Genomic DNA, 72,089 nt, shown 5'->3' with positions numbered 1-72,089 from the left:
AAATGGATCATTGAAGAACAAGGTTGCTCGTAAGGTTTTGTCGGGCAAAGTTTGACAAAGCCAAGAAGACTGAAGTCTACCCGGTGAGTATTTTACTTGGTAAAATACTCTTCAAGTAAAGTCTACCCGGAAACTGATTCCAAGTACACTTCTATGATTACCAAGTCTAAAGGATGGCAGAGTACGCAGCGTACTAGGAGAATGGAGACTTTTATAAAGCTTACCCGGAAGATTTGTTTTACACTTAGTTTATTTTGAATATGTAATTTGGATATGTACGTTGTATTTAGTGTTTCTAGAAGGAATGACAGTTGTCCTAGGTTGGCAGGCCTATAAATAGAATGTTTAGGGCACGCCGCCTAAGACACACGAAAACGGATTTGAGCCTTTACACTTTTCGGACAAGAAAGAATATTTCTTGAAAGTGACGGCTGTCCTAGGATTCCCAAAACCCTAAATCGATTATCCACTTTGTATGATGAAAATTATATAGATGGAAATCTTTTGAGTGAATCCTGTGTGTGCTTTCTACCTTTGATTACTCATTGCAAACGTATGTTTGTTATTGATTCCGCCTTTAACAAACAAATATCTTTCTAAATATAGCAACCCGTCATTAACTCTCTTGTCGGCACATTAATCTGTGTGAGTTATGACATGATTAAGTAAGATCCAGCTGAAATCGAGGGACCTGACACATCCTAGCATGCGATTGACCAAGACACATGAACAAGGCTGAGCCTACCGACACATCCCAAGTTAAAACCCTAACCTTACAGCTATTGGAATTTAGTAGTACATTTAAAACCCTAACCAACTATCAACTAGATTCTATGATCTAATATGCCTATTCAACCATAGTAATCAAAACACAAAGTAATGATTAAACATAAACCCTAAATCTAAAGAACACAATCAAAATATAAAAGATCTATGTGAAGCATTAGTTAACAATCAATCAAGATAATAAATATTCATATGCATCATGAAAGCAAAATCAAGTCTTTTACTATTAAAATAACGAAACCATAATCAAATCAGTTGTCCAACGCAAGAATCAAATCAACACATGTTCATCAAACCTAGGTAGACATGAAGTCTAGCCTAGAATCATTATTGAAAACAATCCTAAACAAGTATTAAAAACAAAGAGGAAAGACATGACAAATAATGAACAAGGAATGAAAGTTAGAGCGATAAAACCCTTAGCAATTGATCCTTGAACACCCGTATGAAAGAACTCTAGATCCTCCTTGGTTCCTAGCTTCAAAATACCTTCAAAACCTTTATTCTATCTCCAAAATCGGCTACTATATGTTGTTTTTTTGTTTAGGTTTATAACCCTCTTTATATATAAATGAGTCGGGCCTTAAATTGCAAAATATGGCTGATCAAGATGCCTAGGCGCCCCGCGACCGGCCTAGCCTTCCCCGTTGCGCGGCACGGCGCCATCCAGGAGGAGATTTTTCTTTTTTTTATTTTATTAAATATCTTGTAAAATCTTGATAAATCTTCTTCCTTGAACTCCAAGTAACGATTAGAACCTTCTAGACCTTCTTTTCCTTGACTTTCAAACCACCATCTACATGCAAACAAATCAAAATACTAAGTGAAATAATCATGTAATCATTAACGAGCAAAAAAAACTTAAACTTCTTATGAGATGATAGAAAGAATTAGATTTAACGTTCAAGACACAAACGATATAAAACATGATAACTATAAATAACTTGAATCAAAACCTTTACAAGGGATTCGAGATGTATAAATAGACGTATATCAAGGGATTCGAGATGTATGAATAGACGTATATCAAATATCCCCACACTTACTCTTTTTTCGTCCCTGAAAAAGTCTGTTGCAGTTGGATCAGAATCGGAAAATTATAGTCTAACAAACATATATGTTAATTTTTAAAGCTTAGAAAACGCAAAAACCGCAATCACCGATATTGTTGTCCACTTAAACCCATGCCTTAATCTTTACCGGGACAAATAAGATTCGACAATTATATTACTCAGTGGTTTACACAATTAAGACCCGCTTATTTTCAGCTTTTACCAGACCAGACCCCCCCTACTTGACTTAAACCTCAAAATTAGCAGATTTAAAACTTTTGTTGCTCTATTTTTTCATGAATAGTTAAGACGATCAAGGGTATTGTTTATCCACCTAAGCTTAAGCATCAAAGTCTACCAAGCAACCATTAGATACGATTAAGGTTCAATTAATTAATAGCTAGTGCTACCCACAACATGACATACCCCTGTTATCAAGCAATACCCCGAGACCCATCACCATAGGTGAGCATGCAAAATTTCATCTGTAGGGCTTACATGTAGCGTGTCCCTTGTGGTCCGTTTCTAAATGGTAATGAGACGCGAGCAAGGGGACCCCACATGGCTAACAGCGTGGATGATCAAGTCTGTAGTGAATTTGTACTTTTGTACTCTTGTGATAATGTTTATAGACTTATAAGGTTTTCTCTTTTTGGCTTTATTTTAAATATCCACAACCCCACTTAGGAATTATGAATACCCAGATGAATAAATTGCATACAGACCCATGGTCTCCAGACCCGAGGCATCTCATCAATACAAGATTTAAGGTTATAAAACCAAACGCCAATGAGGTGTAAAACACTAAACTAGCAGTTTAAGATTTATATCACAGGCTACACGACATACTCTAACGTTAAACCTACCCAAGCATCATATGATAACGTATTCAGATTTTTAAACTTAATAATATTTCCACTTTTTCACACCAAAATTTGAGGCTTGAGTATGGCCCGACCTTTCATTGCTTATCTTCCACGGACAAAACGCTTTACCCACAAAATATTTCCGTTTAAACCATTTTATCAAATTGCTCTTTCTCTCAAGGCTGAGTCTACTGACACATCCCAAGTTAAGTGCATTTTCTATTATTTATCTCAAATTATTAGTAGTTTGAAAAACCAATTTCCCGATAAATATCATCATCTCCTACTTTAATGCAAAAACTAAATTCAAGGGACATTTTTAAAACATTTTTCAGTTTTTTTATTATTTTTTTTATTTTTTAAATTTAAACTATGACTCAAATATCCTATCCCCACACTTAAATTTTGCATTGTCCTCAATGCAAGGATAAGGACGACTTAAAATAAAAAATAAAGTCGGACTACAAAAAAAAACTAAAAATCAAAGCAAAATAAAAGTTAAGAAGCTAGATAATAGAAAAGACTTAGCTGGTAATTTGCGCATGAAATATGATGCTAAAGTCTTCTTTCCATGAATGCCCTCCAACTACGAACGTGCTCAGCAAATAGTAAATCCTTCTCTCACACACGAACGTAAGCAGCCAAACAAAACAAACATATCTAAAAATGTATCTTATCAAAGTTATAGATATTAAGCAATTAAAGTATTTTACCAACCAACAAATAAATCATGAATAATTAGAAGCAAATAAATAAATAAAAAGTATACGGTTCCACTGCTACTCCATCCCCACACATGTATTTTTCAATAAATTTTCCTTGGGGATCGTCTCTCTAGCTCATACAATCTCTCTTTTACCTAGCAAACACTTAAAACACAAAACAAAGTCGAACTACAAAAAACTACGTTAGTGACTCAAGGAAAAAGAAAATAGAAATAAAAATAAAATATACAAACTCTACACTTGAGTTTTCACTCAATAACCCGTGTTATGCGAATCACGTGGCAGAACGAGTGAAGCTTCCTCCACCTCGGTAGAACTCCAATGCCCTTAAAGATATTGAATCACGATCCGACCATTCATCAATCTTGGTCTTCTTCTTTCTAACACCATCAACCTTTTCAATCTTACGCTTTCCACCACCTCTTTCTCCAACACACTTCACCACTACCCGAGAGCTCGAAACCGCTCGCTCCTTCCCCACACTTAAACTTACAAAATGGGAACAATCAGGACTAGGATCCATGCCCAAGATAAATGATTCTATCGAGTAAACTGGATGACATGGATCAATGAGACCGTATTGACCACTCGGATGTCTCATGGACTTAGCCAAATAGGTGGCACTATCATCACCGGCTCTAAGAGTGATCTTACCTTCAAACACGTCAATGACCGCCCAAGCAGTACGTAAGAATGGACGACCTAAAATAATAGGAACTCTCTCGTCGGCCTCCATATCTAAAACAACGAAATCTGCGGGAAAACCAAATTATCTACCTTAACGAGCAAATTCTCTACGACACCCCTCGGATACTTAACCAAACGATCGGCTAAAGACAACATCATACGAGTGGGGGTGAGATCTCCTATGTCTAGCTTTTCATACAAAGAATATGGCATGAGGTTTATGCTAGCTCCTAAATCGGCCAATGCTTGACACGTCGTATCACTTCCGAAAAGGCATGGAATGGTAAAAACACCGGGGTCGGGTAATTTCTCCGGAACTTTATTGAGAACTACTGCAAAACACTCTCCATTTAAGGGTACAGTCGAAAGCTCATCTAACTTATCCTTTCTTTTAAGAAGGTCTTTCAAATTTTGGCGTATTTAGACATATGCTAAAGGACTTCTACGAACGGAAGGTTGACACTAAATTGGCTAAATATATTAAGAAAATGGCCGCAATCTTTCGTATACTTTTGATTCTTTATACGAGCGGGATACGGGACATAGGCTAGGTCAATGGTGTGTGGTGGTGGCCAGACTCCAACCGGCTTCTTCTTAGTATTTTTCTTCACTTGCGGCTCTATGATTGGTGTTGTATTTTGTAACTTACCTGGAGCCTCTACCTCTATCTCCTCATCTATCAACTCATCGTCCCTATCTTTCCTAATTTCTCTATTAACTACCTCCGGACCAAAAACCCTACCACTACGAGTGGAGATGGCTTTCAATTGAGCAGCCGGATTAGTTTGACGGATACCCGAATACTGACCTGGGGGCCTTTCTTCTAAACGACGAGCAATATCACCAACAGTCCTTTGAATATCGAGAATATAAGATTGTGATTCTTGAAGAGCAAATCGTGTTCGGCAAACTTTTTCTGTGTAACTTGATCTCTCTCCAAGATTTGCTTCATCATCTCTTCCAAACGCCAAATTCCACCGTTTGAATCCTGCACATTATTTTGAACATTAGTACCTCGGTGTTATTATTATTGAAATACTGACCTTGTCATTGATTATAAGAATTTTGAAATCCGGGTGGTGCACCCGACGGACGCCAGTTAGAATTATTCTGATTCGGGTTCTTGTTAGTGTTCCAACTCTGATTGTTGTTATTATAGGTATTGGGAAACCTAGTCTGACCAGCAACGAAATTGACCTGTTGATTCATCACCAGGCACTCCAACGTATCATGTCCACCTCTACAAAACTCACATCTGTCCACCTTAGCCTTCAGCTCCTTAACCTCTCTAGTTAGTGATTCCAAAGCAGCAGCCACACTAGTATCCAGATTAACCTGGTGTATACCTCGAGCGGATGAGGATGTACTGCTGACGGGAGTGGAAGTCCCGCGATGTGGCTCTTTGGCAAGGTCCGATTGAGCGAAGCTCTCAAACATCTCGTTACACTCGGTGACATTTTTCCTCGCCAGTAAACATCCTCCCGCGGCCGTGTCGAACCGAACTTGGGTTTCGTAGTTCAACCCATTGTAAAATTTCTCCATAAGAGCCCATGGTGTGAGACCATTCTGTGAGCAACGGGCTAGCATGTTCTGAAAATGCTCCCAAGCATGACAATATTTCTCCCCCGGCTCCATGTGAAACGAGTGAATCTGATCGCGAAGAATAGCCACTATAGCCGGTGGGAAGTATCTCTTGATAAATGCAGAACGTAGTGCTTCCCAAGTGGCGAACGTGCCAGATGGCTGCGTATCAAGCCACGTAGCTGCTTTACCTGCAAGTGAAAACGGAAACAGATGTAAGAAAATAGCATCTTCGGTAGCACCTTGTAAATTGAAAGTTTTCAAAACGCGGTAAAGTCGGTTAATGTGAGCCGGTGCATCCTCGTCATCATGCCTTGTGAACTGATTAGTTTGAACAATATTGTTCATAACGTATGGCGGAATCTGCCATGAGTTGGGATTGTTGATTGCAGGAACAACGATGCATGACTGGTTTCCGGTTAATCCATCGAAGGCTTGAGCAGCAATTATTCTGTCGTCGGCCATTTGATCTTCTGGTTGACTTCTAGGACTTTCAGGTGGTGAACTGTGCGGAAATGAATTTTGTGACGAACTAGCCTCGGACTTCGATGGAGAAAATTCAAGATCAGCCAGTGGTGGTCCTTGCGAACGAAGATGTGGCATAAACCTGAAAAATGCAAAAAGACCAAGTGAGTAAACTCGAAAACGTAAAAATAAATAAAAATAAACTAACTTAAATTAGACTCCTACGACTCAAACAAAAATAAACATATAGCACGACTGTAGAAAATAAGCCCAATTAATAATAACGCAATTGCCAAGAGTCCCCGGCAACGGCGCCAAAAACTTGATGTGCTAGAAACAGTCAATTAGATATTAACTAAACTAAACAAGTAATAAAAACTAGACTTAAGACTCAACTACACAAAACTCCAGCAAGTGAACCGATCAATTGTACTAAAGCTAAGTAAGTCCGGAATATCGAAACCACAGGACTCTATAAATTACATTAATTAACTAATTAGACTCAACTTACGACACGGCTATTAATTATTAATGTTTTAAGGGGGGTTTTAAACTAATATTAAACTAAGAAAGTAAATAAACAAGTAAACTAGAAACAAGCAATTAAAAACAAGATCGAAACCAATCAGAGAAGGAATCTACCTAGGTAAGAATCCCATGTATCAACAATCATCAAGCAATGGACAAATAACATGATATGGAAACTGATTTCTAAACCTATTCATCTAACAAACCCTAAAGAACCCTTGATTGCATCAAGTAAAATCCTAAAGAATAGTTATTAGATTATTAAGCAATCAGTTATATTGATTTCCTTACAGTTATCAGTTAGGGTTAATTAATAGTATCTAAAGCAAGCAATCTTACGAAACACTAAACCCTAGATAACTTGATAAGCTTATCATGACATCATGAACAAGGATCAACACAATAAGCAAGAATATTGTCACTAATCTATCCTAGCATGCGATTGACCAAGACACATGAACAACTCCTCACCTTACAGCTATTGGAATTTAGCAGTACATTTAAAACCCTAACCAACTATCAACTAGCTTCTATGATCTAATAGGCCTATTCAACCATAATAATCAAAACACCAAGTAATGATTAAACATGAACCCTAAATCTAAAGAACACAATCAAAAGATAAAAGATCTATGTGAAGTATTAGTTAACAATCAATCAAGATAATAAATATTCATATGCATCATGAAAGCAAAATCAAGTCTTTTACTATTAAAATTACGAAACCATAATCAAATCAATTGTCCAACGCAAGAATCAAATCAACACATGTTCATCAAACCTAGGTAGACATGAAGTCTAGCCTAGAATCATTATTGAAAACAATCCTAAACAAGTCTTAAAAACAAAGAGGAAAGACATGACAAATAATGAAAAAGGAATGAAAGTTAGAGCGATAAAACCCTTAGCAATTGATCCTTGAACACCCGTATGAAAGAACTCTCAATCCTCCTTGGTTCCTAGCTTCAAAATACCATCAAAACCTTTGTTCTATCTCCAAAATCGGCTGCTATATGTTGTTTTTTCTTTTAGGTGTATAACACTCTTTATATGTAAACGAGTTGGGCCTTAAATTGCAAAATATGGCTGATCAGGATGCCTAGGCGCCTCGCGGCCGGCTTAGCCTTCCACGTCGCGCGGTGCGGCGCCCTCTAGGAGGAGATTTTTCTCTTTTTTTATTTTATTAAATATCTTGTAAAATCTTGATAAATCTTCTTCCTTGAACTCCAAGTAACGCTTAAAACCTTCTAGACATTCTTTTCGTTGACTTTCAAACCACCATCTACATGCAAACAAATCAAAACACTAAGTGGAATAATCATGTAATCATTAACTAGCAAAACGAACTTAAACTTCTTATGAGATGATAGAAAGAATTAGATTTGACGTTTAAGACACCAAACGATATAAAACATGATAACTATAAATAACTTGACTCAAAGCCTTAAATAATAAAAGACTAACAAAAACACGAACTAAACCAAACTCAAAACATTAAATAAACATAACTTTACAAGGGATTCGAGATGTATAAAAGACGTATATCAACTCCCAAATAGTTAATTTACCAAATGGTCTTCCATATTATTTTTCATAAAGCGCACATGTTTCTTCAACAACACGGGTTCGGTGTTCATTCAAACTTTAATGTTCTCCCTTCGCACCACGTGCTTCATATGACTCTTGAAACCGTTCATTCAAGAATTCTTGTAATACGATTCAACTTTGTCAGTATTTGATTCCTCGTTCATCTCCTCATCAAACTTATCCTTAATGTGGTCCCAAGACCCGGTTCTTGTGCTTGAACCCTTGAATTATCATTCATAACGTGTAGAAGACACTATGTCAAGAGATACTCCTCGTCGGTCCAGGTGATCATCTTACCAAGCAAGTAATTTTTTAGGGCGATAAAAAAATTGAATGGAACCGGTTCTATTTATAGTGTATATAACCGTTGGAACCGCTTCCAACCCTCCATAATTCAAATTTTAAACTATTAACCAATAGTTCTAGTCATACAAATAACCAACATTCCAGCTCGAACCAAATGTTTTAAGCTACAATCGGTTACGTTTAAATTGAGACACTTAAAGAAATAACATAATAAACAACCACTCTATTTCATTATCATAACGATGAACTTTTTATTACACATGACACATTATATTAAACATAAAACATAAAATAACAAACACCATTTGTTGTATTCATGACAATCTCTACGCCCATTAGGCTTGGTTTTGGCGAGTTGCGGAGCTGGATGATTCTCCCGCTTTCATGGCGTCTAAATGCTTATTTTTTCGGTCCATACTTATTGGTATGTTTTCTCAAAGAGGATTTCGACATTGCCTTCAGAACTTCCCACAGTATTTGCATCGATAAATATTCGATGCATTCGTCATAACACACAAGTCGTTGTGTGTCCAGACCTCCGGGTTTCTTGGGATTTTGATTATCATAACAACTTCATCATTGGACGTCATTGGATTGGTTGTCGGTTTGAGCGGGTTTCTGTTTTAAAGTGGTTTAATCAATCCTTGTCACACCCTAACCTACGGAAGCTAATGTCGGGGAGCACCATAATTTGTATTATAGCTCCAAAGACACTAAATGAGTTACATGTGTGAATATCTAAATTATTTGTTACATGAATCGATTAAGTACGCAAAAACATGAGATTGTTCTCAAAGGAAAAAATATTGCAAATAAATGTTCAAAACATAAATCAATATTTATACATGCAACCTAAGGTATATTCTAAAATTCATCACTTGCTTCATCCCAAATAGCTACATGCGTCATGCGTGAAAATATATAGTTTGTCAACATAAAGTTAAGCAAGTAATAACGATTTTCGTACATAATAATATTGAAAATCAAAATTCCTTGCGATAAACATGAATCACTACAACTAGCATAACAAAATAATACAAAGCCATTTCCCCCGTCCCAAACGGGTCGAGTTACTCCGATGGGGTATGATCATACTAATGAGGATGAGGATGAGATACCAACAACCATAACTCAAGAATAAACACATAGTCACCTTCGCACACATCAACTAATTGAGCAATTGCATATCTACTCAAATCGCGGAATCGTTGTAAATATTATATTCTATTTAACTTGCGAACACATACCGGCCCCAAAAATGTAAAACGGTAAAAGTAGGGGTTATGATTACTCACCTTCACGGGTGGAATAAGTGATGAGACGGTGATAAAAGCAGGCGAACTTCTCGGGATACGTTGACAAAAGTTCCTAGTTATTAACGGTAATATTAATTAATTATAAACGAAATAGTAACAAGACTTATGACGGACTTGGGATTGATCAGGTTTTAAGTAAAGTTGTAATTCTAGTATTATAAGTTTAACTAGCATTATTATTTATAATATAACAGTTTCATCTAACTTTGTGCATTGTGCGTTGTGTTCTATGCTTGAAGTGTTTGTACATTTCCGATGTTATCTTGGTTAGGTGGTTTATTGCCAGGTGTCCCTAACTGTTGCTACGTGTTCTCATATGCTATTTTGACAAGTATACTCTAACTTCTCTCTCTTCTACACTATTTCTTTTCTCTATCTTTGTTCTTTTTCTTCATGCCTTCACCAACTCTCTCTCTCTCTCTCTCTCTCTCATTTGTTTGAGAGTCGTAGACGGTCGTCTATGGTGGCGTCGAAGCTACAACGTGCTTCACCTTCTGAACATGATCCACATCATGCATAACTTCATGTACGTTAATTAACAATATAAAACAGATCGATTAAAGTATATTTTCTATACTAAATGATATCACGGAATTATATCATAAAGGAGTAACAACATAATCACTTATAAGCTCCAATATATTGATATAACAAAGTGAGTACAAACTGATCAGAACTACAGGTACTACTACAAAATGACATGAAAGCACCTATTTATACTAATACTATGCATCATATAAGTTGGTTGTAGCTTATAAGACTTATACGCTACATATAAGTCTTATACATTTGACCAAACTTATACACCACTTATCAAATTGATCTAGCAATATCAGCTCGTTTAAACCATACAAGACCTAGCATTAGACATAATGTTCTAACAGACCCCCCCCCCCCCCCCGGTGGATGATGCTTGGTCTTGGTATCTAAGCAGTAAATGTTTGTTCTTCAACAGACTCCCCCTCGGATATTGCTTAGACTAGGTTTTCCAAAAACTTCGATCTTTTAAGTCATCATCTTGAATAACTCTCACCCTCAAGTTAACAGTTTCTGAATCTTCAGACATATGAGTTAAATCGAAACCCATGCTATATCAACTTCCAGAATTGACATGTAAGACCGTTGAATTTTCTGAACTTTCGGATTTGATTGATATAAACTTGTTATCTGAACTTTCATAACATGACTCTTTTTCATCACAAACTTGATCGGATGAGTTTGTTTTCTTAACGATCCAATGATATAACTTTGATTTGGATCTTTTCACATAAAATTTCAACTTTTCAAACCTTTTTCTATCACAATCTTTCAAATCAACAATCTCAACTTTTGGTATCCTCAAAACATTCTGAATAGTATCGTCTTTTCTTCTGAAGGTTTGTTTCGAAGGATCCTTTGGAATACTTGATTTTACGTTTGAAGTATTTTTGGATTATTTAATTTTGAAATTTTTGTTTTTCTGTTTTCAGAACATCTTGGTTGCCTTTAGATGTAACAACGTATGATTATGGAATATAAGCAAACTTAGGATTTTCCTATAACAAGAAGGCTCCTTAGTTTGTTTACGTTTGTGTTTTTGAGCAAAGAAATCCTTATTGGATTGATTTCGATACCGGATTTCTTTCTTGCTCTCAGATGTCGTACCATGTATGAATTCAAACTTATTAACATGCTCACGTTTAACAGTTTGTAGTTCCTGTTCAAGTACAACATATTCGGCAATGCATCTGTTTATTATTTTCTCATTTTAATCAATCTTCTTCAAAAGTGTCTTTTCGCCTTTTTGAAGTTGATCATAAGCTTCCTTAACTCGTTCAAGCTCATTTAGTAACGAGTCGGTTTGAGATTTTAACATTTTGTATTCCACATATTTTTCTAAACATTCTTTAAAAAGTAACTCACATTTTTCACATGATTTTTCATAACCACACTTTTCCAAACTTTCACAAACATCAACTTTACTGTTCTTTTGTAAAGATAATCCACTATCCTTTATCTTCTCGATGAATTGAGAGAGATTGTATGTGTTAGAGTCTGATTGAATTGATATAACGAATGTACCCCAAACTTCAGGTGACATCTCAACAAAGTGTATCGGCTAACCTGTCAATGTAGTTTAACTCTCGTTTCTCAATCCTGACATGTTTTATTTCTTTCACAAGCTCGCAATATCTATTGATTAACGAGTCAAACGATTCTTCAGTCAATATATCAAAAGCATCGAATTCTTTCTTCAAAGCTTGCCTTTTGTTTCTTCTCAAAACCTCTTCATCATTAAATGAACTTAAAAATTCCATTTTCTTCAAAATTGCACGTAAATCAAGAGAATCAGCAAATCTAGCGTATATGTTTATAATGAGCGTGTAATTTTATCTACTTATCCGTTACAACTTGAACTTACACGGAGAACAATTTTCCAACGTATAACTATCTTATGAGAATAACAACTTATACGACAGCAACAACATATGGTGATGTCACTTATACGGGAAAACGAACTTATACTGAGAAATGCCCTTATACGTAGAACATCCTTATACTAATCAACATGCGGCAAATAGTAAACGTTCACCATTTGCATATCAATCAAAATGCGGCATCTAGCAAAAGTGAAAATAAATTTAATCAACCATTATTGTTGACCAATATATACGTACACATCAACTTATCCAGCCGCAATATCAAACAGCGTCTTTGCGGCAACTTGAAACAGCGTATAACACTAACTCGTAATAGTCAAATCCATCAGCCGTGATTTTTGACCAAACAATTATGTAGACATGTATATGCGGGAACCCGTGTATATAATCTTTAAAAGTCAATCAACCTTCATGTTAGACCAATACTTAAACACTTACACTCGACGACGAATTATAGTAATTTGTTCCAACCCAAGACATAAACAAAGACAAGGATAATAAGACTCGTTAAAGACCCAATATACAAATAAGAAGGGGGATCTTTTTTTACATGAAATGGATATATCCATATATCTCTGACTCAAATTTATGAGATGATAAAATATGGCAAAAGCTATACAGAAAAAGAGTTCACGTGGACGTACTAGTTCACGTAAGAGTATACGTAAAATACCAAAGGGGGTTATTCATATTCAAGCAAGTTTCAATAATACCATTGTGACTGTTACAGATGTACGAGGGCGAGTGGTTTCTTGGTCCTCTGCTGGTACTTGTGGCTTCAAAGGTACAAGAAGAGGGACGCCGTTTGCTGCTCAAACCGCAGCGGCAAATGCTATTCGTGCAGTAACACTTATACGGATGAATATTTGACAGCTTATACGGAACTCAAAACCTAGCTTACACGCTTCAACGGCAGTTCAAACTTCAAGAAATGATCTTTGATTATAAGCTTGAATTTTATGGAATTACGTGCAGAAATGATTAACATATATCAATGAACATATTCACCGAATCAATTTGAATTTGATCCATAAACGAAAGAATAATTGAAGACTTTGTGATCGGCTTTGACTTTGAATATAAAATCTTCAAATCATCAACAATTAACCAAGTGATGTGTTGAATTTAGTAGCAAATATAAGCCTAAAGCTCTGATACCACTTGAAAGAACATGATCCACATCATGCATAACTTCATGTACGTGAATTAACAATATGAAACGGATCGATTAAAGTATATTTGCTATACTAAATGATATCGTGGAATTATATCATAAAGGAATAACAACAAAATCACTTATAAGCTCCAATATATTGATATAACAAAGTGAGTAAAACTGATCAGAACTACAAGTACTACTACAAAATGACATGAAAGCAACTATTTATACTAATAATATGCATCGTATAAGTTGGTTGTGGTGTATAAGACTTATGCGCTATGTATAAGTCTTATACATTAGACCAAACTTATACGCCACTTATCACATAGATCTAACAATATCCGCTCATTTAAACCATACAAGACCTAGCATTAGACATAATGTTCAAACACTAAGGTGTAAAATGGATGGAGATGGAAGAGATTAGGGTTTAAGGGGTATTTATACTCCTTTATGCTCATGGACCTTAGGCACATCTTCCTTTTTAAGTCCATAATTATTTCCATCTAATTAGCCTACCATCCTTCTATCTTTTTTATTTTATTATTATTATTCTACTACTAACTCAAATTAATTCTTCCGGCGTAAATAATATATTAGTATTATTCATAGAAATTTCGGGATGTTACATTTGATGTGGCCTAATTATTGATTATTTGGGTTATTTTTGTTTGAACCCTAATCTCATCTTCAAATTGAAACTTTATAATGTGTTAGTTACTGATATCAAATTATTCTGGTGTAGTGTACTTATGTTGAGATTTTGTGTGTTTAAAGGGCTTGATGATCAGAGTCATATCGTGGATGGGCTATGTTGATCGGTCTAACAAAAGGAGTCGAGTCTTACCGTGGCGAGGCAAGATCAGGATGGCATGGTCATGGACTATGCAACCGTGATTATGCAGCCATTTCAATTCCTCAGTTACAGAACCGAGCCTCTACGATTGGCATTCGGTTATATCACCTGCATGTACATGTTTTAAAGATGCATTCGCTAAGTGTGCTTCCAGTTTAATGCTTTGTTAATTTAAAGTTTGTTGTTGGGATCAGATTTAGAACCGTTGGCGGCGGTGGAGATGGTGGCAGTTGTCTGTTGGGATGGGAAATTGTTATCGTTGCTTGGTTCAAATTGGTCCCTAGGTGGCAATGAAGTGGTGGTGGACGATTTTCAGTGCTCTATCTCAATGATCATGAAGGTATGGTTATCTGAGAGGTGTCCGGATATAGACTTGATGGTGTTTCTGTTACTAATGAATATTAACCCAATTCTTTTTTGGGTGTTCAAGGCTATGATGACAGGCCTAGGTTCATCTGAGCCGCGATTTCATTTTCTAGGCAATCACCATTTGGATATCTTTCTGGTGATAGCAAGGATTTCAGTTTTGATCCTACAGGTTCGATTTGTTGCTCGATTATTCAATTGATTAATATGTTTCTTGGTTTTGTGTATGTAACTATTACATGTATATGAAGATATTGAGATTGGGATATAAACTGTTGGCATACTTCATTAATTATGTTCTTTTAATCAAATACGAAATGAGACATAACATATGTATAATTTAAGTACATACAAGCAACTAACATTAGTTAGTTGAAATGAACTAACTCAAAGTCAGAGTCTAATTAACACACAATCAACTTATGTCACGTCAGACAACACTCTAATAGTTGTGAATGTTTATTTGGATTTTATATTAATGTTTATCATTTGGTGAATGCAGATTATGGACAGAAGCCTTATTCATCTACTTCATCTGAACCGTCTGAATACATTTATGAATCTTTGATGAGCATGGGGATTTTAGTGATACAAAGTGTTCTAATTTCATATGCTTGGAATAAGACACCGAAGATCATTAAATTAATGTGAGATTTTGTTTTGTAGTTTACTCAATTTTAGGTTTACATATTTTGTTCTAATTGACTCAGGTGGAAAAGGTCTTAATCTTTAAAAATTACATGTTCACTTATTCAAATAGCATCTTTACATTGATGATGATTTCTACTTTTGTTCTCCCTATTGAAGGATTGGGCCAACATATGTCTGTTTTGGAGTACCGGGCCATCCTAAAGTATCGGTTAATGATCCCTTTGTTTCCGGTAGATGAGCCGTGCCCGGTTTGCCCTAAGGTGTGTCTGGATTCTTTTGGTGAGCATGCGATTCACTGCAAAGAGATGCCTGGGTTTAAGTACAGGCATGATTTGGTGACGGATGTTCTATGCGATGTTCTTAAACGAGCCGAAATTTCGGCTAAAAAGGAAGCCCCTGTAAACTTTCTTACGGATTCTCAAGAAGGAAGATCTACATTACGACCGGCCGATATTCTTGTTTTTGGGTGGGTAGGGGGGAAAACACGCTTGTGTCGACCTCACAGGAGTGTCCCCTCTTGTTGGGATTAGGGACAATGGGTTTGTAGCAGGCCAGGCAGCATTGAAGGCGGCATCGAGCAAGGTTGCTAAACACGAGAGAGCTTGTTTAGAAAATCAACACGTGTTTATCCCCTTCGCCTTTGACACTTTTGGTTTCTTAGCTCCGGATGCCGTGGACCTTTTGAATAGGGTTCAGAAAGTTGTGCGTAGTAACGTATCGGCCCATAAGATTCGGAACTTTGTTTTTAGTAGGATTGAGTTTGCTATCCAAAAGAGGGTTGCGGTGCAGCTTGTTGCCCGCTTACCTGCCACTTCATTGTAAATCGTTTGGATGTTTCTATGATATTAAAAAGAGATATGATTTTTGTGTTTAAGGGGCATTGAACATGAAAATGGATGTCATGACTCAAGGAGACATGGGAAGTCTCTTGAGGCACTAATTGTATGGGCTTACAAGAGTTGTGATGTGGAAACGACCCATATGTTTTTCAAACCATTCATCGTACATGCAAGTAATTAACATAAAACGTTTGTACTAGTGTAAATTTTAACTCATTTGTATGAAAAAAATATACATTTGTGTTTTCTTTGCAGTTAAACACATAAAAGATAGCTACATTTAAACTATTTAAATGGGTCGAGCAAATATGAACTTGAGAGTCACATGTTAAACGATAACTGGCCATTAGCCATTGTTTTGAAAAGTGTTTTTCTTATGTTTGCAGTTTACGGTTTAACAAATATATAATTCATTTGCGATAGATATTGTGGTGAGACGATGGGAAAAAGAAAGATTAGCATTTTTTGGTTATGTTCATCTAAGTATGTTTGTTGGTTGATCAAGAGAAAGATCCCTATGTTAAATGCATTTATAAGTGAACAGATATTTTCTAATCACAATGAGTTCTTGAACTGCTGCACTCTAACACAAAGGATATATTAGCAAAATATAAAAAGGTTAAGAAAACTATTTGTAGGGGATCTTTCTTTTAATGAAATTAACATTTGAAACTATTTCTATTTCGAAGGAATCAGATATTTGCAGTTAAATAGATATTTGTTTGTGTGCATTGTTTTGAAATAAGTTTTTCAACCCTACCTCACAAGCATGTACACTTTCACTTGACAACCTAACGATGGCCAAAAAGGAAACTTCAGTAGATGTTGAAATGCATCTCTAATTCATAAAAACAGATATGGATGGCTAATATAACTTTGATGATGATACATGACAGATCCGGGAGCAAAGTAACAAAAAATGCAATGAACAGCATGGTTGCATAAGCTTTTTGGTAACAGCGCAAGCCAAGGAACCTATAATTTTGGCATGACTAACACGTATGGAAGACAAGAATCAGAATGTTTTGTAAAAGTTTATGCATATACTCTCTAAACACAAAAAGACCCTACTAGATGAAAAAGGGCCATTTGAGTATTAGCTAAAATGTTATTTGCAGCCTATATACGCATAACTAAAATATCTGTCAACATCATATATGTAACTGCGCATTGCACAAATGTTAATTATGAAGCAGATGTCACCATAACTAATATCTATGTAAGTACATCGGACACACACCCCGCCGCATCGTGGAGGGTGAATCAACTAGTTATTACTATTATCATTATGATTAATTTTCATTTATGTTTTGATTTTCAAATAAATAAGATAAATATTATATATATAATAAAATATATTAACGGGAAAGTTAAACGAAAATTTATTTTAAACGTCTAATATTGTTGGATTTGTTAAGTGAGTGGTAAAAACATTATTATCATATTGATTATACATATATATTTTATGGATTAATTAAGAAACAAAAGATTAAAACAGGAAAAACAATAAACTAGGGTACAGTTTATCACAATAATGCTTATCTAATGTACTAATATAAAATAATGATTAAAAAAGAAGTTAAAAAAAATAAAAACTCAAAAACCGGGTATGGGGGACTCAAACCCATGCCCCAAGCCAGTTCTCAGTTTTAACGTAACATGCACGGGCCATTAGGCCAATGTCTAGACTTGGTTAAGTGGTGAAAACATAAATTTATATCCAATTTTCATTCATGTTCTTCCCTAGTTCACAAACCCTAGAACTTAATCCCTTTAATTACTGGTTAATGATTGAAATTAGGTTAGGGTTTTGATTAATCAGTTACAAACGCACTCAAAGCACAAATCAGCTATGATTTGGAGGACAAATAGATAGAGAACGACGACTTAGGGCTTGCGGCTCTAACTTGAACTCAAAACTGATTTTGACGGCTTTGTTTAGAGAAATTAAGTTAGGGGTTTGAGTGACGTTGGTGTGGGGATAATGTAGTATCGTTTAATCGAATTGTAATTGTGTATTTATAGTATAATAGATAAAAGGCAGCCATGGTTTAAGCTTAATCAAATTAGCTGTCATAAAGTTATTGGTTTACAATTAGAGTGTTGGTGTGATACGATTTTGATTTACAAACGATTTCGTATGATTAATTACCTTGATTAAGTCGTGAATCAATGAACAAGAAATAGGGGGGTATAGAGCGTCGACGGTGACGGTGGGAAGGATAGGGAAAAGAAATTTGGTTAATATTTGCAGTTTAGTCCTTGGACTTTAGTTGTGGGGTGCAAAAGTGGGTAAAATTTAGTTAATGGGTATGTTATGCACATTTCTCATAGTTATTATCAATTAAGTTAAAAATAAATAAAATAAATATACTAAACAAATGCGGGATTTTATTGACGAATTAACCGAGTACAAACTAGGTTGGGTAAAGAGTACAAGTGCAAGAAAATGATAAATCGAAATGCTACAAACCTTAACCTAGCCTACCTATTTATAGTATGTGTGTGGTTATGATAGGATAAAAAAACCAGTTCCAAATGGTCTTATAACGGCTATATAGTCTTTGGATCAGCTATACAATCGTTGAAATCGGTTCCAACGTAACATTTGATTTTAAATGGGAAAAAACCGGTTATACCCAGTTTTCTTGGGTAGGAACCGTACCCGGTCCTACCCTACCTAGTTCCAGCAGGTTTCCACATTTGTTTGTCGGGTTGGGGTTTGGTTCTTACCTGGTTCTTAACAACCGGTCTAAAAATACCAGGTTTCGGGTACCAAACAAAACCCAAATCGTGCACCTCTAATCGAATTAATGAGCCACCGTTATCGCACAATTCTTTAAGAAAATGGGATTTTAACCGGTCTAAATATACCAGGTTCCGGGGTACCAAACAAAACCCGAATCGTGCATCTCTAATCGAATTGATGAGCCACCGTTATTGCACAATTCTTTATGAAAAATGTGATTTTTAGGACATGATTACAAAGATTGTCCTTTATCTTCGCACCAAATTTCAGTGCCTGTCCTTTATCTTTAAAATTGACATGATTTAACCTTTACGTTTCAAAATGCTACACCGTTTGTCCATTGACCCTAAATCAGTTATTTTTCTCGTTAAGTCAGTCATGTGACTTGCATATGAGGGCACATGGGTCTTTTTACCTATCTATTTAAAAACACTTTTAAACTTAAAACTAAAATAATATATTAAAAAACTTTTTTCTCCTCTCTCAAACATTCAGTCTCTCAGCACCACTACCACCAACCCACCACATCATGAAGTTCACCATCCCCAAAATAAAGCATGTGCATATTCTTTTATATTCAACTCAAATCACAAAACAAATCTGTACAACCATGTCATCGATGGTTAACCAAACCCTGTCGTCGCTGTTACCGAGGCGTAATCTATCGAAACCCTAGCATCACCGCCGTCACTTTTGAAACTATAGATCCGTAATCCGTCAAAGCCCTAGAGAATCTAGTTATCAAAAATTACCTCCGCCACAACCGCCTGCCAGCCTACCATGAAATTTCCTCCGGCTAAATCTGCTCTGCTTCGTTACACCCAAAATCGGGTTCGGGGCTAAAAACCCACTCCTCAGGTGGAGCGGTTATCCCTCAACTGTTCGTGATTTTTGGTTGTTAAGTTCGATTACACTGTCGCCGTTATCTATCTCTGGCCACCAGCATCCGTCTACATCAAAATCGGTGAACACAACACTTCCCTGTTGGTTGTGGTGGTCGGATTCAAGAGAGTAGTGGTGAATAAATACCTTCTCAGTTGGTTGTATTTGGTGTATTTGAACGGTACTGGTGGCGGGTGGTGACTGGTTAGGGTTTTGGGAAGATGGTGAAAGTAGGGGTGTGCGTGGTGCGGTTCGGTGCAGGTTTGATTAAAACCGAACCAAACACCAAACTTTCGGTTTTATGATTTTTTAAAACCGTTTGGTTTCGGTTTTAGGGTTTGGTTCGGTATTGGATGCTGTTTTTTCGGTTTTGCTAATTGTGCCAAAACATTTTGGGCAAAAAAAAAAAACTTGACCTAAGATATTGAAATTGGCATGATATTTTTTTCTTTAAACTAATGATTAATAGAATATTGAATATCTGAGCTTAAAATATTAAAAGCTAATAGAAGATACATTTAAAATCAAAACTAAAAGTACTAGTATTGTTAGTTATTAACCATATGTAGCAACCAAATATATTTGTTATTAACCATATGTTAAAACTAAACAAATGGTCATCGATAGAATTTGTTTTAATGGTTACGGATAGAATATTATGGTTATTTCAATTTTTTTTTTTGTTATTTCAGTTCGGTTTGGTTCGGTTTTTTTTGGTTCTTAACAAAATACAAAATCGAACCTAAACCAATATTTCAGTTTTTGCTAAAGTTCAAAACTGAACCATCGTTTCTAATTCGGTTTGGTTTTTTTGGTTCGGTTTTTTTGGCTTTATCGGTTTCGGTTCGGTTTATGTTCGGTTTTGTGCACACCCCCTAGGTGAAAGGGTGTAGCTTGTGAGGATGGTGAACTGTGGGAAGAGAGAGAGAGAGAGAGAGAGAGAGTTAATTTTCTCTCTCTCTCTCTCTCTCTCTCTCTCTCTCTCTCTCTCTCTCTCTCTCTCTATATATATATATATATATATATATATATATATATATATATATATATATATATATCAATCAATCATACCCAGTGGAATCCCATCAATAGCAAAGCTATAAATAGGGTCCGGGGAGGGTGGGATGTAGGCACACCGTACCTCTATCTAATTGGATAGAGAGGTTCCTTCCAGGGAGACCCTCAGCTCAAAGAAACATATGTATGAGAGAAATAAGAGGGCATGAATACATATATAGATAACAATATAGGGATATATGAAAAGAGAAAAACATAATGGTGTGTGACCAAAATAAGGTAAAGAAAAACCCCTAAGGTATTCATTTCTCTCTAAAAATCCTTAACCTTAATTCTAAGTCTCCAAGAATTCCTATCCTCAACCATGTCCTCGGAGAGGTTTAGGTCTAACAAATCATGTCTAATCCTCTCATCCCAAGTCAATTTCGGTCGGCTTCTACCCTTCCTCCCCTCTATAGTAATGTTTTCTATGAATGTAACAGGGTTCGTCGTCTGTCTTCTCTTCACATGTCCAAACCATCTCAATCTCCACTCTCTTATCTTGTCGGATATGTTAGCTACCCCTAATCTCTCCCGAAACACACTGTTTCTTATTCGGTCTAACCTTGATTCCCACACATCCATCGTAACATTCTCATCTCTGCTACCTCCATTCTCCGCTCTTGTGTCTTCTTGATGGCCCAAAAATCTGTTCCATATAACATTGCAGGTCTAACTGCGACCCTATAAAATTTCCCCTTTAGCTTAGTTGGGAATCTCTTGTTGCACAATATACCTGTGGCTGCTCTCCATCTACACCATCCTACATGAACTCGATGGGCCACATCGTTGTCTAATTCCCCATCGCTCTGAACGAATGATCCTAGATACTTGAACTTCGTTACCTGCGTAACCACTTGCCCTTCAATGGTGATCTGGACGTCCTCATTGTCATTTACCCCACTAAAATCACAATGTTGGTACTCCGTCTTAGATCGACTAATTCTTAAACCTTTGGTCTCTAAGGTTGTTCGCCACTCCTCTAGCCTCCCGTTTAGATCTTGTTTACTCTCAGCAACTAACACAATATCGTCTGCGAACATCATGCACAACGGGAGTGTCTCTTGAATAGACTTTGATAGCTCATCCAAGACTACTGCAAAAAGAAACGGACTCAATGCTGACCCCTGGTGAAGGCCTACCTCCACAGGGAAGAAGTCGGTATCCCCCACGGGCGCACGGTCACTTGTTGCACTCCTGGTATACATATCCATCATTATCTCTATATATTTCCTCGGGACCCCTCTACCCTGTAGGCACTTCCAAAGCACTTGGTGTGGCACACTGTCGTATGCCTTTTCTAGGTCAATGAACACCATATGAAGGTCGCGCTTCTTCTCCCTATACTTTTCCATCAATCTTCTTATAATGTGATTTGCCTCTGTGGTGGAACGCCCTGGAATGAATCCAAATTGGTTCAACGTAACCTGAGTTTCCCGTCTAAGTCTAGCCTCAATCATTCTTTCCCATAGCTTCATAGTATGGCTTAGTAGCTTGATTCCTCGGTAGTTACCACAACATTAGGCGTCTCCTTTGTTCTTATATATAGGGACTATGACACTGGTCCTCCACTGGTCTGGCATCTTTCCAGATTTGAGGATAATATTGAACAAAGTAGTTAACCACATGACTCCTTCTTCTCCCAGACACTTCCACACCTCGATGGGTATGTTTTCTGGGCCAACCGCCTTAGCCCTTCCCATCCTCCTAAGTGCAGTCTGCACCTCTTCTCGTGTGATCCGTGGGAAATAGCAGTTATTCGGTTGTTGTCGTTGGGAGGTTGTGTTGTCATATTCTTCTTGGTAGGCTCTCCCATTGTTTAAAAAGTTGTGGAAGTATGTTTTCCATCTTAGCTTGATGTCCTGCTCCTTAACAAGTACATGACCCTCTGTATCCTTTATAAACTTCACTGGCGCTAGATCTTACCTTCTACGCTCTTTGGCTTTGGCAATCTTAAACATAGCATGTTCCCCCCTCTTTTGTTTATAAACGTTCATACATTCGTTTATAGGCCTCGTTTTTAGCTTCCGACACCGCCTTCTTCGCCCCTCTCTTGGCTTTGGCAATCTTAAACATAGCATGTTCCCCCCTCTTTTGTTTATAAACGTTCATACATTCGTTTATAGGCCTCGTTTTTAGCTTCCGACACCGCCTTCTTCGCCCCTCTCTTGGCCGTTTTGTAAGTCTCTCTCAATTCCACTCGCTCCTCCTCATTTGTGCACCTCATAAGCTCCCTAAAGCTTATTTGTTTTTCCCTTATCTTGTGTTGTACGACCTTATTCCACCACCAAGACTCCTTATGCCCACATGTCTTTCCTGTTGTGACCCCGAGAGTCTCATTTGCTACTTGAATGATCTTTGTCGCCATAACTTCCCATATCTGAGTTGAGTCTTCATTTAGTCTAGCTAATGTCTGCAACATGAGTTTATCCTTAAATAGTGGAAGATTTTCGTCCTTCAAGTTTCCCCAACGAATTCTAGGTGTACTTTTCCTTTCTCGAAACGTCAACTTATTTCTGAAGCCTATATCTGCTACCAGCAGTCGATGTTGAGCCACAACCGTCTCCCCAGGTATGACTTTGCAGTCCTTCCACCAACTTCTGTCTCCTTGCCTCATCAAAAGGTAGTCAATTTGCGTGTTGCGTCCGCCACTGCTGAAAGTGATCAAATGTGGATCTATTTTCTTAAAATACGAATTTAAAATACCTAGGTCATGGGCCACCGCAAACTCTAGAAGCTCTGTGCCGGTCTCGTTCCTATCACCAAAACCGAAACCCCCATGTACGGCTTGAAAACCATCGTTAACCCTACCAATGTGTCCATTAAAATCACCTCCTATACAAATCCTCTCACCCCTAGGTATGCCCCCTACTACTGCGTCTAGGCAATCCCAAAATTCTCTCTTTTCCTGATCCCCTAAGCCTATATGAGGCGCGTAAGCGCAAACTACTGCTACTACTTCCTCTCCTAATACTAATCTCAGCACCATAATCCTGTCGTTATGTCTTATCACCTCCACCACACTAGTTTGTAGTTCCTTAGCCACTAGAAACCCCACTCCATTCCTAGCTCCATCAGACCCTGATACCACAACTTATATCCATTACCCTCGGCTCCTCTATGCCCTTTCCATTTAGTCTCCTGAAGGCATGCTATTTGAACCTTACGTCTTTTAAGTACATCTACCAATTCTAGCAACTTACTATTTAGTATTCTTACATTCCAAGAAGCCAAACGCAATATATGCGCTCTATCTTTACCCTTACCTACACCCCTCGTTTCAGGACATGGTCTCAAGTAATAGTCATGGTTCCTGCGCTCTATGATTGCAACTACTCACACAAATACAAGCAATAGAACACCCAATGTTAATATGTAAAACCACATGTTGCAAGTCAATGAACACCCTGTCCCACCCAAAACGAGCCACAACAATCAAAACAAATGCACGCACAAAAGTGTGTTATAAAATATTGTTTAGGACGGGTAAAGTTAAAATACAAAGGACAACAAAAATGAGAAGGGTGAAAATGAATCCAGTCCATTGATCTTAGATTTGAATGGTTGAGATTAATTTAATAAATAAAAATTGATGAAAAGGGCATTAAGGTGATAACTCACATTTGTTGACTTTCTCTCTCCACATGCAAGGCACATGTCAATTCCCCCATTATTTTAAAATGTCTATAACTTTTTCATACGACATTATTTTTTTTAAAAAAATTCACCATAATAATAAGCGTTTTTTTATCTTTAATATGAGTATCATATTGTTAATAAAAATAAAAAAATATTATTGTTCATTGTGTCATTGTGTAATTGTAACATCCCGAATTTTCCAAAATAATATTTTATATATTATTTAATTATAAAGGGAAAGTTTACTCGGGTTATCGGGAAATAATTAAATAGAGAAGGAGTTGGTATGGGTCGAACTAGTGTTGGGTAATGGATATGGGTTATGGACTTGGGCTATGAAGGAAAGAGGGAAGGACCATGGGCCTAAGCCCATAATCCATAATTATATAAACCTTAAATCACCAATTATCTTTCATTTATCATACTCCATACACCACCCAAAACACACACTTAGTTCTCTCTCATTCTACTCTTTCTCTCTCTATCCGAAACCAAGAAGAAGAAGAAGAAGGATCGATTTCCGACCTGAGGTAATGATAGTATGTTATTGTAGAGATACAAACCCGAGTTATAGTCGCGTAACGACGAGCCGACACCGTTAAATCGTTTAAATCACAAGATACGGGTGGAATCGGGTATAAACCGGACCTAAGATGAGTTTAGGGATCACCCTAGCTCAAATCTGGATCAAACGGGACGAAAAACGATGAAAACGGTGAAAGAACGAGTGAGATCTCGTTTTTTCGGCGAAAACGCGGTTTTCCGGCGATGACGGCGCCGGAAAAGATAAAGGTGTCAGGGAATGTTCCCTGACCTAACCCTAGTTCTCTAAGGAAACTTAGAGAACTAGAGAGTGATTCTTTAGCTAGTTCGCTAAGGAAACTTAGAGAACTAGAGGGTGATTCTTTAGCTAGTTCGTTATGGAAGCTTAGCGAATCAGAGGGTGATTCGTTAGCTAGTTCGTTATGGGAGCTTAGCGAATCAGAGGGTGATTCTTTAGCTAGTTCGTTATGGGAGCTTAGCGAATCAGAGGGTGATTCTGTACCCAATTCGTTAAGGGCAAAGTAACGAACTAGGAGTTTAATATAAAGACAGAATGGTCCCTGGACTTAGAAAAGAATTATATAATTACATAACAGCCCTTGGAGTTTGGCAATTTATGAAAGATACCTTTAAAGGTTAATGAGTAACGATTAACTAACCAAGTAATGATTTAATGAAGTAAAACAGCTTAGACGTGTAAGACTAATTAAGTAGCAATGAGATGACTAGAGCGGTACTTAATACTGTAATTATTAAACAGTTAGACGCGCACAGCTCGAGAAGGAGTAACCGTTAGCAGAAGAAGTAACCGAGTTCATGTGAGTTTCTAGCCCCATTCCTTGTTATGTTTTCGGGGCTGTGTGCATACTTGATGTGTTGTTAATACATTTATCCTAAGAGATAAGTGTATGCCATATGTGATATATGTGATAGATATGAATGATTGCTTGTCGGTACGCGAACAATCTTCGGATATTGCGCGTACTGTCAGGTTAAAAATAAAGGTACGAATATTATATATCGTAGATGTATGAACATTACAAATGAACACTTGTCGGGGCGTGAACGATCTTCGGATATTGCACGTATCGACAAGGGGTATGGTTGTTAAATGAATGATGTAAAGAACGCCTAGAGTGTTCTTATGCTATAATGTAATTATTGTATATGTGAAGTATGTGTATACAGGTACACTAATGGTATGTGAGTCCTACGTTCGACATAGTAAGTTAGGATGGCGAATCTCTCTAACTTCTGTTGGACATAGACTTGGCAGGTGATGGCGTAGTTAAGGACTGCGGGCCTTATACGTGATATAGATGATAGATGTAAACGTAGATAGGGACAGTGGGCCTTATACGTGTTATAGGTATAGACGTCAACGTAGATAAGGACTGCGGACCTTATGCGTACTGTAGATATGCGTCAGCACGGGAAAGGATGGTGGACCTTATACGTGCTATATTTGTGTTGTGGCAGCATAGGAAAGGACTGTGGACCTTACACGTGCTGTATTTGTGTTGTGGTAGCATAGGGGAGGACTGCGGACTTCGTACGTGCTATGGTTAGGTTGCAACATAGGGAAGGACTGAGGACCTTGTACGTGTTGTTAATATAGGATGGTATAGGGAAGGACTGCGGACCTTGCACGTACCATAATTGGTGAACATAGGTAAGGACTGCGGACCTTTTACATGTTCACGACCTTGAGTACAGGTATAGACGGCGGACTATGAACGTACTCTCGGTAGACTGGGGTTAGTGATTGTAGATATGTATGGTAGTAAGTATGTATGTAGAACAGAAGGGTAACTAGTTAAGTATGAGTATGTATCTTCGGATACGTAAGTATGTATGATATGTGTATGTAATGTATGATTACCTGATTAACTATAACTCACTCAGCGTAGCTGACTTTTAGTATGCACGCAGGTGATCAGACTGAAGAGTTAGCATGAGGATGGCACGTGGCATGGACTGAACGACTGGCATCTGAAGATGAAAGAAATGATGTTTTAAAAGTAATGTTTTAAGTTGGTTTTAAGGAAAAGATTAAATGTTTTGTAATAAACGGTTAAGTTTTATATTCCGCGAAAGTTTTAATTAACTCTGATTTGTAAGAACTGTGTTTATGAGTAAATCCGACGCTAAAGTAGGGCTACCAGGAACGGGGCCTTACAGTAATATTTTGTTTCCATTGTGTTTTACGTTTCAAGTCATTGTGTTATATATATTCACCATTGTGTCTTACGTTTTAGGTCATTGTGTTATACGTAGTCACCATTGTGTCTTACGTTTTAGGTCATTGTGTTATACGTGTTCACCATTGTGTCTTACGTTTTAGGTCATTGTGTTATACGTATTCACCATTGTGTTTTACGTTTCAAGTTATTGTGTATCATGTATTAATCATTGTGTTTTATGTATTAGATAATTTGTTGTTATTTTATCAATATTTTTACATATTATTATTGCACAACGGTGTTATTAGTATTTAAAAAAATATAATGACGAGTTGAAAGACACAATGACGAAAAAAGACACAATGATAAGCGAAAAAGACACAATGGTGTGCGAAAAGACACAATGACGAAAAAAGACACAATGATAAGCGAAAAGACACATGACGAAAAAAGACACAATGAAAAACGAAAAGACACAATGGTGTGCCAAAAGACACAATGACGTGATTTTTGTTTTAAATTTTATATAATAAAAATCATACTCATATTAAAAATAAAAAAACGCTTGTTATTATGATGAATTTTTTTTTTTAAAAAAATATCATACGAAAAAGTTATAAACGTTTTAAAATGTTGGGGGTATTAACATGTGTCTTGCATGTGGAGAGAGAAAATGTGTACAATTACCTATATACCCTTTTTCTTTTGGCCCCCACTTGACACATGTCAATTATTTATGGCTTCTCATCCTTCTCATTTTTGTTACCCTTTATAGAATAACTTGACCCGAAAGACTAGTATTGAATTTTAGTATAAACTTTTAGAATAAAAGATAATATTTTAATTTTAATGAGTGTGTGTTAAATAGATTGTATAGTACTTAATATTTAATCACTAGGGGTCTTTTAGTATAGTAGTGTTCATAGAAGTATTAAAAGTTAAAGGTGTCGGATTGAGTGCACCTGGGTGTTTGTTACACAAGCCGGAGGTCTGTGATACAAGCCTAGTGTTCGGAGATCTGTGATACAGGCCGAAGATCTGGTGTTGGGGGGAGGAACGGATCTGGTGGAAGGAGATCTACAGTGGCCGCCGGAGAGATAACGGCGGTGTTTCGGTGGTTATTTTATTAACACGGAGATTTATCCGCAATGAGTTGCGAGAAGCCCTGGGCGAGAAAGGAGGCGGAGTGAGTGACGAGAAGGGAGTTGTGATGTGAGGGTAAACAATGGTGCGGTGAAGTGAATTGATGGCGGCCAGTCGAGAAGTATTATCGTCGTCTATATGTTTGCAAACAATAAATATATATATATATATATATATATATATATATATATATATAATGTTATTTTAGTCTTAATATTTAAAAATGTGTTTTTAAATAGATAGGTAAAAAAGACCCATTTGCCCTCATGTGTAAGACACATGACTGACTTAACAAGAATAATTAACTGAGTTAAGGTCAAAAGACAAACGGTGTAGCATTTTAAAACGTAAAGAGTAAATCATGTCAACTTTAAAGATAAAACACTGAAATTTGATGAAAAACCAAAGAACCTTTATAATTCTGTATGATTTTTAATTAAATTATAGAGGAATGAGATGTAACAACCATATGATGCGACACAAATTTAGATAAATTATAGATGCGAGACACAAATTTAAACAAATTATAGATTTAGGGATGGGGATGAGACGTGAATGCTCAATTAATCACTAAACTAATAGAGTGAGATTTTTTTAATTAAATTGTTTTTTATGTTTTTTTTATATCAAGTAGTTTTCTTGGTTTTAATCATTAGAAAATTCAAAAATAATGCAAACTTTCCAGCTGGGTATTTTGAATATGAACAAAACACACTACATCACTAACGAATCATATACTTTTGGCTACTGATGGTGAAGGCCCAGAGAAATCCTGATATATCAATGGCTCCGTTGAATGAGAACGACGGACACATGAAGCTGCTGCCTGTTGTTTTTCCCGATATGTTGCCCAAGTCACCAGATATAACCCTGCTATGATCAACACTCCTCCTAGAACACTGTTCACAAAAGCAACTTAACTGTCAAATACTAAAGTGTCAATTTTGACCCATTTACTTATGGGTGGACCGGGTCGGGTCATCAAACGAACTGTCCGACATGGAAATCTAAACACGTTGAAAGTTGAACATAAAGTTAAAAATATTCCCGACTGTAACATTCTAATTTCATATTTTGATGTAATGAAAATTAATGTTGGAAAATAAGAATAATGTGTTAGTGTATAGTATACACTAATATAGTTCTCATTGTAAATCATGTGTTTTGTTTCCTATGCCTTCTCATTGAATGAGATCAGTTACGCCCTGTTCTTGAGTTTTTTTAAAGGAGTGAAAGGAAAGAAAAACTAAGGAGAGTTAAAAAACTCAAGAACAAGGCGTTAATGCAAAGGGTAAATTAGTAAAAGTCTTATTTCCTTATTTTCTCTTAGTGTCATTCAATCTCATGGGTTTATATGGTGTTAATTTTTGGCACCGCGTTAGAGAATTAAGATAAGTAGTATTCTTGACAAGAATATGGAAAACTGAGATCTGATGTTTAAGCCAAATAGCATGTTAGGATGCATAAATGACATTTTATGGACTAGGAGTAGAAGCAGAGAATGAAGAACATGCCTTCCTAAATATATTGGGCTTCCAAGGAAGATTCTTGACAAAAAAGCAGTGGCAGCAGGTTGAAGCGGATTGTAAAGAGCAACCAAAGCAGGTCCCAGGATCTTGTTGGACCATGTTACAAGTGCATAATTCAACGCCGAAGTGATAACCCCCTGAAACAAACCAAGGTCGTCATGTACTGTGTCTTATCTTCACACATGTCGAATCAGTTGAAAGTCAACCGATTGTAATTATGTTTTTGTGATCATAGTTAAGGAGTTCTATGTACAAACAGATGTATATATAAAGATTATGTTTGTAGATGAAACTCATGAGTCATGTCTCTAAAACATATTTCTCACAAGGATGTTATTATAAGATTACATTGGTTGGGGTATTGCATATTTATTCCTAATCTGCTATGTTAGCTGGTTTAAGAGGAAAGACATGTAAATTTCTAAAAAGTTTGGCAAAGGAGAAGAATCTTACCGCATAAACTACTGCCCAAATCTCAGACGATGTCAAAGTCCAGTTTGCTGACTCATTGCTCATGGCGATAGCTGTTACAACCATAAAAACAGTACCAAAAAAGTACGAATACGCTGTCACTGAAAGGTTTGCAGGATACTTGGCCAACAGTGGAGCCTGAATTAATTTCAATTAAAAGCTACTGCATAAGTATATAATTCAACATACAATAATATTCCCAAAAGAGGATAAACCTTCATCCTATCCCATCAATGTTCCTAAAACTTATTGTCTTCTAGGTCAGATTAGAGGCGCAGAATTGTCTGGTTGGGTGGGTTGGATAACTGGTCAAAACAGGAAGGTTGACAAAATTAAACAAAAAAATTTATTACTTTTATATTTATAAATAACGTGTGTGCAACATACACAATTCAAAATACACTTTGGGTGATTGTGATAATTTGACCCATTCAAGCTGTTCTTTATTTAATCCGTTAGACCCATCAAAGATGAAACAAACTAAAATGACTAGGATATAAGTACAAGGGTCAAAATAGCCATCCACAGATGTTGTCACATAACACATAGAGCTAACATTTGTCCTAGAATACTTTATGCAAATGCATCACTTTCTTATAAACATGGTAGCTGCAAAGAGGACATGTAGATTACTATACAAATAACATGAGCTTATGGATTGTCTCATCTTTACGTAACTACCAACTCATTTGTATGGATTAAAATGTATAATATATATCTAGTTGAAGAATCAAATGATAATAGCTGGTTAAACTGGTAAAAAGAAATTATAGGAATTAAAATATACGAATGGGTACCTGAATAGCTAAAAAGGCTGCCATACAAATACAGTTTCCTATTAAGCAAAGGACACCAAGGTGCCAATTGTCAATCCATCCAGGAAGTTGGGGTGCCACCAATTCTTGGTGATGTGCTTGTAAAAGGGGTGCATACCCCAGTAGAGCAGGTCCACGAAATAGAACCATTAAAACGGCACCAGAAACACAAACAAGGGTTCCTCCAACTTTGGCCTGACCTTCAATCTTCAGCAGATTTAATGTTTCTATACTGCATGTGCATCAAATAATGTGAACTTAAGATATCATTAATACATGTAGCGAGTATAAATCTGAAGAGTTGACATTAATTAATAAATAAAAAAAATCACCCCATGATTGCAGCGAGTATGAATGTAAAGACGGGAATTGAAGGTTGTAAGGCTGCAGCATATGTTGGATTTGTGTAGCCAAGACCAACAAGAAACAAAAGCTGGTTCCCAAAGATCCTAAAACAAAGAGAAATAAGAATGTAAACTTTGGAGATAACAGAGGATTAACCCAATAAGAATGTAACAGAGTTACCCAGTCAACCCAAGAAGAAAGAAATCTCTAGTCATAGCTGGTCTGATTCTCCTGCAAACAACACCAACTTTGTATTTAGTCATTACGAATGAATACTGTACTACTAAATAAATCAATTATTAGTAAGTAAAATACATACATACATACATACTTTTCACATAAATAGTAAGGGCAAGGATGTCACGGTAGACGCAGAAAACGATCTCGTTGACTCCGCCGTTGAGGGCAACCGTGGTGATGACGTGGTATCCGCCATTGAACAACTGGACCAACACCATTGCCGCGTGGGCCTTCCATGAGGACGACGACATCCTAGTAGTAGAGATCTAATCTAATCTAATCTAAAGAAGATAGATATTTTAATAATAGGCGATCGATCGTATGTGGGTAGACATATAAATTTTGGTGGCAAGTTGATCTCAATAATAAACAATTCATTCATTCGGTCGATTATGTGATGACATACATAGATTGAATAAAAGAATAATAATCAACTGTTGAATTTTGGAGTTTTCTGTCATAGTCATTGTAAGGGGGCGGCTGTTATCCACTATCTGTTTCAAGTTAATCTCACAAGAAAACACTACACAGTACAAATGTTATCCACAATCTCCACTATATCCGCTGCGAACAGGGACATACTAGTATTTCCGAAGTGTACAATTTCCGAGACACGTGGCCCGGGTACAAATGTTATCCACAATCTCCACTATAAATAGGATCCTCTATCAAATGGTAAAGTACTTCGACTCAACTCTTTCGACCATATACTGTTTAAGCTTTATACAATTTCTGCAGTGTGAAAACACATGTTCACCATGGTAAGAACTTATGTTTCTTTCTTTTTTTTTTTACAACCAACACCCCAAATGTTGTAAGGGGTGCTAGCAAAATTCGTCATTTCAGGACTTAAAGCCAGAACTCTTTATTCTAAGGGGTATACACCCATCAACACCATTTACATCATTTGTAACGTATACGCCACATCAGCTTCCCTCCCATCGTTCATAGTGGAGATTCTGGATACCATTTGTACTTCGACTCAACTCTTTCAGCCATATACTGTTTAAGCTTTACACAATTTTTGCAGTATGAAAACACCCGTTCACCCCGTAAAAACTTATGTTTCTTTTTTCTTTTTTTTGACTAACAACATTCCAAATGTTGTAAGGGGTACTAGCAAAATTCACCAGAACTCCTTATTCTAAGGGGTACCAATCAACACAATTTACATCATTCGCCATGTCTTCATCCTTAAATCATGGGTATACACCATTCTCGTCATTCTCTATTTTTGTTTTTCTTTTTTATTTAATATAATTTATAACTTTTATAAAATAAATTAAAACTTAAAACAATTTATAAAATAATAACTTTAAAAAAATCAATATCAAATAATGAAGGTTCATCTCCATTTACATCATTCGTCACGTCTACGCCACATCAGCCTCCCTCCCATCATTCATCTTCACCCTTAAACCATGGGTATACACCATTCTCGTCATTCTCCATTTTTGTTTTTCTTTTTTATTTAATATAATTGTGACAATCGTCAATTTCAGGTTAACTCCGTTAACTCAACTCCGTCAATTCAAACTTAAGATCACTAAATCTATAACGCGCACTTCATTACATTTAAACTAGGGTTTAAATGACGCTTAACACTTACTACATGCGTAGTCTTTCGGGATTTGCACCAAAACGCAAACGAGTTGACGCAAACGATTGATGAATAAACGAAAAACGTCAAAACAATAATTATGTGATAATTATGTGTTAACATATGTGTTACTTGATTATATTGTGTGTAATGTTAGACAAGAAATAAGAACTAAGTTAGTTAAGTTAGAAAAACAACACTTGAAAGTAGAGGGACTTGAGTGTAACTTGTATATCTATAAATATATCATTAACTTAACCCTAACTATTATTATTATTATAAACCCAACCCCGATCGGAACCCTCCCACCCCAAAACCTTGGCTGCCGTCCACTTTGCACACACATACATCAAGAAATCAAGCTTGTGATTGAAGAACTAGGTGCTAGGAAGGTATAATTGATCATCCTTTACATTCTTGTTGATTGATTTTGATGTTTAATGGGTTAATTGAAAACCCTAGATGAGCCGATTTCATGTATGTATGAAGTTAACATGATTGTTGTTGATTGATGATGATTTGATAACTAGATTGAATCTTGTTGCATGTAAATTATTGTGTCTTTGATTTGAGTTCAAACACAAACCCTAATCAAGTATGTAATATGTAATTGATGTGCATGGATGGTGTTTATGGAGTTTAGAGGGTCATATGAATGCATGATAGTTCATAGGTTGTTAATATATTGAGTTTGGATGCAAACAGTTTCTGGACAGAATGTGTACATGATGTTTAAGTGACTGTAACGAAGTGTAAACGTGAAAATTGGTTGAGATTATTGGTACTGCAGTAAACTAGGTTGAGTCTAGTTTCTATAAAGTATAAGTTTGTAATTTTTGGACAAGTAGAAGTTAACTTTTATGATTTTACAAAAACGTTGTGCAAAGCTGTGCTGTTAGACCTGCTGTTAGGTTATGTTGTAAATGTTATATCTCATGAACTACGAGACCAATTGGGTTGGTTCCACTTCTGGAAGTTGACTCATTGAGTTAGGAACCAAACCCAAGTGGTCTTGCATTTATTGGATTTTTCGTTTAACGGGAATTGCAAATAAAATTCTGTTGTGCATGAATCTGACTGTTATGAGTTTGCTGTAATGATTTGATGATTGTGAGAAAACTATGAGGAATAAAAATGTAATAAAATATGTTCTGGAAACCTAAGACATATGTGCTTCTGTGATGATTTTTGATAAATTAATTGAGATGCTATGATCGGTGAAGTAGTAAATCTTTCTAGTAGGATTTCTGTCTCGGTGAAACTAGCTGCTGAGTTTTGTGAAAATGCATGAAATATGATACTTGCTAATTTATTATCGTGTTTTGATCAAATTGCCCTTGAGGGGAATGATTGCAAGATAATTGTCATGTTTTGACTAAAATGCCCTTGCGGGGAATAACTGCTAATTGATTGTCATAATTTGACCAAAATGCCCTTATGGGGAATAATGGCTAGTTAATTGTTATTTGTTGACCAAAATGCCCTTACGGGGAAAAATTGCTAGTAATGTACGTTATAAATACATGACACGTATATGATTGCTTACACATGTGATGTGTCACAAAAACACTTGTTAAAGTCACACACGATTCACGAACGAAACACGAAACATGTTATGTGCATAGGTATTATGTGACGGGTCTAGAGACTCGATAATATTCCGACACTTAGAAAAATCTCTTTGTTGTTTTAGAACGTTAGAGAGAGTTTTTCGGTGACGCGCATCTTGGTGATTTATTTTGGGAAATTCTTCGCAAACAGTGAGTTTCACTTTCCCCTCTTTAAACTGTTTTCAAACGTTTTTCACTTGGGGGAGATAACATACTCCACAACGCATTTAAGATTTTGTTATAAATTATATATCACTTGTAAAGGCTAAGTGGCAAACGAAATATTTGAAGTCCTACACATCGAACCGGTTAATATTTAGAATAGCGAGTCACTGTTGAGTAGTACTACTGGGTTTGACAAACCCCACCTAATGCTAAACTCGACTGGAGGTCGAGCGGGTGTAATTTTGGCTAACACGTACCATGGTCTGGAGGACCTGGTGACAAGGCACTTACTAAACGAGTCAGTTTCGGTGTCGAACACTTAGTAATACTTGTTGTATAGACTAGCTACCTATCGATATATAATTTGACATAACACTATCTGGTAACGCAAAACGCTTAACGCAAAACGCCGTAACGTGGTTACGCAAAACGCTTAACGCAAAACGCCGTAACGTGGTTACGCAAAACGCTTAACGTAAAACGCTGAACGCAAACGCTAAACGATTTATTTTATATAACTTGTGAACTCACCAACCTTGTGTTGACACTTTTAGTATGTTATTCTCAGGTAGCCGAGGCGGGCGCGCGGTTTAGGAACATGCATTGATTGAAAACGCTTTTGTCTTGCAAACTTATTTTTAACGATTATCTTTGGTTTTAAGTCGTCCTGCGTGACGCAACTTTTGATTAAAGGTTTTTACGCTTCCGCATTTAAATTACTCGTAAACGTTTTCATGGTTTTGAAACTTTAATTTATGGTTTGATTATAACTGATGATTCCGATCCTGCCAGTTCACACCCTCTGAAGGTAAAACTCCGTTAGTGGATTTTGAGGGTGTGACAATAATTTATAACTTTTATAAAATAAATTAAAACTTAAAACAATTTATTAAATAATAACTTAAAAAAATCAATATCAAATAATGAAGGTTCATCTCCGTTTACATCATTCGTCACGTCTACGCCACATCAGCCTCCCTCCATCATTCATCTTCACCCTTAAACCATGGGTATACACTATTCTCGTCATTCTCCATTTTTTTCTTTTTTATTTAATATTTAGTTATAGTTTTTATAAAATAAATTAAAACTTAAACAATTTATAAAATAATAACTTTAAAAAATCAATATTAAATAATGAAGGTTCATCTCCATATTGAAAACTATTTATAAAAATCAAATTTAAAAAATCAATATTAAAAATTATATACTATACATAAAAACTAATTTGTCGGTGTCACAAAAACTTAAAAGTACCATTTTATTATTTTTTTATTGTTTAATAAGTCATAGTGATTTTTAGGGGGTGTTTGTTTTTTCTTCAAACATCTTCAAGGGAGCTAATGTCTGCAGGCGCGCAGACATTACCCTTGAAGACTGTTTGTTTTTTTTCTTAAAACAGATCTGAAGTTATCTTCTTTCATCTTAAAAGAAAAGCAAGGAAATCTTGCTTAAAACATCTTCACAAAAAAACCCTACTCTTCTCCCTTTGCAGCCACCCTCTCATCCACTGCTCCTACCACCGTCCGCCAACACCACCACCCACCGTACGCCGCCACCACCACCCCCGTACCCCGCCGCCACCGTCCACCACCATCCACCGCCACCACCACCGTCCACCACCCACCATCCATCACCACCACCGTCCACCACCCACCATCCATCACCACCACCGTCCGCCACCACCACCACCATCCATCACCGCCACCACCACCACCCACCATCCATCACCACCACCGTCCGCCACCACCACCACCATCCATCACCACCACCGTCCACCACCCACCATCCATCACCACCACCACCATCCATCACCGCCACCACCACCATCCATCACCCACCACCACCACCATCCATCACCACCACCGTCCACCACCAACCAAAACCATCCATCACCACCACCCATTGTCCACCGCCACTACCCACCGTCCGCCGCCACTACCACCATCCACCACCACCACCTTCCACCACCCACCAAAACCAAATCGGCATGGCAAGCAAAGACTAAAAACTAGATGTAACTTGAATAAATGACTTCTATCTTGTGAGATAAGTTTGACAGTTATGCAGACAGTATCAGCTTATAAAAACAAACAGTCTTATATTTTCAGCTTGCAGATCTTCAGACCACATCTTCAGTTGCAGACATGAAAACAGATGAAATCAGCTTGCAGACAGTTTATGTCTGCAAAAACAAACAGCACCTTAGCCAATTATGTTTGCGTAGCGTGGTGGTTGTTTTATTGTTTGTTTATATTTAAGTCACTCTTGCTTGCAACCCAAGTTCGAAGAGACTTCTTTGCTTCTTTTATGATGTTTTATATTTTCTATTATTTTATGTGTTTTTTTTGTTTTAATATTTTAGTTTGACGAATTTGTAATTTAGGTTTTTTCTGGAACCATAATAAACATATCTAATACCAGCTGAATTCACGTTGACTTGTTGTCGCAATGTCCGAGTTTTATCACCATCACCCAGGTTTTATCCATCGAATAAACGTCGTTTTAAATATGTTATTTCTTTATACTATTAGCTATACGAGTGCTACCACTATTGTGGGCTTCTAGTAACTTACTTTTAGGTTTAATGTCGGTATCGTAACAAACCTACTGATACCGACCAAATTCGTGTAATTTTGATTATAAGTTGTACATTTGTCGTTCCTGTTTTGGACGTTTACAGATTTATCCGATTAATTTAGTGTCAGTGTCGTAATAAACATAGTCGACACCGACTAAGTTTGTGTCGATTCATGGCATTTTGATCATAAGTTTGTACATTTGTGGTGACCATTTTGGATGTCTACAGATTTATCCGGTTGATTTAGTGTCGGTGTCGTAACAAATTTACTCGATATCGACCAAGTTTGTGTTGTTGCGCCGCCGCAACGCGGCAGGATTCCCTAGTTAATACAAATATCAATAAAAAAGAAATCATCTCCAACCTTGCCCGTCTTCTCTTTCTCTTCGTTCATTTTCTTTCCTACCATTAACAAAGTGATGCTCCATCCCCATAACTTCTATTCTAAGTTTCAAACATTTCATCAAAAAACAAAAAAAGAAAAGAAAACGAGCCATTGGCCGCATGACTAGCGTGAGGACAGACAGGGAGGTCACGTCACGCGTGAGGGGTTTAGGGGTCGGGGTGGTGTTCCAGGGAGACCAGGCGCGTGAGGGTTGCCAGTTGAGCTGCCACGTCGGACCAGTACTGGTGTACACCGGCCAACCTTAAAGAGGAAATTCTTAAGGAAAACCTTCACGTCCACCCCATTAAAGTGGTGATGACATATGTTTAAGTGTATAGTTTATTGTTATTGTTAAGTTAACTTTCTTAAACATAAATATATTATGTTAGAAACCTATGTATTACACGTGCTTAATAAATCCATGTCGTAAACCAATTTATTACATGTGTTGAATAAATCTAAGATGTTGTAAACCAGTTTCTATAAAAAGTTGAATATTATCAGCTACAGGTGATATAGAAATATGAACTAATGAAGATTTTAAGAATTACAAATAGCAAATAACGAAGATTTAAGAAATAAAAAAACTTTATTTCAAAGTAAGATATAATTGAAATATTCTTATGATTTTGTAAGTTTTAATAATATATATATATATATATATATATATATATATATATATATATATATATATAGGTTTAAGTTCAAGAAAGAAATCAAATTATTGCAAGAAATGAGAGAAATGAATATGAGACACTAGTTTTATTTTAGGTATTAATTATATAAAAATAAATAAAAAAGATGTAAATGCAACAATAAATGCACTCTCTCTCTCCAATTAATACAACTAATATAACCATAATAAATATCTCTAATTAATATATCTAACTAATTTAACTATAATAATTAAAAAGATAAAAACACTGCTTTAGTTTTATTTTTTATTTGCACATTCTTCGTTTTATTCAACATAAATACAATTTATTCATATAATACTATATTTTTAATTATTAAAAAAATAATTTTCACTCAATATATTACCATATATCAACGTATTTAAGTTCAATAAATATACAACCTACACAAAGTTATATGACCTACACTTGTTTTGAGCAATAAAAACGTACAACATGCAAAAAACATATAACTTACATATGTAATTCGACATCAACAATTATACAAACTACACAAATATACACATACCCTACACATGCGTTTGTCATATGTTTTTCGTATGTAGCTATATGTTTTCTTATTCTTAGAACAAGTGTAGGTTATATGTTTTTGTGTAGGTTTTATATTTTTATTGAAATTTAATGCAACCATGTGTAAGATAGTTTTTGTATTATTCATCACAGTGTAACTACGTGTTGATAGATATTGATATGTTGAATTTGAAGAAATTGGTTTTTAAAAGAAATTAATGTATGAATAAATTGTATTTGTGTAAGATAAAATTTTCGTGTGTATGTTATATATTTTTTGTGTGTAGGTTATATGTTTTCGTGTGCGTGTGTATTTTATTGATGATGAATTTTGTGTGTAGGTTAAATGTTTTTCGTGTGTAGGTTATATGTTGTCGTATTCTTGGAACAAGTGTAGATTATACGCTTTTTGTGTAGGTTGTATGTTTTTTGTTGATATCTAATGCAAACACATGTAAAATTGTTTTTTTTGGTATTATTCATCATAATGTAAGTATGTGTTGATGGATATTAATATATTGAGTTGAAAGAAATTAGTTTTGGATAGAAAGAAATTTTAATGTATGAATAAATTATACTTGTGTAGGATAAAAATTTAAGAAACAAAAAGTAAGTTATAAAAATAAATGAGTTCTTAATATTTTCTAATTATAATAATTATTTAGTTATATTAATTAAATAAATAAGTATTATGGTTTATTAGTTATATTAATTGAAGAAATAGAATAATTAGTAGTTTCTTTATTTAGCTTTAAGCATTTAAAACTTAAAACAAAACTAGTGATCCATATTCATTTTATTACATTTCTTGCAATAATATCATTTCTCTCTTGAACCATCCCCTATATATATATATATATATATATATATATATATATATATATATATATATATATATCGCTTAAACGAGCTGTTAGGTGCTGAAACGAACTGAAAACTCGCTTAAACGACCTTTTAGGTGCCGAAACGAACTGAAAAATCGCTTAAACGAGCTGTTAGGTGCTGAAACGAACTGAAAAATCGCTTAAACGAGCTGTTAAGTGCAGAAACGAACTAAAAAAATCGCTTAAACGAGCTTTTGCTGTTAAAACGAGCTGTAACGTGTTGAAAACGCGCTGATTCGTTGGTCCAAAAAAAACTGACCCTAAACCCGTTTTTAACCGTTCCGACCTTGACCCGTTCTAACCCGAACCTGTTGACCCTAACCCGTTCCGATCCGAACCAAAATAACCCCTTTTTTAAGTGTCCCGTTTCGACCCTAACCCGTTTCAACCATAACCCGTTCCGACCCATGAACCGTTGCGACCCAACCCAACTCATTTGCCACCTCTATTAACAATATAACTAAAATGATTGTAATTTATTGCAATTTTCAAACAAAAAAAAAATTGAGCATTTTTCATTTTGTTTTCAACTTTTGCAATTTATTGCAATTTTTCGAACTTTTTTTTTTTGCAAATTTTCATAATTTTAAATTATATTTTGCATTTTTACTTATTTTCGTAACTTTTAAAAATTATGCAAAGTAAGAGCATTAAAAAAAAACTATATTACCTGCAATCCTGGTAAAATATATATGATTGGAACAAAAATGAAAGTTCAATAACCTAACTGGAACAAAAGCTTTTATCAGTGACCTGATTGGAACAAATTTCAAATTTGGTTACCATTTTATGTAGTATTCCCTTTTTTAATAGCAAAGTCTTGAAATCTGAGATCCTTGACCTTATTAAATATATCATCTCTATCAAGTTTTACATATACAGTTCAATTCATTTTGTTTTCTTTTTGGGTTCTTTAATGTTTTTACAAATCGTTGTATGGTTATTATTTAGATACATGTTATGAAAAATGAAAATACTAGTTAGAAAAATGTTAGCAAAACGATTTTCATTATTTAGAGAGAGCTTTTTTAACTTTCTTTTATAAATAAAAAAATGTTTTTGATTATTTGTAAATAAATAAATAAATTTGTATTTGTTTATAACAATGTTTTTTAACTTTTTTTTTTCAAAGAAAAACGGTTCAAAAGAAAATAAAATTTTCAAACGAGCGAATATGACAAGTTACATATGATATTCTAAGAGGTGAGGTATGACAAGTAACAAGGATACGTTTAGACTTGTCCATAGAAAAACAAATATATATTACCAGAACATATACGATTGTATGACTTTGATTTTTCCTTTTTTTCTTTGGTAATACTCAAACCGAAAACAACCGTAAGACTTAAGTATGATTTAGCAAAAACAATATAAATAAAAGAGGTTACAAGCTAGGGACACTCGATATTGAATATTGTTAAGAGATGATTAACTAACTTTTCACGGAAATAGGCAATCGGTGCAAGCATAGAAAGGGCAAGAAAGTCACGATACAAGCAGAAAACGATCTCGTTCACACCACCATTTAGAGCTACTTTCGTGAGCACATGATATCCTCCACTCAACACTTGCACCCATGCCATTGCCACGTGCGCTTTCCTTGCTTCACCTCCTCCGCTAACACCAACACCGCCATATGATATTTCCATCTAGCCCATGATACGGAAGAAGCATGAATTTATAATTAATCAGTAGGTTGAGTTTCCATTTCAAGTTCAACCAATTGAAAATGACTCATTCGGTGGCTTGAATGTAAATGAAAGAGATTTCCTAAGATCTTAGGATTGAAGCAAAAGAATAAATTATGAAAAGGAAACACCTACACTAGATTCATTTTTTTAAGGTGCTGCTAAACATACCCCTCCTTACTCCATTTTTACTAAATATACTCTCCCCCTGAACTTATTACATAAATTATAATTAGCTCTTGACATTATTTTATATACATATTAGTCCCTACAACATTACTTTCATTTGATAACCTCCGCTGCATATATCAAATTAAAAACTATCAAGTATTACTATTAATTTATTTTTTTAATATTAATATTATAAATATTTATAATATCTTTTTTTTTAATTTTAATAGTATATATATTTATAATATCCTTATTTTACCACTTTATCTTTTACAAAATAAACCCAAAACCCGAAACCGAACCCTAAACCCTAAAACCGAAACCCGAAACCGAACCCTAAACCCTAAAACCGAAACCCTAAACCCTAAACCCGAAACCGAAACCTAAACCCTAAACCCGAACCCTAAACCCTAAAACCGAAATCCAAAACCCTAAACTCGAAATCATAAAAAGAAAACGCAACTTGTAAAAAAAATAATATTAAATCCTTACTTTTGTGCTAATTTGAAAATTATATGATTCAAGGGTTAATATGAAAGTTGATTTTTCCAATTGGGAGGGGAGGGGGGGGGGGGTATGACAAACAACCAGGGGGGTACATTTAGCCTAACCCTTTTTTTACTATATCCGTTATCCTTCTAACCTTTTTTTCTTTTTCTTTTTCTTTTTTTCGAAAAAGGCTTGTATATAAAGAAAACAAAGGGAACCTTGTAGACGCTAGAAACCTGAACAAAGAAAAAGAAAGAAAATACAAACCCGAACTAAAACAAAAAAAAGAAAAATAACTAGAAACAAAAAACAACTATAACGGGAAATTTTTAAAGTTGAATTGACACTATTTGTCCCACTCTAAGCAAGGTCTTAGAGCATTCACATCCAACCCTCGATCTCTAAATCAAAAATTACACTAAAAATCACCATGTTTTCTTCATTCTTTCAATTAATTAATACTTTTTATACATTTATCATTGCCATTTATTTTTTCTTCACTCACAACCACTTTCAAAATATAAATATACAAAAAATACTGTTCTCTCTTCTTTTCAGAAACCCTAAGCCACTCTATATATTATAAAAACTTCACTAACATTTTTTGATAGATTGAACGTGAATGTTCTAATTGGCGAGTCAAATAGGATATGGGTAAATTTTAAAACGTTTTCTTATGGATTTTTCCGCATTAATAAAATTCTATTGAAAAATTGAATCTTAATGTGTTTTTTATTATGGATGGAATAATGGATTATAAGATTTAGTATTTGATTTTGCTTAACTTGCTTTTAAACTTAGCTTCAAGCGAACGAGTCACAAGAATACATCGTTTTTTTCAAAAATATATAGAGTTGTATGTACGAGGTTTTCGAGTGACACCAATGTCCTTTTAAACGGCGACTCTATTAGTTTTTAGAGTTAAGTGCCATTTTAATACATGTGGTTTGGTCAACTACGCAACTTTAATACGTATTTTTTATTTTGTGCAAATGGCTACCTCAGTTTCAAAAAACTTGCATTTTTAGTACTTTTTTCTATCCCCGTCTATTTTTTTGTTAAGTCAGGGATAATTTGGTAACTTCGTTATTTTCTTTTTTCTTTTCTTTTCTGTTAAACGCTTATAGCTTATAAACCCTAAATCCCCAAATCAAAACATTAAAATCCAAATCCTAAATCCCCAAATATCGTAAAAATTCAAACCATATGATGATATGGAGAAAGGGTTTGGGGATGTAGGATTTGGATTTTGATGTTATGATTGTGGATGTGGGGTTTACAAGATATAAGTGTTTAAAATAAAAGGAAAAAACAAAGAAAATAACGAAGTTACCAAATTATCTCTGACTTAACGGGAAAAATAGACGGGGTTAGAAAAAAAGTATTAAAAAATGCAAGTTTTTTAAAACTGAGTTAGCCAGTTGCACAAAATAAAAAATAGATACTAAACTTGCTTAGTTGACTAAACCACAAGTACTAAAATGACACTTAACTCTAGTTTTTAAACAAAGTCCTCTACAGCTTAAAGCCAATCACTAAATGTGTTAATGGTTTTAGAAAAACATTCTTTTATAAGGCCATATAAGGCCCCGGTCCCGGTGCTCTACTTTGGCGTTTAATTTACTCATAAACGCAGGTCTAAATATCAGAATGATTTAAAACTTTCGCGGAAAATAAAAAGAGCAATCATATATTACAAATTCAATAAAATATTCTTAACAATTAAACTCTTGTCTTTAAACATAGACTTAAGTGCCATTTTAGTACATGTGGTTTGACCAACTATGCAACTTTAGTACCTATTTTTTATTTTGTGCAAATGGTTACCTCATATTCAAAAAACTTGCATTTTTAGTATTTTTTTAACCCTGTCAATTTCCATCCGTTAAGTCAAAGGTATTCACATACTTTCATTATTATTTGTTTTATTCTTTTATTTTTCTCTCCCTTTTTATATTCTTGAACCAGTAGTTTGTTTTAGCCATAATTTTCAAAACCAAGAATCAAAAGTTCTCATCAATCGATCAACCAATTTATCAATTTGGTCGTCAAATTTATAACAATCTGATCATTGATTCCCCAACTCGAGCGAATCCGACTCCAACACTCTCATCAGCACCACCGACCCCGGTATCGCCAAATAGATCATAACATCTTCTTGGTTACAAACCGGACCCATCGGCAAAACCGAGTCATTACTTAACGGACTAATCACACACTGGCCGACGACATCGTTTTAACAAATCTTTACCCGAATTCAATAAAACCCGAATAAACTTCACCCAAATATATCAAAACGCCAGCTGTAAAAATATTTACAAACCCTGGATATGTACAAGGGTAACTGAATGAAATTAAATCCTATACGACCAAGATCTACAGACCCAAATCCTAAAACCAGTATCAAGTAACGAAATTGACGAGACAAGATCAACAATTTTGAGAATTAGAGTGAGATGCGAATAGATTAAAAAGACGAATGAATTCTTACCCAAGTGATGAAATTGAAATTAAGAAAGATGGTGCGATTGAAATGGAATTCAGTATATGATTTTGGGATTTGACGGGTTCAAAGGTGAATGATGATCATTAATTGATCGAATTAGGTGGTGGTTACAATTGCAATACAAGATGGCTTGAAGGAAAAGAAATGAGAGAGTAAGAGAGAAAAGCAATTAGGGTTCTAAAGAAAATAAATTGGGGGAAATGGGTTAATGGACGGGGAGAGAGGAAAGGAGAAAAGAAAAATAAAAACTAAAATATAGTAGTAAAATTACCCAAATACCTCTCATTTAAATAATTAAAGTACGCAAATACCCCTGACTTAACGGATGGAAATTGACGGGGTTAAAAAAAGTACTAAAAATGCAAGATTTTTGAATATGAGGTAGCCATTTGCACAAAATAAAGAATAGGGTACTAAAGTTGCGTAATTGGTAAAACCACAGGTACTAAAATGACACTTAACTCTTAAACATAATTTAAAAAGTCATTTCAAAATATCACAACATTCTTCTCAAGATGCCAGTATCTTCAGTCCAATGCCATGTGTCTTCATTCAAGCGAGCTGCCTTAACCTATTCACCTGCGTGCATACTAAAAGTCAGCTACACTGAGTGATTTCTAGTTAATCAGGCAGCATACAATACGTTCACATACTTACATATATACATATCCGAAGATACATACTACATACTTAACATATTACCTTTCTTTTATGCATACATACATACTTTCATTCTTTATTTCATACTTTCGTTCTTACATAATTTATCATACTTTAGATACATACTTATATGTTTTAAAGAGCCTTTCGCCAAATAACCTCATAGATATTATTAGGGTCTGTCACCCTCCTTCACAGATATTATTAGGGTCTGCCACCCTCATTCATAGATATTATTAGGGCTGTCACCCTCTTACCATCAATTCATACATACCTTCCTTTCATTTTATATTTATATGCTTTCATAAATATCCTTAACCTTCTCTGTATCATTCATATACCATACATACATCATTCATACATACATTAATCACAACATTCATATATCATACATACATCATTCATACACACATTATTTATAAACATTCATATATCATACACTTACAACTTAGGGTAAGTGTATTAAATAATCACACGGAGTATGCACACAGCCCTGAAAACATGACAAGGAAGTGGGGCTAACTCACCTGTGTTCTGTTTTTTTCTGAGTTTATAATAATACCCCTCTTTAGCTGTGCACGGCTAACTGTATAATAATTACAAGTATCAATTAACTAATCCTATCCATATCATACTTTCTAGATTAATAAAAGCCTCAACGAACGGGGGTCAGGGGGCAGTGCCCTTGGCAGCGGGGTCTAGGGGTAGCAGCCCCTAGCAGGGTCCAAGGGGCAGAGCCCCTGGCTGGGGTCGAGCTGGAATAATATAATCGAATTCTAAATTCTAATCGAACGGAAATTCTAATCGAATCGAATTACCATTCGATTCGATTACTTTTCCCATTCGATTACTTTTTGGGCCATTCTATTCGATTACTTCTGGGCCATCTGATTCGATTTCTTTCGGGGCCACTCGATTCGATTAGTTTCTGGACCATTCGATTCGATTACTTTATGGGCCATTCGATTCGATTACTTTCTCTTTTGAATCAAGTTTCTTAAGGACTCGATTCAAATGTAGTTTACATTATCACCACTTTCCAGCCTCCCCTTTAGATTCATTTTGCCTGTTTTTCATAAGAAATGAGCCTTGGTCTCTAACAACATTGTTTTCTTGCAATAACATGGTACAAACATTACCCGTTTGTCCCGTTTCATTCCAAAACACCTCGTTTACGTCCAAATTCATAACTTTCCTAGTTAATAAGGCCCGATTTGCTTTTGTACCGAATCTTAGGGCAAACCGTCCTCAAAAAGCAAACCTTTATATATAAAACGTACCTTTTTGGCGTATTTTGGCAACGGGTTAGCTTCAACGTGCGACTATGGACATTTTACTTGTTTGTGTGATGAAGATCGAGGACAAACCTTTCTTGGTTCGGATTCGAATATGATCTAAAATTGTGAGGAGTGTTTTTGTGTGTGTTATGGAGGCTAGTAAATAGGAATGAGGTTTTAGGGTTTTAAGGAGGTTTAAGGGGTTTATATACCCTTAAGCTCATGGACCTAAGGTCCATCACAATCCCTTATTTCATATTTTATGGACTAAACCTACACTCAATTATTTTATTTAACTTAACTAAATATTAACACATCCTTAAGTAAACGAATTCCTTTTATTTATAATTATCAAAAGTAGGATGTTACGGGCCAAGTGTAGTGAGTGAGGTATAGGGGCGAAAAGGGGCATGAACACCGCCCCCGGGCGATTTTTGGGGCGAAAGGGGGGGGGGGTGATGAATATTTATCGCCGACCATGGTTTGAAAAATATTATTATTAGATTCTTTTGTGTGATATATATATATATATACATATATATATATATATAGGGCTACAACACCATTACACCTCAATAACAAAAACCTACCTTTGCTGACTAGGCGCCACATGACGCAAATCGCCCCATTCTGTAGCCCCTCCACTACACATAGCCTAACTAACTAGTTTGAGCCCCCTTTTTTGACAGAACCTAGCCCCAGTGCGGAAGCGTGAATTATAGTCAATACTAATCAACGGTGTGGAGCTCGGATCTAGGGTTAGGATCGAATCTAACTCGTATTCACTCTTGAATGATGTTAGTTGGACGGATGAGGTGTATTGGGAGAGAGCCTGATTTGATTAACAATCAACAATAAAGTAGGATGAACAATTGTAATCAAAACACAAACAAGATAGAAACGATAGTATGAAATATTAGCCGAATGATTCTCATTAAGATGAAACACTCATACATACATTCATACATACAATCAATTAAGAAATATCTCAGCCACCACCAGGAGAGCTCATCCTGGAGGCAGAGACTCTCTCAAAGGGATAAAACCCTAAATCTCACATATACACAATACAGTCACTCATACTAGACAAATGAATAAAAACATCTATTTATACTAGCCTAGCATGACTTGGTCTTCAAGCCATCCACCCTTGGTTGAGACCAAAATAATATATTTTTCACCCAAAGATTAATTCGATGCGTCGGTCTAAAATATAAGTCCCAACAATCTCCCCCTTAGACCGATGCCATCGAATTTCTTCCATGATCACCTCATAACTCGTTGTTTTTCATTGAAATTCTCCCCCTCACGTTAAGCTTCTCCCGTTGTTCATTTCGAATCATCACTCTTATATCACTTTTGGATATAGTTGTATGGGCATATGAACGAGGCGTTAAACTTCAAAGATCAACTTCAAGTAACAAGGTTATCACAAAAAGAAATAAACATTGTGATTATCAAATAATCTTCAATTCTTCAAAACCGTTTCTTCCCATGTAAATCATCTTCAAACCATTCCCAGAATTAAGATAGCATTCAAGTTCAACCATAAACTGTTCTTGACTGTTCAAGTGACTATTTCATAGGAGGTTGAACTCTACTGATCATCCTTTCAACATTGTTACTTGAGATGACTCTATCTTCTCATCCGTACTAGGAAATCTGAAAACAGACAAACGATGAAATGTCTTTGAAAAACCTTGGATCATTAATCTTGATCAACTTTTCCTTAACTCGAGTCTTTTACTTGATTTGAAGCATGCCATTTGCAATGAAATTCAAAGATTTTTACTCCCCCAATTTCGTTGCAATTTTCTTTAATAAATGTGTCTTCAAATCAAGTGTGGGTGAAACAATCTTGATCATCCTCATCAAGATTGTAAAAATCTCAAATAAACATATTCAAAAGTTGGTTGACACTAAAAGTGATTAAATCCTTAAGCTTGGTTAACACTTGTTCTTGTAAAGCTTTTGATGAAGTCGTGAAATTGGATGAGGTTTGAATTCCATAAGCTTGTTGCTGATTGGAGAAAAATTACCAAAATACCCCTGGTATATATCTTCCGTAGAGAACAGCTTGGTCAAACGGTCAACGGTACTAAAAATCTCAAAAGTTTCTTCAAAACTTTGAAAAGTTTCACAAACTCCGTTTCCTAGCACACAATGTGCTTTGGAGCACTTTCCTAGCACAAAGTATGTTTGGTTTCATTTCCAAGCACAAAGCATACTCTGATTCATTTCCAAGCACAAAGCATACTTTGATTCATTTCCAAGCACAAAGTGTACTCAGAAAGCAAAGTGTACTCGGAAATCAAAGTGTACTCGGAAATCAAAGTGTACTCGGAAAGCAAAACACTTATGATTTTTCAAATTTTTCACCAAGCACAGAGTGTGCTCGGGAGCAAAAGTGTGCTCGGGAGTGCTTGTGATTTTTCATTTTTTGCACTAGCACAAAGTGTACCCGGAAGCACTTTCCTAGCATAAAGTGTACCCGGAAATCAAAACACTTGTGATTTTTCAATTTTCAACTAGCACAAAGTGTGCTCGGAAGTACAAGTGTGCTCGGATTACTTAGTGCTCGGAAACAAAAGTGTGCTCGGATTACTTAGTGCTTTTTCATTTTCCACTAAACATGCTCGGGAGCAAAAGTGTGCTCGGGAGCAAGGGTGTGCTTGACATAAATTTGAGTTTTCTCTTCACAAGCATAATTGTTCATGGCAAAACAAAGTATGCTCGAGAAAGAGTCTGCTCGACTAAATAACAAAGTGTGCTCGAGACTTAAAGATAGTTTTCTTGAGAAGACAAAGGACATGCTCTGGGTTTCACAAAGTGTGCTCGAATTTGATATGCTCGATATAAGATGTGCTCGAAATAACCTGTTCTCGAGCCAAACAAAGATGTGCTTGGGCAAAACACCTCCTGTGCTCGAAGCAACACTTAGTCATTTTCCATACTCGAGTCCAATCTTATTTGTTCATATTGTGCTCGAGACATCAAAACTTCATTTCTGCGTCATCAGTCACTGATTTGCCCTTGCAGAACCTGCTCGAATATTCACTTTGCATCTGCTGCCACAAACAATGATGAAATTGCCTTTAGTACCTGTTCATTCTTGACTTGTACATTCTCCTTATTAGTTTGTACCATCGGCAATATTTTTCAACAAACATCTACTGTTTTTGCAGCACGAGCACAGAAAACCCTAATTTTTCAAATCCAGAAACAAGTTTCGTAATCTGAAATTAATCACTATAGCCCTATCCAAGTCATCTCGAAGTCAAAGAAACCTATCTTCATATCATAATCAACCTTTTCAGATCTAGAAATAATCAGATGAACAGTGTTGCCCCAAAACGAGCAAAATAACACTGTTACATCAGATCTGGACCGTTCTGACCAAATAAACATGAAATTGATGTTGGATCTCCAAACGAGTCATCAACCCAAACATCAATCCATATACTTTTTTTCGAATCATCAAATAATTTCAAAACCCCCAAAAAATAATTTCAACGAACTTCATCATTTAATGTCCATGGTGGATTCAAGAGCGAAATGAATCAGTTCAGCGGTTAGTCTGAACGATTCGGTAACCCAGGCTTTGATACCAATTGACAGAACCGAGCCCCGCTGCGGAAGCGTGAATAATAGTCAATACTAATCAACGGTGTGGAGCTCGGATCTAGGGTTAGGATCGAATCTAACTCGTATTCACTCTTGAATGATGTTAGTTGGACGGATGAGGTGTATTGGGAGAGAGCCTGATTTGATTAACAATCAACAATAAAGTAGGATGAACAATTGTAATCAAAACACAAACAAGATAGAAACGGTAGTATGAAATATTAGCCGAATGATTCTCATTAAGATGAAACACTCATACATACAATCAATTAAGAAATATCTCAGCCACCACCAGAAGAGCTCATCCTGGAGGCAGAGACTCTCTCAAAGGGATAAAACCCTAAATCTCACATATACACAATACAGTCACTCATACTAGACAAATGAATAAAAACATCTATTTATACTAGCCTAGCATGACTTGGTCTTCAAGCCATCCACCCTTGGTTGAGACCAAAATAATATATTTTTCACCCAAAGATTAATTCGATGCGTCGGTCTAAAATATAAGTCCCAACATTTTTTTACAGGGTTTATTTTGGCTTTTATTTTTAATCGTTTTACTAATTTATATTTTGTAATGATTTGTTCTATTTTTAACGAAGTTTTGTTTTGATTTAATGCGTACATATTAGTTTGTTACGTTCATTATATTATTTAACGTTTGGACTCTTTCAATTTAGATGTGTATGTTTTGTAGACTTATAACGGACGAAAAAAAACGAACATGTTGATTTGCTTTAAACGAATAAACATGAACACAAATATTTGTCTTATAAAAAAGAGATGGTTGATGTAGGTGACGACGGTAGTTAATACATGAGAGGGGAGGCTGACGATGGTGGGTGTTAATCGAAAATTAACCGGTGATGGAGAGGATAGACCGGTGATTGAGAATTTGTAAATGAGAGAATTTAAATACGGGTTTGATTATGAAAGTGTTTCACCAATAAATGAGATGTTATAACCCGTTTAAGGGCTATTTGGGTTTGATGTGACCCATGAACTGTGAACATTATTGTTTGATGATTAAGAGGTTATTTTACAAATAAATGAGATGTTATAACCCATTTAAGAGCTATCCGAGTTTGGTGAGACCGATGACCCGTGGAAATTGTTTTTGGTTATGAAAGTGTTTCACAAATAAATGAGATGTTATAACTCATTTAAGGACTATCAGGTTTGATGAGACCCATACTATCCATACTCGCAAATTCGAGTCAAAAGCTTGATAAGCCTTAAATCACAATGGCTTGAGAGCATGTGACGAGACCCATACTATCCATACTATCAGGTTTGATGAGACCCATACTATCCATACTATCCATACCAACAATGGCTTGAGAGCAGATGACGAGCAACCAGAGAGTGACACATAAATTCTGATAGACATTTAAATTGACGGATAAGTCCACCACTAATAGAATAAACAAACCCAAATCCCACTAAATACCCAATTGCCAAACATAATATCCATACACTTTAAAAAAAGATATTAATAATGAGGTCAGACTTGGAATTTTAGAAGTCGAACCATCAATCATCGAACATGAACAAAAAGTAGTTGGCGATCAAAGTCTAACCATCAACCATCCAACTTGAGTGTTAATTAATTTATTTGTGATTTGTTTGTGGTTTATTACTTTTGGAAATTAAGATTATTAGTTACATTTTATATGATTTTCATTGTTGGTTACTCTATTTGTAACTAGCTTTTTAGTCGGTGTGTTACACGAATTTTTTTAGTTTATTTTAATATATATATATAGAATCAGGATCATTATCATGAGAGAACTTTTTTAAAATTGAGAACTATGAGAACCATTTTGGGCCACAAAAAACCCAAAAATAAAAAAAATCATAAAATAAAAAAAACACAAAAATGAAAAAAAGTAAAAAAACCATAATTCTTATTTTAACATCCCGGTTTCATAAAAAAACTCGGTTTAGCTAAATTATATACACATATGTATAAATTAAGATAAATGATACTGTACATATGTGTATATTACGTAACTAAAGATTAAATAAAATTATACATATGTGTATAAGACGGTGTTTTTTTACGAAACCGGAATGAAATATAAGAATTTTGGTTTTTTTTACTTTTTTAAAAATTTTTGTTATTTTTTTGTTTTATTATTTTTTTAAATATGTTTTTAGTGGTCCAAAATGGTTATCAAAGTTCTTAATTTGCAAAGGGTTCTCTTAGGATCATTACCCTATATATATAGGAGTAAACAGTGGTTTTTGTCTCTGTGGTTTGTTCAAATATGCGGTTTAATCCAATAGTTTTAAATTTGTGATTTACGTTCCTGTGGTTTCATTTCACTTGCAGTTAAACACAACCTCACTAATCCCGTTAAGTCTGATCGTTAAACCCATAAATGTGTACCTCACGTGAGAGGTAGTTTTGTCCCTTTTCTTCCCAAATAAACCCAAGCTCCTCACATGAGAGGGCTTGCTAATTAGGGCTGGGGTTTATTTAGGAAGAAAATGGACAATACTACCACTCACGTGAGGTGCGCGCTCCTGGGTTTAACGAACAGACTTAATGAGGTTTGTGGGGTTGGGTTTTATTACATGTGAAATGAAACCATAGGGACGAAAATCGTAAATTTGAATCTATTTGACTAAAACCGCAGATTTGAACAAACCACAGGGACGAAACCGTAGTTTACTCTATATATAGGGTATGAATCCTAAAAGAACCATTGAGTTTTTAAGAACAATAAGAACCGGTATGGGCCACTAACTAAAAAATTTAAGGGTTATTAAAAATAATGCCATCTATGTAGATTAAAAGAAATTAAAGGGGCTATTATGTAAATTCATATTTAATGTTTTACAAAGAAATATGAAACCAATTCTAAAAATAAAAATCAATTTCCTGTCTCTCTATACATATGAACGACTAAAGGTTAGCGTTTTTTTAATAATCGCCCCATCAATCTGTTGAAACCATCTTCTTCACCGGAGGTTACTGAAGGTTAACCGGAAATAGATCATCAGTGGAATTGGACATAGATGGTTTAGGTATTTTTACAGTGAGACGTTGCGGAGTTTGATCTGCAAGGGTGTGAGGATCAGATGCATCCGAAGAAGATTAAGATGTCGAGCTTTCGTGTATAATCTTATGCCTAATCTTTATATGTTCATTGGATAATAGGGATCTAGAAGGTTTGATTATCTGAAATTTCAACGGAGATCCTGTTCGTTTTAAAATCTTTCCGTGGTTCCACCGATTCTAGCTCCGGTGACTTTAATCAAAATTTTCATTTGCTAATTTAATTATAACTGAACTTGAAATTGAGAGTTCCTCTTATTTTAATTCTATTTTTGCTAGTTTTTCATGTGCATTCCTATTGATTTGTGCTAATTTTTATGAATCAAATGACTTTTTTTGTTTAGTGTTGTGTGTATCTGTTGAATGTATTTTCTTACATATTTTAAACAAACGTTGCATAGATATGTATGTAGTAAAAACATAGCTCTAATATCAATTTAATACATTACATTGAGCCACATATGAATTGAATATTGAATATATATATATATATATATATATATATTTAATAAATGATAAATAAATTTATATTGAATATACTTAATTGATTATTGAATACTGAAAAGATTGTCTATAACTAGATAAAAGTTATACATATATGAAGTGTTTAATAATTACAGCTTGTATGTTACATATATATGTATAATGAGTTATAAGTGTTTTTTTGTACATGTCTATAATAGATTAGTGTTTGGTACTTATGACTTATGTATGTTGTACTTATATGTATAATGAGTAATAGTTATAAGGTTAAAATGTTTGTACATACATGTATTTTGATCAATTGTTATGGTAATTGGAGCTTTTATATGTTACACATATGTGTATTGTAAACAATTATTATGTTTGTACATATGTGTATAATAAGTTGGTGTTTGGTAGTTATGGCTTTTGTATGTTGTACTTATATGTATAATGAGTAGTAGTTATAAGGTTAATCAAATATGTGTACATATGTGTATAATGATCAATTGTTATGGTAATTGTAGCTTGTTTGATGATGATATGTGTATTATGAGTAATTGCTCTGTTTGTACATATGTTTATAATTAGTTGGTGTTCAATACTTGTAGCTTTTGTATGTTGTACTTATATTTATAATGGGTAGTAGCTATAAGAATTAAATATTTGTATATATGTGTATATTGATCGATTGTTATGGTAATTGTAGCGTGTGTATGTTATACATATGTGTATATTAAGATATTGTTCTGTTTATACATACGTTATGTATAATAATTTGGTGCTAGTGTAAGGCCTCAATCCTGGTGCCCTATTTGGACGTTGGGTTTACTCATAAACACAGTTTCAAATATCATAGTTAATTAAAACTTTTAACGGAATAATAAACTTCAAACATATATTACAGAATCGTTCAAATATTTTCAAATTAAACATCTTTTGTCTTTCAAATTAAAACATAAACCATAATAACATCATAACATTTTCGTAAGATACCAGTGTCTTCAGTCCAATGCCATGTGTCCTTATTCAAGTTAGCTGCCTCAACCTATTCACCTGCGTGCATACTAAAAGTCAGCTACGCTGAGTGAGTTCTAGTTAATCAGGCAACATACAATACATTCACATACTTACATATATATATATATATATATATATATATATATATATGTATCCAAAGTTACATATTCATACTTAGCCTATTACCTTTCTTTCATACGTACATACATAATTTCATCCATACATATACATTTTAAAGAGCATTCCGCCCTATAACCTTCACAGATATTATTAGGGTATGTTCCCTACATTCGCAGATATTATTAGGGTCTGTTCCCCTTTTAAACATACATTCCATCCATCCGATAACCATACATACCTTTCTTTATATAAACATACTGTGACATTTGTCAATTTTTATTCGTATTCGTATTTGTATTTGTATTCGTTAAACCGACCCGTTGTGTCGTTTCAATAAATTCATATTTTTCGTTTATCATTTAATATTAATTACGATGAATTATAGTTATTATTCATTTATTGTCTATCTGTGTAGTTCAAATAACTAATCTCCGAGAAGTTTATAAAATAAACAATCTCCAAACTATATGGGTATACAACGTAAACAATCCCAAGATAATAAAATATACCAAGTTTCAATTAAGTTATATATTGTTATAAAGTTGAAGGGTTAAAGCTTAATAAAGTAAAACAGTTTACATATATATTTAAGAAGTTGAGGGGCTTAAAGTGAAAATTGGAAATTTAAAATATAATTTAATAATATTAATAAACCCTAGCCGCCCCTTGCCCCTTCTCTTCCACTTTTTTCCGGCAGACCAAAATTCCGGCGAACGACATAACTTCCGGCGACCTTAAAAACATCCCGAAACGCTATTTTTAATCAATTTTAGTGATATAACTCGTTTCTCCATCAACTTAAAGCTTAATCAAGACCCATTATGTGTGATAACACACTACAACTTTCGGATTCATCCCTAAACTGCCGGACAATAATTAAATTTCATTAACTCGAATTAATCATCCAACGGATTAAACAACTATAAATAGCACCCTAATCTTCTTCTAAACGTGCTACAAACATAAAATCACACTAACAAACCTCTTAATATCACCAAATAGTTCTTATAAACTCGGTTCCGGCCAACTCATCGTTCAACCTCTTTTCGGCATCATTCGAGGTAAATGATACATGGTTTTGATTCGTTTTAACCCGACAAACAAAAACCCCAACCCAAATCAATCAAACCTAAAACGAATCTGGAGAATTGAGAACCTAGGGTTTACGTGAAGAAGATGAAATTGAGTTTGTTGTTTATAATTACCAGTTTCCATCTCTTAACAACAATACTAGTTTGGTCCAGTGGTTGTGTGTGTGTTGTGTGGGCATGAAGACTCGGGTTCAAACCCGGGTCACAGCAAACCCATTTTTTATTTTTTTTGAAAATCATTTTATTAGTTATAATAAGTTATATATATATATATATATTTATAAATCATACAAAATAAACAAAATTAGTTTTTGTAATTAAATAAAAGTTGTTTTAATTTCCGTTAGCATATTCGTTCAAGTATCAACTTTTACATACCCAAACCGCTTGTTAAATCTGGTTAAATAATTATATAGATAATATATATAACATTGTAATTTTATAAATCCTAAACAGACAAAAGTTTATTCTAAAATAAAACATACCGATAACGATAAAATCTATAAACATGATTCAAATATAATATTTATTTTTATAAGTACTATTATAATAATAATTCATGAAAACCCGTTAACTTAAATATTAATACACTTAAAAATGTGTAACAAAATACTTATATATAAAAACATATGAACTATAAAACCAACATTTTTATTTCATCAAATTTGTTAGTAATTCTCTTGTTCTTATTATTTCTAGCTCGTGAGATTCGATCGTTTGGTTTCATATAACGCGCTTTCGTTTCATTTTGAAGATTGTCATCCCAATTCAAAGGTGAGTTTCTCACACCCCCTTTTTACCATTTTTAACTATTTTGGGGGTATCATATATATCCTTTAAAAAATACAATTTATTTTATTTATTATTTACAAACTACAATTCGCATCATGGACTTGTGTGTTTACTTGTTACTTTCTCAATTATTACGTGCATGGATTTCTTCGATAAGTATGATCATACGCCCCCCTTTGCACTCATGGACCATTGTTTCTAGTGGAAAAGGGACTCTGATCTGAGTACGTTGGTGTATAATCCCAACTGGAAAAGACATTCATTTATTCTTTACACTCAGGACCTTTGTTTCTAGTGTAAAGAACCTTTATGTGCTATTCATAAGTTTTCAAAGAATTGTATGGTTTTTATGTAGTATTTAAACTGTGTGAACTCACCAACTATTAAGTTAGTTGACATTATTTTATATATATATATGTTACAGGTACCTTTTATTAGAGGATGAAACGGATGAAGTCACTAGAAGTTAGGTTATTTAAATAATAAACAAAAAGGCGTATATTTTGTTCCTTTCTCTTTGTATTTGTTTTATTGAACAACTTGTGTACTTGGGTTTTGAATGAATTAATGATATTATCGTCACTTAATAGTGTCACATGTGTTTTTGGCAATCTGTACGTCACACCCGGGCGTATTCCGCTATAGCCGGGGTGTTACACATACTTTCGTACATACTCATTTCATTACATACTTTCATACATACTTATCTCATATTAGACATACTACACATTACTTTCCCTAACAATACGTGCAATATCCAAAGATAGCTCACACATCGTCAAGCATCATTCATAACATTCATACCATATTATCACATCAATCATCATAGCATACACTTACCAGTTAAGGTAAGTGTATTAACCATCACATTAAGTATGCACACAACCCCGAAAACATAACAAGGAAGTGGGGTTAGAAACTCACTTGAGCCCGGTTCCTTTCCGAAATAATGGTAACTCTTCTCTTTAACTGGGCTCAACTAACTATATAAAAATTACATGTATCAATTAACTATAACTATCTATATCGTATTTCTTGTTTAATATAACCCTCAACGGACGGGGGTCCGGGGACAGCGCCCCTGGCAGCGGGGTCTAGGGGCGGCAGCCCCTAGCAGGGTCCATGGGGCAGAGCCCCTGGCTGGGGTCGATAGTTAATTATTTTTATTAACTGTTCTTTACTAAAAAGTTCAACAGAAACCCAATTTTCATTAAATATTTAAGTAATATTTCATTCTGGACAAGCACAATTCGCTATCCCATTCATTATGAAGAATGATTCCATTCGTTATAACGAATGGCTTGATCTGAGTTTTAACGAGACGAATGAGTGCATAACGAATTACTAATGCCATTCGTGCTTTCTTTAAGACGAATGAAAGGTTCATTCGTTACAGGAGCACACAAATGTATCTATAACGAATGGCTCCATTCGCTGTCTCCTCATTGCGAATGAATGGATGACGAATGAATAAGTTCATTCATGACTCCTATAGGACGAATGGGGGCTCATTCGTTACAAGTGTATATGCATGTATCTCATTCGTTATGATTGCTTAAAGAATGGTCAGCCATTAGTATATCATAACGAAAGGATATCAGATGTTATCCAATCTTTGACTCCCGTTGTCAAAGTCAAAATTGATATGAACAATAATAGTCAACAGACCCCAGATTTCCAATTAACCACCAAATCACGATGAAACAACGCGAATCTGGCATCATTCTACTCGCATACCCAGCGCCTACAAACTCCAATCATCCAAACATCCAAACATCACGTTTAAATGGCGTATTTGGATAAATACCTACGACCTAACACGTGATTATCTAACCCACCAGATGTTAACGAATTTCGATGAGATTCATTACGTTCGATTCACGTTTACCATTTATATATAGATATAGGAACACTAAACGAGCTGAACAAGTTTTCGTTATAGAACGTACCTTTAAACGAATCGATTTACAAATGCGATCTAGTTTTTATGTCGGTTTTGGCTCGTTACGATGCTCTAACACTAGCAAGCTCGGGTTTTTTTTTTCATTCGGATCTTGGTTGGGGATAACGAAGGGTGTTTGTGTGTGTTTTTGAAGGTGTAGGCTATGGTGTAGAGATGGATGAAAATGGAAAGGATTTGAGTTTATGTGGTATTTATACTCTCTTAAGCCCATGGACCTAAGACACATTACCATCCCTTACTCTATCTTTTAATGTCCATGCCCACCCTCTAATAGTTTATTTATCTAAACTGATAAATGACATATTATTGAATAAACGAAATTTCCTTTATTAATATTACCGAAAGTAGGATGTTACAGCTAGATACATGTATCATTTGTATGTTTCACTTATATGTATAATAAGTAGCTTCTACATGGTTCAAATTGTTTTTACATATGTGTACAACTGACAAAATGTTGATAGTTATATTTTGATTGCATTAGTCATGATATTGAAAGTGAAGATGACCATGAAATTGAATGTGATAATGATAAAAACTAAAAGATTGTGAAAGTAAATGTTTGGAAGTAATGTTCAAAGTTTTAAATATTTGGTTCAATAATTATTCTTATATGTTTAATAATAAAACATGTTATCATTTCTATTTGTAGGAACATGTTCCAAGGTTGTTGTTACATTTGTCAATTTTTTTATTCGTATCCGTATGTGTATTTGTATTCGTTAAACCGACCCATTGACTCGTTTCAATGTATTATTATTTGTTGTTTATTATTTAATATTAATTACGACGATTTATAGTTTCATTTTCTATTTGTTTGGTTCACATAACGAAACTCCAGGATTTAAAGTTAATAAAATAACTAATATCCAAACTATGTGGATATAATATAATATAAAATAATCCAAAGATACAAAATTATATCAAGTTTATATAGCATTTGAAAGTTCAGGGTTCATTGTGTAAATAAAGTTTAAAATTAATTTATATATATTTATCAAGTCTAGGGGTTTAAAGTGTAAATATATAAAATGTAATATTATATTAAAAGAAAATTAACCAACCCCACCAGCCCCCCCTGAATCCCGTTTTTCTGGCGAGAATCGCCGCCGGCTTCCCAAAAACAACTCCAGCGACTCGTTTAACACCCGTAAAACTTGCTCTTTGACCCAATTAGTTAGTATAACACATTTCTCCGTTAATTAGGACCTGTAATTGTTAGTGCACGGTTTTGGTGTCCGTAGCGATCGAATAAGTTATAGGCGGTTTAGTCTTTGTATTTTATGTATATTGTAAATAGCCTATAAATAGGGAGCTCATCTCATAATTTAGTAGAGAACTTGTACATAGTTTAAGTTATCCTCTCCATAACTTATTATTCTCTCTAATGTATTCATCCATATTTATTAATAAAGTATTATATTTAAAGTACCGATTTCTTGTTGATCTATCGGATTAGCGGCTAGATCTTGGTCTCTATGACGTTCTCTCAGTAATCAAACTAATTAACTCACATTAACAACCTTAAAGGCCTATTTCAATTCACGTAACCTCGTGGATATAATTTAAAATCAATAACAACCAATTCCTCGTCCTACGCTCCAACTGACACTATAAATAGAATGCAATCCTTCGTCTAAACTTCTGTAACATCAATACACACAAAGAATACTCTCTGTAATTCCTTAATAATTCCGTCCAAGACCGAACTCCGGCGAGCTCTGTTCACCCTCTATCCGACACCAAATCAAGTTAGTGTTATATGGTTTTCCATCATCATAAGGCACGAAACAAAACTCTTAACATAAATTAACCAAGCATGAAATGGATTAAACTAATTGATATTCTAGGGTTCTGAGGTTGAAGATGAACATGAGTTAATAGTTAAAGAATTTTTGATTCTGTTATAAAAACAAACAAACAAAATGGTCAAGTGGGTTAGCCATGGGTCTGTGGACGTAAGGACCTAGGTTCGAACCCGGGTCAGACCAGTTTTTGCTTATATTTTTTTAACCTTTTCTTTTCATTATATAAACAAAATAAATTCATTAAAAATATTATTTAAATCAGTTAAAAACTTTTATAGTTAAATAATATTGTTAGAAGTTTATTATCAAATTTCCTCTAAAACCAACTTCAATTTTACGTTAAAGTCTTGAACAAACATGGTTAATAATAAAATATTAAAAATCAAATTGTTTATTATATATTACATTAACGTAATCGCTTTCACGTTTATTTCCGTTTAAAAATCAATATATTATAAACATTATAATCTCATATAAATATTACATTGCTAATAGTTAATTAATAACAAAATAACAATAAAACCGTTAACTCACCGTTAAAGATTATAATATATTATATTATAAAATACCCTAAAATATACTAAATTAATTAATAATCTTTAAAATAAAACTAAATCAATTAAATTTCTATAATCCCGCTAGTTGTTTTTCATTTTTACTTTCTTTCTTTTGTATATAGTTTGTGAGGTTCGACCGCTTCGGTTCCTTTAACGCAACTTCGCGTATTATTTCAAGTTATTTCTCAATTTCAGAGGTGAGTTTCTCAAACCCCCTTTTTAACGTTTTACATATTTTGGGGGCAACATATATATCGTATTCAAACCCATTTGCTTATTTATTCTTATTACAAACTACAATTCGCAACATGGACTTGTGTGTTTACTTGTTACTTGCTCAAATACTACGTGGATGGATTTCTTTGATAAGTATGATCATATGCCCCCCTTTGCACTCAGGACCGTGTTTCGAGTGGAAAAGGGACCCCGATCTGAGTAAGTTGGTGCACAATCCCAACTAGAAAATAACTTCAGTTATTCTTTACACTCAGGACCTTGATTCGAGTGCAAAGTACCCTTATTTGCATTACACAAGTTTTCATGGAATTGTATGGTTTTTATGTAGTATTTAAACTGTTTGAACTCACCAACTATTAAGTTAGTTGACATTATTTTATATATATGCTACATGTACAATTATTAGAGGATGAAATGGATGAAGACACTAGACTTAGGATATTTTAAATAAGTGTTTGAATGCCTCATTTTCATTGTAATTCCTTTATTTTCACCAACTTGTGTACTTGATGCTTTCGATGAATTAATGATAATATTGTCACTTAATAGTGTCACATATGTTTTGAGAAATCTGTTCATCACACTCAGGCATTTCCGCTTAAGCCGAGGTGTTACAGGGTGTTACAGTTGTCTGAATAATGTAAGGTTAATGCACAACATAAAGTTAAATCTTGAGGAAAAAATTAGCGAGTTAAAGAAGATGAGAAAAAGATGTTATACAACCAAATTTCATGCAAGACATGCTGAGTTTCAAGCTAGGAAGTTCACAATATTTTCCAAGACATTATACAACAAAATTTCAATAGTTCAGCTAAGAAAATGTATTAATAATTATAATACATGTGAAGTGTATAATTTGCTAATATACATAAAAGTATATGTTAGTGTATGATACTTGTAGCTTTTGTGCGTTGTACTTGTATGTATAATGAGTAGTAGTTATAAGGTTAAAAACTGTGATTACATATGTGTATAATGATAAATTCTTATGGTAATTGTAACTCGTGTATTTTATACACATGCATATTGTAAGTAATTGTTTGGCTTGTAAATATATGTATAATAAGTTGGTGTTTGATACTTGTAGCTTTTATATGGTGTACTCATATGTATAATGAGTAGCTGTTATAAGATTAAGATTTTTGTACATATGTGTATACTGATCAACTGTTATGGTAATTGTAGCTGTGTGCATTATACATATGTGTATAGTGAGTAATTGTTCGTTGTGTACATATGTGAATAATAAGTTGGTATGTGATACTTGTAGCATTTAATTATATATTTATAATAATCAGTTGTTATGGTAATTGTTTATAATCAGTAGTAGTTATAAGGTTAAAACCTATGTATACATATGTATATAATAATCAATTGTCATGGTAATTGTAGATTATGTATACCATGTTCAACGCCATATGAATCACAACTTTAAGTTTTCAACGTGACCATTGTTTCGGTCAAAAATTAACGAACTAACTTTTGATCAAATTAGTGCGTGAGGTGGAGTGCTTGATGGTAAAATGAATGAATACAGAGATATGATCACGAGGGAAAAAACCCTTGATTATGATAATCTTGTCTCGGTCAAAAATTATCAACGTAATCTTTGGTCGAATTGCTCCGGTCAAAGATTGACAATATAATCTTTGGTCGAATTGGTACTTGATTATAATAATCTCCGGCACAAAAAACCCCCGGACGGTGAAAACTATCGCCGTCAATATTATTAATAGTAAAAAATGGTGATTACAAGTGGTGGAGCTGATAAGTGATCGTAAGCTATGTGTTACAGTGTTTGCTAGTAAGCTAAGTCGTGAGAGTGTGTGTTCTAGTGATAATATCAGCTCGTTTATATAAGATAAGGTTACAACTGTTATCCCAAACAATCCGGAAACCATAGAATATTTCTTCAATAATCCGTTGCTTGCCCACGTTCCATTTGATGAAGTTCAAGCACTAACCGTTGTAAGTCCACGTTCATATCAGCATATTTAACACGTGATCTTATCTGCAAAACAAAAAAAAGTAATATAGGACAATTGAATTAGTCAAACCTCATCCTCGGAATATTAGCATTGACGGGATAGCTCAAAATCCTTGAATCGTAGCTCATCCTGAGGATAGAAAATTTACACCCAACAATTGCCCCCAATTTTTACAGATAATGCATGAAAGCTGTAAAAATTTCAAATTTTGAAAAATTAAATATCTTCTGCCAACTGAAAGGACACGCACGCGTATTGAAGAAGCCCTAAAACCGACTTTCCAAGTTATAATCTAACCATTCCCCAATCTCAAAATAATACTTCCTCCACCGGTTCATAGTCAGGTCAGTTCCTCTCTCTCAACTTCTTTAATTTCTTGAAATTTTTCTTCCGATCCGAGCGAAAATGAGGACGAGAACCCCTCGAGCGCCCAATCCTTTCTCTTTCATAACCTCGGACGTATTTTTCGATCAAGCTCACATTCCGGCCACCGATGAAGACCAGTGTCTTTTTAGAGATCTAGATATTAGATTTCTAAAAGTCTCGGGTTTACTACCTGCTGAAGCTATTATTAGGCCCTATGATCCCAAAGTCAAGGCTGACTTTTCCTCCAAAACCTGGATTTGCTTTTTTCTTTACCCCTTTTCGATTGGTCTTTCATATCCGTTTTCCCCGCTTATCAAGGAGTTCTTTGACGTTACTGGATTCTCTTAATCCCAAGTCATGCCGATGGTATGGAGAGTCTTGCCCACCGTAGATCGATTGAATAAAACCCATGGGTTGTCGATTGGTATACCTGAGATAGCTGCCACCTATAACCTCCGTACACACGGGTCTTTCCGCTACTGCCTTCAATCCAAATCCAACCGTCTTTACATGGTTCCCAAGGTGTCCATTAGTGACCCTAACTGGAAGAAAAAATTCTTTTTCGTCCGTCGTGACTCTATTCCCGATGGAATGAACTTGCCTATTAAATGGGTTCACAAGGGTAGGAAATCTTTATGATAGAATTTCTTTTGCAAATGTTTTGTGTTAATATGGTTTATTTGTTGGCAGTTGTGTTTGAGGATTTAGTAAAGTATAGGAAGAATATAAATAGAAGTCTTAAGGCGTTGTTTAAGATTCCACCAGAGTATAGGGAGTTCTGGTTAGAAGAAGAAACGGGAGAAACAAGTGTAACTGCTACAAAGTCTGTTGAGAGGATGTCTTCTGGTAAGTTTTTTGGGTTTTTCATGAAATCCTTGGGATTTTACTTTCTTGGGAATAACTTGATAAATTGTTGTATAGGGATGCCGAAGCCAAAGTCTTCTTTCAGCTTAGTTGATCTGGACGATCTCATTGAGGATAGGACCGTGGTAAAGCAAGAACACTCCAAGACCGCTTCTCTGATAGTGAGAGTTCCGACGACCCGTCAGAAAAGCGCTGCACAGAAGAAGAAGAAAGACACTACTTCAGCCGAGACCGAGCCCGAGCCCTTTGCCGATATGAGCACTACTGACGCTGTGGAGAAGCTGCAAGCTCTTGCCAAATTTCTTGGGACAGTAAGTACTTTCGTTTATCCTGAAAATAGTAAACTGCAGAAAACTTATGTTAATTTGGGGATAACAGAAAACTGAAGGTTACCATCAGAGATCCCAGGATGCTGAGGCTAAGGTTGCCGATCTTCTGCATGCTGCTGACATCAAGGATAAGCTACTCAAAAAGAAGGATAAAGAGATTTTGGATCTCAGAGCCTCATTTGAGTTGGAGAAGACTGAGTTCCTCGAAGAGGCCAAGAAGAGTGCAGCCACCAGTATCCTAGAGTCGATGATCTAGATGTTAGAGGAAGTTCAAGCGAAAGGCTACATGATGGATTCCTGGAACTCTGTGGCTTGGAGGAAGAAGCTGAAGATGCTGAGGGGTGAGAAGATTGAGGAAGATGATGTGGTGGGCACTTCTGAGGTGGTCAAGGAGGCTGGTGCTAGTGAAGAGGTGATGGAAACTAAGGCTGGTGAGGTGACGGAGTCGGAGAAGAAGGAGGGCGACCAGGTTGAAGGTGATAAGGTTTAGGCCTGGTTTTCAAGTGGTTTTTATGTGCTTTTGATGGTTGTTTGGACAATTTTTATTCTGGTTATGTAAGGATAATGTAGTATGCTTAGGATAACGGTTTGGGTGGAGGGATCCTGGTTAAGGACGAAGCCCAAACCTTTTATTTCCTGCTTTAAGACAATATGATGGTTCAGGTGGATGGGCTCTTTTTTGAGTGAAACCTGAATCATCCTTTTCCTGCACTTTTAATATTAGTAGAATAACCTTTTATGACTTATGTTGGTGTTTTATCTTCGTTTATGTTATTGAATTTTCACAATAAAGTTGATTTCATTAGAATTTAGAAATCCAAGTGAGATAAGAAACAAAATTTAGGTTTAAGTTAATGAACCATCATAAAGTCATAAAATTCATTAAATAGAAGGAAATAAAGAACATTGCAAAATAGGAAGTCATACCAGAATTATTTAGTAATCAACTTTGATAAGGTATAGACCACTTCGACCTTGTTAACAAGATTACCTCTCAGGTTGTTCTTCTAATCATAAGGATATCCTGCAATATTATACTGAGAATAACTTCAGAAATTCTGGCGACAAGGACCAAATATAGCGGTGACAAGGCCTAAATTGGCGACAAGGCCCTTGAGAAGAGGTGAAAACCCCTTAAACCTTAGGATTAAACTGGCGGCATGACCCTTGAGAAGAGGTGAAAACCCCTTAAACCTTTGGATTAAATTGGCGACATGGCCCTTGGGAAGAGGTGAAAACCCCTTAAACCTTAGGAAATTGTACGTCTACCATAAACTTGAGATTCAAACCAATAGCTGAAGATAACGAGGTAACAAGTCACTATATTTCATGTGCTGGCCCCGTCTCTCAAACTACGGCCGAATAAACGTGCGCTACAGGCGATCTTAAGAAGAGGTGAAAACCCCTTAAACCTTAGAAAGTATTGAATAATACCATAACTGGCGACAAAGGCCAACTGGCGACAAGGCCCTTGAGAAGAGGTGAAAACCCCTTAAACCTTAGAAATAAAACGACGACAAAGGCCAACTGGCGACAAAGCCCAAATTGACTCCATTCCATGTGGGGATACCACATATCTTCAAGCTACAAAACAGTCAACTCTAAGTGAGGGGTGGGTGTTAGCCTTGCTAACACCCCTCCGATGCTTAAGTCAGTACCAGGATAGAAGAATAATAATGTTGAAAAATAAAAAGATAAATTAGAATATGTACCTTAGTTGTTTAACTTTACTGTTGAATTATCCTCGGGATAGAAATCTTACATAAAATATTTTGTGAGGTGGATAGCGTTCCAAGCCCTTGGTAGTAAGTCACCATCCAAAGTGGACAATCTATATGCCCCCTTTCCTGCTTCCGAATCTATCAAGTAAGGACCTTCCCACTTTGGTGCAAGCTTTCCATCTGCAGGATTTGAAGTATTCTGAAAGGCTTTTCGGAGAACCAAATCCCCTTCTTGAAATCTACGAACCCTAATATTTTTGTTGTAGGACTTTGCTATCTTTTGTTGATAAGAGGCCATTCTGATCTTTGCTAAATCCCTGAGTTCTTCTACTGCATCTAAATCTTCAAGTAGACTTTGAGTGTTATCTTCGGAATTTTGATGACTGACTCTAGCTGTAGGGATAACCATCTCTGTCGAGATAACTGCTTCAGCTCCAAACACCAATGAGAAAGGGGTCTGACCAGTAGCATTCTTTGAAGTGGTCATGTCTGCCTAAAGAACAAAGGGTAGTTCCTCAGCCCACTTTCCTTTCTTAGACCCAAACTTTTTCTTCAGGTTATTGATAATGATTTTGTTGCTTGACTCGGCCTGTCCGTTAGCCTGAGGATGGACAGGTGTTGAAGTGATCATTTTGATTCCCCAACTGGCACAGACGTTGGTGGTTCTCTTGCCGATGAACTGCGAGCCATTGTCACACACTATCTCTGTCGGGATTCCAAATCTTGTCATAATATTACGCTTGATGAATGAGATAACTTCTTTCTCTCTAACTTGAACAAAAGACTTGGCCTCAATCCACTTTGAGAAATAATCTGTCATTGCCAGCATGAAGACTTTTCCTCCCGGAGCTCTTGGTAGCTTTCCCTCTATATCCATACCCCACTTCATGAAAGGCCAAGGGGATATAATAGGATACAAGGGTTCTACTGGCTGGTGGAGAATGTTGCTATGTCTCTGACATGCATCACATTTCTGGGAATAACTCATAGCATCTCTCTTCATCGTTGGCCAAAAATATCCGGTCCTCAGGATTTTGCAGAATAATGCTCTGCCCCCATTGTGATTCCCACAATCTCCTTCATGGATATCTTGAAGAACTTCTTGAGCTTCTGTCTTCTCCAAGCACCTAAGATATGGTCATGCAAGAGATTTTCTATATAATATATCATTCATTATAGCATATGGGTTTACCTTTGTGCGAAAAGCTCTGGGGTTTTCATCCTTTGGGATAACTCCATCATGAATATATCTCCTGATTGGGATAATCCAGGAATTTTCATTATCCTCAGGATTCTTGATTCTCATATCTCCACCATCTTCTGATATTTCATTAACACCTTGTTCTCCTATTGCTGGGCTTAGGATGTGTATGATGGGAATCTTGACACCATCCGGTATTCTGAAGGATGAAGCTAAGTATGCTAGGGCGTCTGCTTCAACATTCTCTTCTCTAGGTACCTGTGAAATATCAAACATTTCGAAACATTTTGCTAGTTTTTTTTACTAGCTCTAAATATCTCATCAGTTTCTCTCCTCTAACAGTATATGAACCATTAAAATGATTAGTTAATAATAATGAATCAACATGTACTTGAATAAACCTGATTTTCATGTCGAATGTTAGTTGTAATCCTGCTATCAAAGCTTCATATTCTGCCTCATTGTTTGTGGCTTGGAATCCGCAGGATATGGATTGAGGTATAATGTCCCCCTGTGGCTATTTCAGCAGGATCTCGAGACCTGTTCCTCTAACATTTGAAGCACCATCAGTTTATAGAGTACACTTATCTTTGGTTTCTTCCAGTTGTTGGACTTCCAAGTATGCTTCTTCTTTAAGTTCACTGGTGAAATCAGCCACAAAGTCTGCTAATGCCTGGGATTTGATGGCAGTCCTGGGTTCATATGCTATATCATATGCACTCAGCTTTACAGCCCATTTTTCCATCCTACCTGACATTTCTGGTTTCCTCAAAACAGACTTAATAGGGTAATTAGTTTTAACAAGAATATGATGAGTTTCAAAATAATGTCTAAGTTTAGTAGATGCCTTAATAAGTGCTATAATTAATTTCTCAAGATAAGAATACCTGGTTTCAGCATCTAATAAACTCTTACTTACATAATAGATGGGATGTTGTTGGCCTTTGAGATCTTTGGCTAACATAGCACTTAAAGCATTATTTGATACAACTAGATATAGAGATAGAGGTTCACCTTCTTCGGGTTTTACCAGCAGAAGGGCAGAAGAAAGATAAGCTTTTAAGGACATTAAAGCTTCCTCATGCTTACCGGTCCACTCGAACTTCTTATTTTTCCTCAGGATATCATAAAATTCTTTGCACTTTTCTGAGGATCTGGATATGAATCTGTTGAGCGCTGCTATCCTGCCAGTTAGCCTTTGAACATCCTTGACTGATGCTGGGGATTTTAGATTCAGGATAGCTTGTATCTGCTCCGGACTCGCCTCTATTCCCCTTTTGGTGATCATGTATCCCAAGAATTTTCCAGCCTTCACTCCGAAATGGCACTTTGCAGGGTTCAGCTTCATGTTACATTTGTCGAGGATATCAAATGCAGTCTTGAGATCCTGGAGGTGATCCTCAGCTTTCTTGGACTTTACCACCATATCATCAACATAGACTTCCATCATGTCCCCCAGTTGCTCTTTGAACATCATGTTGACTAACCTCTGATAGGTTGCACCTGCATTTCTAAGTCCAAAGGGCATAGCAATATAACAATAAATACCTGTGGGAGTCATGAAGGCTGTGTCTTCTTGATCTGAGGGCTCCATTTGGATTTGGTGAAATCCTGAGGATGCGTCCATAAATGTTAGCATCTCGTGGCCAGCTGTAGCATCTACCATCGAATCGATGTGTGGTAGAGGGAATGGATCTTTAGGACGGGCTTTATTCAAGTCTGTAAAATCTACACAAACTCTCCATTTTCCATTCTTTTTCTGCACAACCACCACATTTGCCAACCATCGGGGATATTGAACTTCCCTGATCATATTTTCCTTCAAAAGTCTTTCAATTTTTTCTTGGATAATTATGTTTCTCTCAGGTGCAAACTTTCTTCTCTTTTGATGCTGGTTTCTGTAATTGCTACGCCTGCTAGGGTTTGGCACTGCACTTCATAGAGGATGTGTAGCAATTCTTTGCATCTTGTTGATCGCTGATGATTTTGATAACTCCCCATGGACTTGGGAGTTTCACACATTGGTGATAGGTGGAGGGGACTGCTTTCATGTCGTGTATCCAGGGCCTGCCTAATATAATATTGCAACAAGACAAACAGTCAATAACACAAAATTTTTGTATTTTATTTACCTCTTCGACGTATACTGGGAGTTTTATTTCCCCAATAGTGCTCTTAGTCTCTCTGCTGAATCCAACCAATACTGAGGAACTGGTAACGATCTCATCCTCAGGAATATTCATCTTTCTCAGCACATCTAATTGAATAATGTTGACAGAGCTTCCACCATCTACGAGGATCCTGCGCACATAATGGTTAGTCACATATAATGTTATTACCAAACTATCATGGTGAGGATCCTGAATGTTGTCTCTATCACTTTCATCGAAGGTCATGGTCTTTGTTTGAGTGAGAATGGATGTCTTTGTCGGTCTGCCAGCCACTTCTAACTTCCTCTGATCAGTATTTATTTTTGCAGCAGAATAAGAGGTTCCACAGATGTCGGATCCTCCGGATATGAACATGATTGTTTTTGCATCCATTGGTGGAGGAGTTGGCTTTTCGGGAATATTCTCAGGATTTTGTTCCTTTCCCTTATTCCGGTCAAGTAGCTCCTTCAGGTGGCCTTTACTGAGAAGATAACTAATCTCACTTATGAGTGCGACGCAATAATCAGTCAAGTGCCCAAAGTCTTCGTGGAAAGCACACCACTTTGATTTGTCTTTGTAGGCTCCTTGTCTTTCCGTCTTCTTTGGCCACCTGGCTTTTTCACCTAAATCTTGCATGGCACACATTAACCCACCAATATCAACAGAAAAACAATATTCAGAAACTTTAGGATATTCTTCATCATCCTCATTATCTACTGCATTGATCCTGGGGTTATCAGACTTGTAGTAAGGCTTTGACCAATATGATTTTCCTGGGGCTTCGGCCTTCCTGTTCGTCTGATCATACTTCGGGATACCGATCTTATGGTTTTTCTTATCATCTTCTAGCCTGATAAACCTCAGAGCTCTGCTTCTTGCTTCATATAATGACCTGCATGGAGTCATAACAAGATCATCACAGAAAGAGGAACCTTTTTCTAACCCCAGCTTAAGAGCTTCCACTGCCGAAGCCGGGTTTAGATTTGGAATTTCCAATGACTCCTTGCTAAACCTGGTAATAAAATCTCTCAAGGATTCCCCAGGATTCTGGCTAACCCTGTAAAGATCACCTTTCATTTTCTTAAATGTTCTACTGCAAGAAAACTGGTTATTGAACAAGTTAAATAAATGAGAAAAAGAAGTGATAGTATTAGGAGGAATACTCAGTAGCCATTTCATGGCTGCTCCGATCAAGGTAGACCTAAATCCCTTGCAAAGACATGCTTCCTTGATTTCCATAGGGATTGGATTGATCTCCATACACTCTCTATACTGTGCATCGTGTTCCTCGGGATCCGCTGAACCATCGTACAGTCTCATATTTGGGGTTTGAAACCATTTTGGGATCTGTACATCACCAATTGGTGGTACAAATCGGGATATTCTGTGACTATCAGTGGGAACTTCAGCTATGGGACGGGTAACACTAGGAACATTTGATTTCATGTCCTTAAGCTTCTGTAATTCTCGGGCTAAACTTGAACTTAAGCCTACATCCTGCAAAAATCCTTAATTAGCATTAAAAGGAATTGTATTGAAAGTGTTACCCTGATTGATATTCTGAGGAGCAGCTTGGGTGTTGTAGCTGGTATTCCCAAACATAGTATTTCCTGGAGTGACAAACGGAGTGGCCGAAGTGTTAGCCTGCATCGGGATGAAGTCTCCCTGGTGCATCTCAGAGGAACCTGCAAATTGCTGAGTCTGTGCAAATGGCAGCTGA

General features: G+C 35.5%; 1 protein-coding gene across 1 annotated transcript; it reads right to left on the bottom strand.

Annotated features, from left to right (window-relative positions):
- Positions 1 to 29,008: 29,008 nt before the first annotated feature.
- On the bottom strand, positions 29,009 to 41,911 carry LOC143578486 (WAT1-related protein At3g45870-like). The gene is made up of 7 exons (XM_077062056.1): positions 41,656 to 41,911; positions 31,729 to 31,779; positions 31,536 to 31,652; positions 31,186 to 31,435; positions 30,371 to 30,526; positions 29,903 to 30,054; positions 29,009 to 29,287 (listed from the first exon to the last, which is right to left on the bottom strand). The coding sequence occupies exons 1-7, from the start codon at positions 41,865 to 41,867 to the stop codon at positions 29,119 to 29,121; spliced, it is 1,107 nt and encodes a 368-aa protein (XP_076918171.1). The 5' UTR covers positions 41,868 to 41,911; the 3' UTR covers positions 29,009 to 29,118.
- Between the last annotated feature and the right edge of the window lie 30,178 nt (positions 41,912 to 72,089).

The sequence above is a fragment of the Bidens hawaiensis genome, unplaced genomic scaffold (assembly GCF_021521415.1).
Source record: "Bidens hawaiensis isolate Kalapana, Puna unplaced genomic scaffold, B.hawaiensis_p1.1 tig00029277_1, whole genome shotgun sequence".
Classification (NCBI taxonomy): domain Eukaryota; kingdom Viridiplantae; phylum Streptophyta; class Magnoliopsida; order Asterales; family Asteraceae; genus Bidens; species Bidens hawaiensis.
This window is presented reverse-complemented; position numbering and strand designations above follow the sequence as displayed.

Bases quoted from the DNA above. Each gene is read 5' to 3' on its own strand.
- LOC143578486 (XM_077062056.1), bottom strand. From the start codon at position 41,867: ATGGAAATATCATATGGCGGTGTTGGTGTTAGCGGAGGAGGTGAAGCA. The intron at 31,780-41,655 runs GTTAGTTAATCA...TGTTGTTTGCAG, and splicing joins ATTGCCTATTTCCGTGAAAA to GAGAATCAGACCAGCTATGA. The intron at 30,055-30,370 runs GTAAGATTCTTC...GGTTTGTTTCAG, and splicing joins TTTGGGCAGTAGTTTATGCG to GGGGTTATCACTTCGGCGTT.